Source organism: Platalea leucorodia (genome assembly GCF_965183815.1).
Source record: "Platalea leucorodia genome assembly, chromosome: 5".
NCBI classification, from domain to species: domain Eukaryota; kingdom Metazoa; phylum Chordata; class Aves; order Pelecaniformes; family Threskiornithidae; genus Platalea; species Platalea leucorodia.
The window spans coordinates 43,977,067-44,049,155 of NC_138827.1; positions in this window are offsets into that span (position 1 = coordinate 43,977,067).

Here is a 72,089-nt window from a genome sequence, read left to right on the forward strand (position 1 = left end):
AAAAGCTCAAAAGGAAAACTGAGAACTTGAGCCTAAATTCCTACTTCCTTAGTAATAATTTCCCTTCTAGAGCTTCCAGCATTCACTTCTTTATGAATTTCACAGTATTCCTCCATGTTTTTAGTTTATCAGTTAACCCAGTGGTGCATGTACAAGAACTTGAACTCCTAACCAATTTGCACACATAGCAAGTACAGTTGAATCTTCAGCTATATTTTTCAGGAAACAAACCTGGAGGAAATAAGATACATGCATCTTTGGACATGAATGGGTAAAACCACCCTCAGTGGACATAAACCAATGTCAATTTGGTGGTATCACAATTCCTTTGTTCCTTTAAAACGTAGCAAAGGTATAAGCATGGGGGTGAAAATACAGAGTTTCAAACACATTTGAGGTCACTTCTGCAGATATGACCATTACCTTCCCACACCCTTGAAAAAGAAATATTCACAGTACTAGTTAAGAATCAGTTATCTTCATAAGTGATCTGGATAACGGGATCAAGTGTAGCCTGATGAAGTTTGCAGATGACACCAAATTGAGTGGGGAAGTGGACACTCTGGAAGGGAGAGCCACCCTGCAGGAAGATCTGGATAGGCTGGAAGAGTGGCTAACAAGAACCTTACAAAGTTTAACAAAGACAAGTGTAAGGTCTTGCAACTGGGAAAACATAATCCAGGAGAGCAGCACAGACTGGGATCCACCTGGCTAGACAGCAGATCTCTAGAAAGGGACCTGGGGGGCCTGGTGGACAGGAAGCTCAACATGAGCAAACAGTGTGCTGCGGCAGCCAAGAAGGCCAATAGGATGCTGGGTTGCATCAAAAACAGCATCACCAGCAGAGATAAAGAAGTCATCATCCCTCTCTAGTCAGCGCTTGTCAGGCCACACCTGGAATACTGCGGACAGTTCTGGTCCCCGTTACACAAAAAAGATGTGGACAGGCTGGAGGGGGTCCAGAGAAGGGACACCAAGATGATCAAGGGTCTGGGAAGCCTGCCATGTGAGGACAGGCTGAGGGAGCTGGGTTTGTTCAGCCTTGAGAAAAGGAGGCTTAGAGGTGGTCTCATCACCATGTACCAGTACTTAAGGGGGAGCTACAAAGAAGATGGAGACTCCCTTTTTACCAGGAGTCCCATGGTGAGGACAAGGGGTAACGGGTACCAGTTACTCCCAGGGAGATTCCGATTGGACACGAGAGGTAAATCTTTCACAACGAGAACAGTCAATCATTGGAATAATCTCCCCAGGGAAGTGGTTGACTCTGCTACGCTGAACACGTTTAAGACTCAGCTGGACATGGTGCTGGGCCATCTCGTCTAGATTGTGCTAGAAAGGTTGGACCAGATGATCCTCGAGGTCCCTTCCAACCTGGTATTCTGTGATTCTATGAATAAGTAGATCTTGGGAGGAGATTTCTTTTTTAGCTACATCACTAATTCCAGCACAAAAGGGAAGAAGACCTTAAAAATTAAGAGCAGTCTAGAATAACTTAGCAGTTCCTAAACTATGTTTGCTTTTCCTTTTATCAGCACTGACTGTGTCTTTCTGCTGTATCTCCATTTAACAACACGATTGTGGAGGAGGAGGTTAGTTTTGCCTGAGGTGAGGGGTGAGGAGGACTGAGAAAAGTATCAAGAACATCATTTCCTCACTAACAAAGTCACAAGCTTGATTCTCTCTTCACTGCAGTTAGACGCACAGTCTTGCACAATATGAGAGAGGAGGTGGTGTCACTTACACATTTGCAGAATGTTGCTTTCGAAATGGAAAAAGCTGGCAATTCTTTGACTGAAAAACAGACCCAGACATGAGCACTGAATACAGAATAACATCACTACATTGTCTCATTTGCTTCCAACTGAGCAATTTAGTTTAGACTGCAGACATGGTTAGCAGGCATATAATTATGAAGAGATAGAACGCAACGACTCTACTTCACTGAAAATCCTGAACCAAGAGAAAAGCACCTTAAGGATGGCAGTGCAGTGAATTTCTTACAGGGGCCCAGCAATCAAACAGCAATAGACAAACCTAATGGCTCGGTGAAGAAAATAAAATCAGATAGAAGATAAACACAGGGAGTGATTAAGATCCACCTGCTAATTACAGTGCTGTATTTATCTGCTTTAAGTACGTTGCCTTTTACTTTCCCTATTTAATTTTTCATGCAGTATGGGAAAAAAAGATGAAAGAGTGCAAGTTGCTGTTTCCAAACCACATGCTTTATCTTCCATACCTTTTCCTTTTTTGCTTTTCTCCTTTGTTCCTTAGATAGAATCTATCTCTTTCATTTTCATTTTCCCATATACCTTTAAACACTCCACTCTGGTCTGTATCTCTTCTACATTTTTTTCTCTTATACCTCCTGTAAGAACTAAGAATCACTAGGTCTGCTAACTGTGCTTAGCAACTTCTCCACAGCCTTTGCATTTCTTTGCCTTCGGGCCCATTTAGCATACCGAGTGCCAGACCAACCTCAAGAGCATTCAGATTTTCTCTAGTTTCAAAAGCTTCTGTAGGAATTTAATAAATTGATCAAGCACACTGTTGCTTTGCAATGAGCTCACTATCAAGCACCTGTGTTCTAACTCATCTTAGGGTTGCTAGACACAATCCTAAAGGACACCTGTCTAGCACCAACAGCTATGAACCAGAACCCACTGCCAGTTCATCTGTTCCCAGAACCCTGGGCTGCATCCTGAGTCTCCCTTCTCCACACCTAAAGCATGTGATCCTTCTCCAGGTGCGTACAATTCCATTCGTTGAGAAAAATAGCTATGAGCAAATAGCCACAGACGAGCTTTACAAAGAATTTCTGTTTTTGTTTTTGTTTTTTTAAAAAAAAAAAGCACACAAAAAAAAATAAAGCTTTTGATGGTAACAATTTCCTGAATGTAAAGTCCTTTCCTCTGGTCCTCCGTGCCCTTGGCAATTCACATAGACCATTTGTATTCAGAAAGCCAGGTTTATGAAACTCCTGGAGCAACTCACCTTGAGCTGATGGAAGTCACTGAGAAGTGTGAGGGATTGACCTCCTGCTCTTCCATCATCTTTGAGGCTCTCCCATCACTTGCTGCCCCATCGCTCTCCTCACACCGCAGGCCCTGCCAGGTGACCTCGTTGCCAAGGTAACCTTTTCCCTGACAACACAATTTTCCTCAGTAAGAGGTGTGTTATTGTCTCAGATGTTTGTATTAAAATAGGAGACCATCTGCATTTACGACCTTCTCTTATGAGAGCTTTGTTCTCATTTCATCTCAACACAGAAGTGAACAGACACTGAAGAAGGTAAAAGATCACACATCCAAAATAAAGTCAGCAGTTTAGCAGGGTTGGATACAGTTCATTGGGAAGAATGTATTAATTCTTCATGCATCAGAGACCTTCACATTGTCAGAGGATTGCTTTGCTAAATAGAAGGGAGCAATAAACCCTTTCCCAAGATATGCTGTGCTGTAAACTGATTAAGTGGCATAGAACTAATTACAGCATATTATGCTTCCTGGGTCTTTCAGAGAAGGGACATCTCAAGGAGTAACACGCACTAATTAACAATTGTTTCAGGCTACCGGGTTTAAAAGAATCTAGAGCAACAGAAAACAAGAGTCTAGAAATGTGTTCTATGCCCATTAGCTTTAATGTGTCCAGAACAGCATCTTCCTTTCTTTCCTACTACACCATGTCCATACACATCCAGCTACATTATAGGAATTCCTCTCACACGAGTATAATCATCTCAAAAGGTCTGAGAACTAAATTGCTCCTGTTTTAGTCTACCTCTGCAGCCAATGAAGACAGAAAGCACAACCCCAGAGAAATGCAACAAACTGTCCTGAAGGCATCTATTTCTTTCTGATAAAAGGACAAGACGCCTGGAAGACAGACTTTAACGCCAGACTTCAAAGTTTCACATGCTAAACTTGCATAGGATCACACTTCAATCATTAGAAAACAAATGCATACAGCTCCAGGACAGATTTCACCTGGAAGAGAGAAGACCATGGGGAAACAAGACAAAAAGGTAGCTGGCAAGACAAAGGAAGTAAATTGTTTTCACAGACCACCATGCACAGAACTGGAATATTCCAATGTTGCAAGAAACTTATACATCAAGGCAAAAACATTGTGAACTTAGTAACAGATAAGTAACCAGACAGATTGCCTAGTGAGATTACAGCATCCACAGCCTTTGAGGTTTTTAGGTATCCATTAGATATAACTGACCCCAGCTTGCCGCAGGGGGATATCTTCAGTGAGATTTCATCTTCCAGCGATTTTATGACAATCCGTTCTTTATTTTTTTTCCCTCTGAAAACATAGCTCATTTGAATGTGTACACCAAGTACTTATTTCATATAGGTCAATGTGCCTAACTGAAGTAGAGTATTTGAATGGGCAAGTGACCTGCTGATGATTTGCTTTGTAAACAACAGGTGTAATTCCACTCTGCTTTCTACTAAATGAAACTCCGTGCATATTGTTAGAGTAAACCCCAAAAGTCTTTGCTACAATACCATACTTGCCATATAAAAACATGCATGTCCAAGAAAATGAAGTAGCAATAAACCCTACAGGAGTAAAGAAATCAAAATGCCTTTATTAAATTTAATAAAAACTTGTGGATATTGACAGCTGAAAACCTAACAGAAAAAGTGTCATTTCAACTGATTGTTGAAATGCTTTTTATATTGATATTTAAAAACATATATAGCTTGTAGTTTATTAGTATATTGGGTCAGTTGTCATCTGCTGAAATGAAGACATACAGACAGTCTTAAACCACGCTACTTTGACCTTTTCAAAGTTTTTAAATTTTAGTTGTTGGCCATTCCTTTCATTTCCTGTCTGTAACCTTAACATTCTGTGAGTAACAGAGAAATGGAATGGCTGCCTACTCCAAACAAATACACTGTAAAGGTTAAAGTAGTGTAAGGCATAGCCACTGTTCTTTTGCCGTCGTTTGCAAACTGTACCAGAAGCCATGACTGGAAGGTGCTGCTCAGATGAGAACAATGAGTGGAAGCAAGGAGAGACAGAACTTCAATTCATTTTTGTGATAATGAGCTTTACAAACATTAATTTAAGTCTGATCTCAGCAATCTGTTAATACATGGGATAACTTAAGAGTAGTCCAGTTGATGTTAATGCAGTGCTTGAATACTTAGTTTCTAAGTCTTTTTTTAACAGTGCTATATGTTTAGCTAAACACCAATTCATGCAAGTTTAATATATCACATTATCATAATTTCACAAACTGAATGTTGCTGTGTAGTCTTACAAACAGGCACATATTTCGGTGTCATACTAAATCAGGACCTAAGTATTCTCTCATTATATTTCTTACACAGACGTTGTTAACTTTTCTTTGTTCATGCTAGTGGGAAAAGGGAGATTAATTCCCACTGAAAGCTTAAAACATGGCTTAAAGCCTTAAAAGTTTGCAACATGGCTAAACAATATATTTGTTACTTGCAGTGTTACATATATTCCTACTGAGTAAGGAACAAAGCTGTAATCTGTTACAAATGTAAAGACAAACTAACAATTTCTAATAACATTAAAACTACGCATTGACATAAAACAAATTAACTGTTGTAAATTCCTTTACTTACAAAAAAATATTTTTCACAGTTTTTTTTTTTACCATAAATAATAAAAATGGGATATCAGCTTTTATTTTGCCATCTAAATAGGAAGGAGCTATAAACAAAAAGTTACTTTCTCAGTTCAAAAATACACATGACAACAGGGCAGAGTGACCTTTCAAGTATGGACAAGCTATTCCCCATACCTTTGGAAATGCTGCAGAAGTTGGTCACAAACACCAAGCTTCACTAAGTGCAAGCCAGGAACAACTTTTCTGAGCATGTTGTTGCATACCTCTTGCTCTTCGTTACGCTCAGAACCATGCAACAGGCAATACATCGCTTAAGTAGAGCCAAGAACATACTGGTAGTTCAACAGTGTTTCATCAGTCTAATAGTCCAAACTACAGCCTTGTTACAGCAATCTAACTAACCTCGTTGCCAACAGGAATATTAAAAAGTCTCATTACTAATACAGATAGCTTATTCAAAAAACTTCCTAGCATCTACCTCATTCTCTAGTGCTATGCTCCTCCTTTCCACATTCCCCAGGGGTGAAAGGTTTGACAGCCTCCACTGTCCTTAAGCAGAGCTGGTGGGGAACATATCTTCCTGCTCAGTCTGGGCCACATAGGGGTTTGGTTTTTTTTAAATGTTTTCTTATCACACTCTGCTTCCTGAGGTCCTGCTCTGCCAAGACAATACAAGCCAACACAAATGTCAAAAGTCCTGTTGTTTACCCCTTTTTAGTCCTATCATCAAGTGATAGTGGCAAAAGTCCTGTTTAGTGGATGAAGTTGCATCTTCCCTCCCCACCCCACCCCCCCACCGATGATCACTTGGTAGATAAGTGTGTACTGACTAAGACAGAGGAAGGCCATTTTCATTTGTTATTTTGATGCAGATATACAAACCGAAACTTTAACATAAATATGTAATTAGGCATAATGTGAAGGTTCAATAATGCACTGTTTACCTCGAAGAGTTAAGTTAAAACCAACAGAAATCCTTCTAAGAAAACAAATATCCAAGTGGTATAATTTTGCTCAGGGTTACAAAATCATTCCTTCATTGAATGCATCCTAAAGGTGAATACATTGAACCAAAAATAGTAACTAATGGGGACTTTCAGGTTTGCCTTGTATTATTAGTAGAAGTAAAGATACTTGCAGCTAACTTGAAATCTACTACACCCTGCCCCACACAAAGTTTTAAGCAAAGCATTTCCTTGACTTCAGACCAGCTGGAAAGCTGATGAGCCTTGAAACTACTACCATATTTTCCCCTGCAGATCTTTCCATCTAAGAAACATACCTAAATTAAGAAAGGCTTGGCTGTAGTTCTGGGCAAACAGGATAGCTGGGATGAGAAGTAATATAGGGATTTTCTCATGGGTTCAAGCTCATTATAGAGTTTGGCTCCTAATTCTCTTCCACAATTTGTTTACAAATTTTGTCTTTTTTTTTTCTCTCCAATTTCTAGGCTCGTCTAGATTATTTTGAGTGTTTCAAGTTAAACTGTCAGACAGTGTACCCTAGAATTCAAGGTGTCTGGAAGCAAAACACACATGGCCTAGAGAAGAAGGTGCTGCTGCAGCATATATACTTTATTAGGGTCAATGTTAACTACTTCTGCCAGTTGAACTCCCGGTAGCAGTTTCATCATGACAGCTCGAACCACAGACTAAGTGTTTAAATATTTTGTCAGGGTCTTACATTCTGTGGGAGAACCCCCAGTGCTGTGGCTAACATACTAGCAGTTTAGTTAAACTAAACCAGACTTAGACACACATATATATATATAAATAAAACGGAGCTGCAATCACTCTTGTCAGCTGAAGGCAGGAATACCCTGCATGAGTTTTTTTAGCTTAGTTGCATACATTAAGAGCATTTATTACTGCTCATGCCTAATAGGACTTGCATAACTGCCCAACGGACTTGAAATCATTGCTATCATCTGGAGGTTCAGACACTAGCAAACATGTCCAAGAAAGCCATGTATTTGTGGTACATACAGCATTTGTTTGAAAGCCGAAATATATTACACAGTCAGAAACTTAACAAGATACACATGCTGAGCATTAATAATCCTTACAGAAATTTACCATCAACATCCAATTTGAATGTCAAATAACACTTGACTGGAACATTTAACAAAACAGTTACCTATTTTCAGAAATTAAATAAGAGTGGAAGCCTCTACCTATAATTTGTCATTCAACAGCCCTCATATCACAGAATCACACAATTGTTGAGGTTGGAAGGGACCTCTGGAGGTCATCTGGTCCAACAATCCTGCCCAAGCAGAGTCACCTTAGGCAGATTGTCCATGACTATGTCCAGACAGCTTTCAAGTATCTCCAAGGATGGAGACTCTGCAAACTCTCTTGGGCAGCCTGCTTGAATGCACAGTCACCCTCACAGTGAAAAAAGTGTTTCCTGATGTTCAGATGGAAACTACCATGTTTCAGTTTGTGCCTATTGCCTCTGGTCCTGTCACTGGGCACCACTAAAAAGAGCCTGGCTCCACCTTCTTTACACCCTCCTTTCAGGTATTTATATACATCAGTAAGATCCACCCCCCCAAGCCTTCTCTTCTCAAGGCTCAACAGTCCCAGGTCTTATCAGCCCGCCCTTATGCGTGAGGTGCTCCAGTCCTTTAATCATCTTTGTGGCCCTTCGCTGGACTCTCCAGTATGTCCATATCTCTCTTGTACTGAGGAGCCCAGAGCTGGACACAGTGCTCCAGGTGTGGCCTCACCAGTGCTGAGTAGAGGGGAAGGAGCACCTCTCTTGACCTCCCGACAGCCCAGGATACCATTCACCTTCTTTGCAGCACAATGCTGATTCATGTTCAACTTCTTGTCTACCAGGACCCCCAGGTCTTTTTCTGCCAAGCTGCTTTCCAGCTGCATGGCCCCCAGCATGTACCGCTGCATGGGATTGTTCCTTCCCAGATGCAGGACTTTACACTTCTTGTTGAACTTCATGAGGTTCCTGTCAGCCCATTCATCCAGCCTGCATATATGCATACATGAGAAGTACTAAATCTCATTCACATCTTTTTCTTAGATGCTGATAACAAACATTGTTTTTATTCTCATCTTTAGTTAGAGAAAGCTATGGAACTAATGAAGGAGGACTGACATGCGCTGTCCAAACCAAAAACAGAAAGAAAACACAAACAGTAACATAACAGACACCAGGAGGTCTGCTACTCACTCGGGAGTAGTAACACAGCCACCCTAAAGCTTTTCAAATCAAAGGAAGATAGAGCATATACTGAAGTGCACACAGTTAATCAGAAGACATTTATTTGTTTTCTGCTCATTTGTTTTCAGATAACAAGCCCAACAGAAATCTTGGCCTCACAAACCAATTTGTATAATTTACTCGTACATGAAGTGAACAAGATTTTTCCAGTGCAGAAAGCCCTGCTCAGGGCCATATTTCACCACCAAGACAGAGCTCTGCCCTCCTCATTTGCAGACCTCACAGGGGAGTTTCTAGAGCATGACACAATTACTACACAACACTCTCACAGCATTGGTGTCAGCTCTCCTATGGTAATTTTTTTAATTTACAGCTACAGAGTGAATATACTAAGATAATGTAGGGAGTAGGAGTACACGACATGGATTGTGCTGCTGTTATCCACTAAATACAGTCAAAAGGATTCATAATCTGAGACAAAATAAAACCATCACTGGAGATTGCTTACAAGTAAAGCTAGATTTCACTTCTGAAGTAGTGATTTTCAAGTAAAAACAACAACAACAAAAATTAGACATGAGGCGAAGTTGCCAACCCACTGTGCATGGTACCAGACTCCTCAGATATTATATTTACAGGAAGGTACAAAGAAGGATCAATAATGTAAAGCAGTATCCAGGACCTACTCTGTACTGTGATTTGAGAGGCCCCAAGTGAAGTAGCAGAGAGGGTTGTTACACAATGTTATTCAGAGAAACGGATTTGGGACATTCTTTCAGTCTACAGATAATTCTTTCTAACAAACACCACTCCCCAACTTGCACTTCCCTTGCAAGACAGCAAGTGTTAGCTACCATCAAAGCAAGTTCCCATCTGCTTTTTGAATGAAGAGTTAGGACTATGTTTTGCTGTACTCTGACAGTAAACAGTACGTTCAATAACAACTTACTCTCAAATTGTATTTCTAAATTGGTGTTGAACTTGTCACAAGGAATAGATGAACAGAGCATTATTTGAGTATTGATGACGCTCCCATTTTACTTCTACCCACAGGTTGGTATATAGAAACACATACATGGGGTGCACAGATAAGGTATGAACATGGAACAAATCTCAGTTGTCAGCCTTGCGCATACACAGATAAATCAGCTTCACGGATATTTTGTAGGTCAATACGTCCTGGAGGCATACTCGCTTGGAGCGTGCTTTACACAAAAATGGTAGACCAACATTTCCTTGAATGCGAGGGAGGTACTGCATGAGCAGATCACTAGATCAGCATACTCAGCAATGAACGCTTTCCAAAAAGCACTCTCTTCACTGCTGTGTGCTCTGTGTAGAGCTGTTCTGCACACACACACACGTACGTGTACAGGACAACTGGGATGCCATGATGTCTACCAGCCCATATGGACTTCCTGCTCAAAGCTAGAGGAAGGGTCCTGTTCTGTAAAGGAATTAAACCTTTGTTTAAAGCATCTATCCATACAATGCAAAACCACTTTTCAAGGCTGCAGGTTATTTTGTATTTTTCTGTCACAGCAGCTCACTCAAAATTCTTATGCCAATACTTAAAAATGCAGACACCTTTAAATGTTTCAACAGATAGGAAAAGAATAGTTTGTGGGTCTTTCTTTAAATATGCTTATTATTATACACTAGCGGTATCTGTTTCACAGCAGGATGTATAAAGTACTTAAAAACAGACTTGGATTAAAAAGCTAAAATGGCAGTTCTTTGTTATTATCCTTCGTATTTATCACCCTGTCTTTCATCCTTTTGTATTCTGATAATCCAAATCTTTAAATCCTTCAAGAACTCATTTGGGGTTTGGGGTTAAGAAAGATTTAGTTCAACAGAAATGCTAACATTCCTCCCTCAAATCTATGCTTTCATGATTATATATGCAATAAAAAAATATTTTAAAATACATGTATATAATTATAAAAAGTTTTAATGAAGAGTTCAGCATTGTGTAGACATATTTCACAATAAAGCCTGAAAAGACAACGTAGAACTGTTACTCCTCTGATAACTATTGGCTTTCAATAAAAGCTATTTGGAAAAAAACAGTTAAACTATATCAAGTTTGTTTCACAAAAGAAAAAAAGGAGAAACATGGAATAATCACCTCTTTGTTAGAAACTAGAAAATAACTGGGTGATGAATCAGGTGAAATAATGCAGTTAAACTACTGGTTGCGGTGCCAAAAGACTGAATGAATATGTGCAAACAGTGGACATTGAGCACCCTGGCATTACTTAAACAAGACAGCTCTGTTGAGTTTTAGCAGAATTTGGTTTAAGTCAGTTTATTTCTTCAGCATTCTGCAATTAAAAAGGCATTTCTAAACTTAATCAAAAACTTATTATGGGTAAAAGGGAATAACATTCAAAGGGAGCTAAAAATGTATTATTCATCAATGTTATTTAATAAGAAAAGGCTCATTGCTTGTACAGGTGAATGTTATGCAAAGACATCCTAGTACATTCACCATCACAGTACGTCCACGGGTCTACAGCTGACCATTCTGATTGCCTGAGGAACATCTTTTCCTTATCAGTCTTGGCCACATGGGTGTTGTTTTCACTCATTTTCTCATCACACTCTGCTTCCTTCCCACTGGATCCCAGCCACAGCCAGCCAGGCAGGTGCCCACATGCCTCAGCCAACACCAGGCTGTGGGTTGTCACATACTGACCCCCCCCCAGGGCTGTGACACACCGACCCCAGGGAGGCCACAGGAAAACAAGCCCCAATCAGCTCAGGCCAACACAAGCCCAGACAGCTCTCGGGGTCTTGCACTACAGGAACACTATGTATGGCCTTCTACTGGTAATAGGGAAAATACCCAAAAAACTCCAAATATTTAGTAGACCACACCACATAGGGCCATGGCAACATATCTTCAGTCTCCTGTAGAGAGCTAGGAATCAGTTTCTCTGAACTTTTAATCCTTGGCTGCTTCTTAGAGCCCATCAGCAGCAATGCCAAGCAGCCTTCAATTGCTAAGATGAAAAAATATAGAAAAACAATTATTAAGAGAAGAGTGCTCTGGTATCAAAAATCTAATTTATCAATGCTTTGAAATGAGCAAGCCCAAAAATTAGAAAGATCTGCAAGAAACTTAAGCCAGCAAATAGAGTTAATTTCAGCTCCTGAATGGACACTGCAGAGTAAAGGGAATGTCTAGGAAGGCTTGTGTTCAATTATAGTAGAACAAGTTTCCAAGATACCTGCCAACAACTTAACTAGCTTCTCCAAAGGCATATTGGGCACATTCAGACCACTAGTGGTATCTGGGCACTTAAATAGCTTTTGTGAATCTGAAATACCCTGCATAATATTGAAAACTACAGCATCCTGGTCTCTATGCTCATGGAACACTTGTAACAGTGCTGTGGAGAATTTGTGTGAACCCACTTGCATATCCCCGCAGCAGCAGATCCCAAAACCCAGCCCCTAGTTTTGGTTTTGTAAGAAGTCAGTCTGCAAGATAAACATTTTACAAGAGATCTTCAAAGAGTCTATGGAAATACTCCAAGGCTTCAAAATGAAATTTAGTATAAAAGATTGTGTTTGGGTTATTTTAGTAAAAATAATATAAAGCCAATGGCAAAACGACAACAGTGCTACCAGCATGTGGGCAATAATTCTGCTACTGACTAAAACTGAAACAGGTCAAGAAAGAATAGAGAACAGGGGCAATGAATAAGCCTGATTCATATCTGGATAAAATGAAGTATTACTTAGCATGACTGGAATAGCCTTTGATGTAAGATTATAAAAAGTGCAAGGAGAGGTTGAAGCTTTCAAAGTTACCCTGCAGTTAGTAGTAATGGAGGGTGAAATGAGAGCCATCTGCATGGGTTTCTACTCCACTGCAGAACAGGTACTACTGATTATCTCCTTGAAAAAGTCGTACGTAACTAAACCAATACACACATGCTCTTAATGATAAAGAAATCACGGATTTAAATTCTTCAATTCTTAAATTTTTCCACTAATTATAAAGCAACACAACCCTATGAGGCAAAACAAGAAAATCCAACTTCTCTAGAAGATCAAGCAAAAGAAAAATGATGCTACTACATAGCAAAACTCAAAGAGGGTGTAATGATACATCACCCCCCCTGTAACTGACAGGACACCTCCACTATTTTAAACTCCTTTGCAAAGCAACTGTATCCACAGGGAAATGCCTCTATTTCTTCCAGCCATCACCTAGGCACAGCACAATGCAATTACCATTTTACTACAAGACACCTTCTGGCAGAGCATTTGGGAAGCAAACATCTCCCTAATGCACAAACACCTTCAGAGCCTGCCTCTAGTTTTTCTGCAGGTGTATTAGGTAAGTAAGAGCTGTGTACCTCTTCACAATCCTTCTCTCAATCTGTTTCTGGAGCACAACAGCTTAGTGTCACACCTTAAACATGCCTACTCCAAAAGCACAGTCACAACCCAGAATAAGCTATGGCCTACAGCCAACACAGCAGCCTCTTACTTGAAGGGAAATTCAGGTAGAGCATTATTGACCAGTGAAATATCAAGTTTCACGTAAGTGGCATCTTCCAACTCTCTTTTCCTGTTTCTTAAGATTCATTATTTATCTTTAAGTCCTGAAAATAGCAGATGACAAAATCAATGATTATGTATCACAGAGAATATATCAGAAAATGGTAAAAAAACCCAAACAATGCATCACACAAAGCATGGTGAATACATGAGCCTTGATCCAGATTAACTTCATGTCTCACTTTTTGCATAGTGTCTTTAACTAACTAGTAGCTTTCCAGAAGCGAAGATATCTTCAATTTGTACCACTCAAGAGAGTTCAATGTATATACATGCTGAACATAAACTGATTTCTGCAATGTGAACTCTTTTATTGGCATAACAACAGTAATACAAGTACACTTGCATGAGTAAGAAGTTACAACATGTGAGTCAATGTTCACATGCATGCCCAGCCAGCCACAGCAGATGCCAGGTAACTTATGTTAGGATTAGCTGTTTATAAAAAGTTCACATTGTCTGTGGGATTGTCAGAGAGACTTCACTTAAATTCCACGACACTGAAGCTCATAGCTCCTAATGTACCGATATCATTATAATATGACTTGGAGCAGAGTCAGGGCAAGATACAGTGTCCTATAACAGCTGATCAGCCATCCCAGATTCCCCCCTACAAGAGGGATCTTTTCACTTTAATACCAACAGAGCAAAATATTCTAACTCCAAAGCATCACAATGTCTGCAGATTAGCTACAGATGATCATAGGCATAACTTTTGGCCTGATTTCCCAAAACTACCCAATTAGACTCCCCATGATCCTGGAAATGAAAGTCACTTGCTCTATCAGCCTTGCTTCCTGCAGGCTGCCTCTTTTAGGCCCTTTTATTAATAACAGCATGTAGCTGCTCATGACACACTGGCTCCCAGAAAACCCAGCCCTGCTTCCTTTGTCACCATGAGTTAAGAAATGAAATTCCCAGGTCCTATGAACTCAGTTGGTTTCTGCTTACAATTCTAAGTTCACAGCTCTGTCACAGGAAAGGCAACATTTTATCCCAAAAGCACTAATAAGACATTTTTCCAGGGGATTGCCTATCAGATTTCAGAGTTTGCCACAGAGACAGTTTGTTCTGTCCTGTATTATTGCAGTTACAGAATAAGTCTCTGTGGAGGATTTAAATTTAAAGAAAGGTTTCAATAAGCAAAACATAACTGTACAAAACCTCTTATTTGACATGTATTTGAAGGAAAAGATATGGAACAAAATCCAGCTGCAGGGTGGACACCTAAGTACCTCTGAGGAGCTGAGATATTATCAACAAGCATTAGACAAGAACAGGATTAGCCTTGAACTCAGTTATGAAGAGGCCAGGTAGCAAAACACTTGTTGGGACTGAAGGACTGAAAGGTGCCAAAGAAGGAAAGAGCCCTGCTTTTGACAGGAAACTAGTAGAAGCTACAACAGAAAACTTATACGGAAGGTGTACGAGGCATTTCAATGGGATCATTGTAGGCTGCTAGCACATTATATACACACAATGGATTCCTGACTGCTTTTTCCTCTCTTTGCTTCCATGAGTCTACAACATATGTCTTCCACTCTGTCAAATGTCATGTGATACCTTTTAACTTACACCCACCATCTGATCTTTCCTACTGCCATCTCCTTTCTGCCAGGAGAACAATATGGTTTGATCATGTCTCTTGGAACCCATTAATGCCACTTTCTCATTTCCCAAAGAGTATTTCTACAGAATGACAGCAAGGTATTCCTTCCCTTCAAATGCTGTGTGCCTGTGGTCTGCTCAAAGCTACTTTCTGCACTGCAAATCAGACACCAAATTCAAGAACTGCATCCAGTATTTCAGCACAACAGAGCTGAGAAATATCCTAGCCTAAGCATTAGCTATATTGATTTGATTCAGACTAAACTTTGCCAGATTTTCAGCCCAGATAAAGTTTTGAGAAGAAAGACCAAAAATAGTTAAGCCAGTTTTCTTAAGTACAGTACACTAGATGGTTTGTAGCTGCTAGCCCTCTATTTAAATTTACCAGGTTAAGAATATTCAGCTAATTAAGCAATCGGATTAGCTAAGAATTAAATGCTTTTAGCAACACTGAAGATCAAATTGACAAAGCTGACAGCACCCTGTAGCACCCAGATACGGCAGGATGTAAAATATACTGAATGAAGAGATAAATATGTATTACACAGAACTATGACAAGACAGCAGGAAGATTGCAAACTAACTCAAACCTTAACAAGTACCAGAATTAGGGCTGCCTGTATACCTAGAAAACAAGAAATATACTTGAGACAACTCTAAAAAAAGCTGATATTAAGCTGTTTGGCCAGTATCCTGGGCAAGGATGCAAAGTCACCCTAATTGCAAAGGCAGGCTTAGAAATTATAGGCAGTCTTCATTTACATTCAGGACTGGTCAGATATCTGGAGGTTAGTAAATATAGTGCTTTTAGTTGCAGTTATACAGACTGATAGGTCTGACAACTGCCAGCTAGTAAGTTGGACACCAACACTATTCAAGGTTTTTGAAAAATGTTGAAAGGAACGACATGGCAAAAGCAAGTCAGTATTACCTTGAACATACATATCTAAAACTAGTTTGTGATCCACATGTTGTTACCTTAAAGACTCTCCTATCTATGCTATACCACAGCATATTTAGACAGTCTTTGGTCTCCTTCAAGGGGACCAGAAAGTCCTTTAAAGATTTCAAAGTTAACATTGTTTATAAAGCAGAGTCTCATCACCTTTAGATCAATAGAAACATGCCAAGTTACCTTATAACATCAGTTATTTGAACATTTAATTAGGTTTGTTTTATATTACAGAATGTGTTACATGGAATTTAGTATCAATAGTATCTTCCATAGAAGCATAGCCTATTAAGTTAAACTTTCCAAGACAATAAAATGGGCTAAGTAAAAAAAAAAAAAAGAAATAAAAAAACCTCTCACAATTTATGTGGCATTCTTGTAAGTAAAGTTAATTATGTGTAGAAGTATGTTCATTCTAGACCTTTATCATTAAATCTACAAGTTTATATTCTATGCCTGAGCTTGATTTTTTTTCCTTTTAAGGCACAATTACCTTTCAGGATGAAGAAATCTGATCTGGAGTACAGAATCATGTAATAAAATTTTTATAGTTATGTAGCTACATGTGTATTTTAAAACACTATACCAGTGCTAACTAATAAGGAACAATAGCAGCTATTTAACAGTCTTGAGATTTGGTCCATCTCCCATTAAAATCAGCAGAAGTATTTCCCCATGGAAGCAGGTGTTTAACAATAGGTTTTTGGTTGAGCCAGAAAAAAAAAAGTTCTATAGGAATATTCACAGGTCTGCCTTGGTCACACTCATGCTCTACAACTCTCACTTGTTAGCCTTTGTATCACTAGCCTTAAAAGTACAATGAAAAGCCATACTTATGAAATGGGCATACTCACAGACGAATTAAGTTTGCATAGTTGGATTCTCACTGAGGAAAAAGATAACATCTATTCCAGAAGCAATTACACTAACACTGACTGTTAGAACCATGCTCCTCCAAAGAGCAGAACTCCTATCTGAAATACATCCGCACACAAAGAGAGCCATTCTAACCAAGATTTCATCATGCAAACTTCCACCATCTTTCTGAAACCAAGGCAAAATGGAATCAACATATAAAAGGTCTCTATCAGCTACCATTACAGGATTATTGAGGCTTTTAAACATGATATTGTGGGAAATGCATCATGCATTCAGAAAGGCAGGAGGAAAAGGAGGCAGGTAGAGAAGGGCACTGATAACTAAACCAGCTATTAGCTGGATTATCTGACAGGTGTTTCTTCTTACCCAGCTGGGTGTTATTTAGTCCTGACTCAGTGAGCCTGAAATGCTTTAGAGACACCTCAGGGAGTCAAACTCCCTGCTGTTAAAGTGACAGTGACTCAGTAAATGGGTTCCTTATATACATGCCAGCATACTCTGAATTTGCCTGCATGATTACACCTTAACTCTTTCAAAAAAAAAAATTAGAAGAGATCCTATTAGAACAGAAAAGAATCACCTGCAATTCTTACCCCAAGTTCCTTTATAACTATGAAGGCCCCATCTTAAAAATATTACTGAAATCAAGACCCTTTATTACAGAGATGTTAGGCTTAAAAGCTTTAATATTTACATCTGAACAGTAAGTGGAAGATATGAATAATCAAGTAACCGAAACCACTCATTGCTAATTAGGTTACCCAGTTTCACTGGCGGCCAAAAAGTGTGCTGGAATCTTTCACAGTACTGAAAAACCACAACCCACACCAACACAATGAAGAACAATGACTGAATATTATGCAGAAGCCTATGTGAAGGGTAGCAAGGAGCATAAGTCTGATGTATATTGCAGTTTTTCAGGTAGATTCAGGGTCTTCACATGCTGAATCCATAGGAGGAAGGAGAGCAGATCATAGTTACAGAAATAGTATCAGCTTATAGTTTAAATTATAGAAGAGAGTTACTGTTTTAATGGAACATGATATTACCCTCCCCAATAATAGATGAGTTGACATTTATCACTCCACCTCCAGTCCATACTGAAGTAAACCCAAACCAAGAAAACCAGGCTCCTCAGAATTACGGTGGACTTAAGAATATTGCTGATTTCACAAGTAATTATTCCCCTTTAATATATTTCTCATACAATTCAAAATGACATTTTGAGATACATGCCTCCCATATGAAACTCATGTCAGCAAACATTCCCCATCACTTCCACAAAAAGTGGGTGCGGAGGAGTGTGATTAAGAGACCTCTGACTCTTCTGATGGATACTGAAAACCCAGACAAACAGCATCCAAGAAAGAACAGGGTAACTGGCAGCTTGGCCCTTTGGTGTATCACGTCCCTTTGCACACTTCAAACATCTCAGCTAACCCACGAAAGGCCAAAGTTGGCATCAGTTTTAATTTTCATAGATTTCATCTTTCAGGGGAAAGAAGAGTGTAATATACATAATGCCTCACATATTGGCAACAAAGGTACTACAGATATAAGTAAGGGTACACACTATAAGTTTGATTTAAAGTACAAACTGGGAGAAAACACTTGACAAAGCAACACAATTAAGTGTGTCCCTGGGTAACAGCAAACTGGGCAAGAAATCAGAGCACATATCATTGTTCAAGGTAGCAATGACAACTGTTTTAACAAAAAGAAGAAATTTAAATCACATGGTGGCTATAGTTAGATTTTTTTTTTTTTTTGAAAGTTTAACCATTCAAAGAAGTCACATTTACTTAAGTTATTCTGCTTGCCTAAAGATTCTTCATGTACATGTTAGTCTAGGAAGCCAGGCCAGACTCTGGAGCTATTTCATTTCTAAACAGGGCACCTATTTTCACTTCTCTGCAAAAGACTATCAAGCAGGATATCTGGAAAAGAATTTGGTTTTCATTTTGAGAGTAAGCCTCAGCAAACACATATGTAAAACCACCAGTCAGCTGATGACTTTCTTGACTCTTGTAATTACTAGATTTGAATCCAAGTCAGACTTTGCAGTGCATATAAAAAGCTGTAAGAAAATGCTAGCAGATAAAAACTTGGATAATCTACATATGTCTGCAGCAAGCTATCTATAAGAATCAGCTGTAAGAGCCAAACAGTGTTGCATAGACTATATTAAAACTGGTGAAACAAAGGATCCTGAAAAAAAGTCACTGTTCTTCAGAAAGAAACCTGTCTATTTTTGTATGCTTTAAATGACTTTTATACACAAAAGACAGGTAATGTAAAGCACTACAAAGTTTGTCCATGTAAGGAGATTAGAAAGTTTAGAGAGCTCTTTGAAACATGTGGTTCTTAAAGAACAGTAGAATCAATATTGTTACAATATTTCAAGGAATATTACATGCAAGTTTCCAGTGGATGACTTACTTTCTCTCCAATACATGGTATTGCAGCATCAATTCTGATTGTATACTAATTTCACAAATAAAACAAAGAGCCAAATTCTCTGCTGAAGTAAATTGGTGGAGTTCCACTGAAATTAATAGATTTAAACATATTTAAACAAAGTGACTGTCTGCTCCTTCACAAACTTCAGAGTTGCTTTTGCAAGCAATATTTTCACCTTGGCAGTGAAGTTAACTGAGGCTCACTGCAGATTAACACCCAACAGCAGTAACAAGCAACTAGTCATTAAAGACTTGCAGGAACAAAATATAACAGCAGTTCTTACTGTTGTGCAGCCACAATGAATTCAACGGGGCAGCTAACTGCATTTAAGTAGCAGACTGGTTAACTAACCAAGAAACATGGATCAAATTCCCCTTTATTCATGCCTGTGCAAATTAATAGGAATTTCCCTGCAGTCAGTGGTGACACACTGACATATTGGCAGGACTGTCAGTCTTTGGCCAATACCTTTGTGCAGTTACAGTCTACAGCAGGATGCAGTGGCAATCTACTTACACATTTTTGATACCCCCGAATAACACACAGAATAATCTATCCCAGAGTTATGTAGCTTAATTCCCAAATTCTACTTTCTTCACATCCTAAACAGGCTTGAGTAAAGTATTATTACAACCTTGAATTGTCTAATATAGTTCAATTGATTAGGACAGGGCAACGTGATCTATAATACTTCTGTACTATTGACCTCCAGTCCAGGCAATCATTTTTGCTGTCAAAAATTGACTAGCTAACCATTGACTGAGACAGAGTAACACAATCTTTGACCTAAAATAAAGAATCCTCAACAATGAAAAAACACTGATAATACAGCACAGGTGTATTATCTTAAAATCTCACTGTGTAATTGTTTTGTACTGCATCTTAAGATGGACATATACAAGGAACACACAGTTTTTAAGAATGAGGGTATTTATAAAGATAGACACAAAGACTGGTTTCTCAGTATTCCTGCCATAGTGTAAAGAACCTAACACACAGTATCATGCCATGACTGCAACAAAATATTACCAAACGATACGGAATTCCACAACAGTGAGTTTCTCATTATTTATTACCATCTGAACTGTTAAGTCAGCCACAAACTTTAGTGATGTGTTTATGTCACTTATTCACAGCATACTGAAGCATTCTTTGTAAAAACACTTCTACAGACACAACTTGTCTCTAATAACACAGCCTATGAGGATTATCTCTACAGAGTGACATTAGGTTAGTAATATCACTGTGTTCACTGACTGCTGGTTGTCACCTAACCATAAATGATATCAATGTCATCTCTCTTAACAGGAGTCTTTGAAGATATACTGTAGAGCTTTCCAGCACAAGGAGTAAGAAAATATGACAAGAGAAAATGCCAGGAACATTGAAAGCTAACTTTAAGGTTATAACATTATGCTTTTATAAACATAGTATGCTTTCACAGTATACAATGTTATTTTTTTTGTGGCCACAGATTTGAAAAGCTACAGTAGTCACACTGGGGGAGGAGCAGGGGGAAGAAAAAAAAAAAAAAAAGAGATCTATCCATCAGAATTTTCCTGCAATAGCATTGGACAGACCCTCTAAATGACACAGGTTTACGCTGCAGAAGAGACAAGAACAGTTAACCTCACAGAGCAGAAGGCTTAAGGTATACACACACACACTCTTTTGGCTTGGTTCCAACACAAGCATTTTACTTTGTGTTACTTGCCACTAATTCTCACTAAATATCCACCGAGGAGAATAACCACCCCTAGTACATTTAAAAACCAATAAAAATTGACAGTGAAAAACAACATTTCTTCCATTCCCAAACTAGTCCTCAGCTTAAGTAGTACATTTTGCAAGAGATCCATATTTTACCAATCACCTTTTTGCACATCATGCTTAAAGTACAGGGCGTATGTTTTTAGCCAGTAGATGAGTAGGGATCTTGTCTATTGGTTTGTACCTGTGAAAAGTCTAACACTTTGAGGGATAAGAAGAATTGAATAATGTAAAAAAGTTTAAATATACTTAGAAAAACTCATACTCTCTTGGTGGCAATGGCACTTCTCAATTGAAATGCTGAGTAAATAAGCAACTGCTGACCATGAGCTGATCTCACTTTCTCTCATAGACAGCAATTCAAGCTGTTGATTGTCCACTGTAGCACAAATTATGAAAAGCAGACCAAAAAAAAAATCATCTCTGTGATACAGGGGATGTGCAGGGCATTAATGAAGGGAGGTCATGAGGAAAGAGTTTTACTAATTTCCAACATGTAAAGGTTTTCCTTGCTGTTGATACCTTCAGCTAATTCCAAAGACAAAAAAGTAATCTACATTCCCCAGTGCAGGATGACTGGCAATACTGCTCAGTGACCAAAGAGTAATTACTCAGAGAAACAGTGCTGCTTCCCCTAGCTATGAGAATTTCTACATTCTTGAATAATTCTGTCTGACCTTTCTTTCTGTCCTTGACTAGTTCTGTCACTTGTCCTTAGCAAACCATGTTTAGCTGTATTTCCATCCCAGAGAGTACAGAACTGCAATCAGGACATGTACTGTCCTAGTACATGCTTCTCTCCAAGATTCCTGCATCTCTCAAGCCTACTCCTGCCTTTTGGATGTTCTTGCCTGTTAGTTATGGGTTTTAATTCCTTATTCCATCTAATTTCTTGTAACTATGCCAAACTTAAGTGCTGAAAATACTTACATTATTGTATTAAGTGATTTTTAGATCTCAAAATTATATTCAACCTTCACATATCAAGTCCAACAATGACCCTGTGACAAAGTTTTTTTTATTCTGATGTTTTAGAAATGCCTACCAAACACAGAACAGCTAAGACTCCTCATTTCCAATAAATGCCTATTTGCATTCATTATGATTTTGTTTCATTTTGAACATGAGCTCCCTTTCGAGTGCCACTGTCTTCCCAGCAGTGATGCTTCTATTCTTTATCACACAGAGCAATACTTCCTTCTGTTAAAAAGCTCCACTCTGACATTTTACTATGAACAAAAAGTTCATAGCAGCAGAAAACAGAGTGTGGTCACACACAGTTCACCCCTTACCACAGAAAAATCTCTGAGTCAGTGACATCAGATAAAACTGGAAAGCCAAAGCTCAAGTGTCAGAGTGGTAGAACCACAGATTATTTTGGCATAAAAGACTACTGACAGCAGCAATGCTGGCATTTTTTGCTTCCTTGGGCAAAGGCCATGCATCCATGGCCTTCCCACATGTCCAGTGCAGAATATTGCTGTGCTATGGCTGTTTGTAACTGGTACATTATTTGCAGAGCCCAAAGGAAGAAGTTGAGTCAAAGCAACTTCTGAAGTCCAGGCACTGAAGATGGATCATAAGCATCTTTTGCTTGCCTTTTAACAGCAAGCATTAACCTTCCATCAAGAGTACCTCACCAAAGGAGAAGTTGATGTTGGGGGGGGGGGGGGGGAGTTTGTTTCGATGTTTTTTTTGGGGGGGGGGGGGGGGGATAGTTTTGGTTGATTGGTTGGTTTTTGTTGGCAGTAGGGTCTTTGGTTGGTTGGTTGTAGCAGGTGGGGTTTTTTGTTTGGTTTTGGGGGTTTTGTTTGTTTTCTTGTTTTGAAGAGAAGAAAAGAGTTTGCAAGTGTGATGAAGAAGAGGTAGATTTCTCAGGGAAAGCCACTTACCAAATATAGGACGGGGGGAGGAATCATATTAAGACTGTCAGTAGAGAACCTATCTGGAGGCCTAAAATAGGAAGAAAGATGGTTAAAGTTGTTCTCTGTCAAAGGGCAAGTTCCCCATTACGTGACATTTCTATAACCCCAATGAATTCACATTTACAGGTTATACTTATGTACTGTGTATCAGAATCTGTGGTTTATATTGAAGTAATGCGTAATTGTTCCTGAAGCCAAAAGAATAACTGTCATCAACTGTAAAAAAAACAGTATTCAATCACTACTGGAGAAAACAGGCCATGAACATTGACTGTCTGAATACATAGGCTTTTATCAGTTTCTTTAAACATTTGCTAAGAACGTTAAAGCCTTCGCTTCATTTTCATACAGACTTCATTGTAATCCATAAGGAACATAAGAAAGTTCACCACCATACCAAAGAAATATTGGTGTATTTGGAGCAATGGCATATAGTTTATAGGCCAAGAAAGCTAAAATTCTTTAAGCACTAGATGAATACTTTAAACCACTCTTCATTGAAGAGGCAATAGTTCTCAAAAGCAAGAAAACAGATTTTTTTTTTTTTTTTTTTGCTAAATTCCACACTAGCACTAAGGCTTTTCTTTGAAATATTTTTTTCATAAATTATCATTAAAACATACTTTGTGCCAGGTAAATAAAAGACTTGCCCCTATGATGTTCTCACCATAAAACAACCTAGATGTGCTCCATTTGCATATATTCTTAACAGAAACTGAAGCAGGTAGAGAAGGATTTAGGGACAAGTGAAGCACAAGCATAATTTTGCTTTTGCATTACTTAAGTGTATCAGCAACTTCTTCAGATCCTGCACTACTCCAGTATTAAAAAAAAGCACTCTGTAAAAAAAGTATTTATTTAATCTCAAGACTAGTATTAAGGAAATAAAGCAGCCTGCAATGCTAAGCTAAAGGAACTTTAATGAGTAAACAATGCTTTATTAGCATGTCAGACACACTGTCTGAGGAGGAGTATTTCACCTCCAGGAATTTTATTCCCGCTCTTCTGAAATATCCATGTAGAAAGCTTATTCCTCCGCAGCTCCACATCTACAGTTATCATCAGATATCCTCAGGAAGCACTTGCATTCTGCTAAGAACAGAAGTATAGTAGAGTCCAGCAAGTTAAATTACTGTGCTTCTTCTGCACAAGAAAATGATAAATATTAACTACTAGGGTTTAGGAGTGCCTACTTACTAGCAGTGTAATATCAACTAATATATTTTGATGAGAAAAGAACAGCTGGCCTTCCCATGTATGAGGATTCATAAGTAGACACATAAGGCAATCCTGTGTTGAATCTTTTTACACAGCTTAAGTTTTTAGCATACTATAGCAACATTTAAGTTAATAAAAATGACATTTTAGAGAAGTCTAAAAAAATTAAACCCCCAAAACCTTTGCTGCACTGATTGCAGGTTAAGCATATTAATTTTTATAGCCTACCCTGTAAGAAGATACAAACTCCCAATAACTTACTCAGCTCCTGAGTTTAAAGGAAAGAAGCCAGATTTGAAATAGAGTTTGAAGCCTGAGTAACAGCTAACAAGAGGAAATCAAGCAACATCATAACAAGAACAAAGTCATCAGCAATAGAAAAAAATTAGGAGGTGAAAGTCACACTCAGTCAGAGGGATATAACAGATACGGTGTATGTTGACAGACTAAAGAACTTCTGTAATCAGTGACACTGGAATGAAGCAATAGCAGTGGAGAACAGACACTTCCACATGAGAAGAGTGGAAATTGGAAAGCAAGTTAACTGGATGAAACAGAAAAGGTCGCAACAAACAAGAAAGAAGTTTTATCTGGAAAAATCCAAAACAAGGTAGTCAAAGATAATCTTGAACAAAAGTACCATCCTATCAAAAAGTTAATTTGAGACCAAAAGATATTAGCAAAAACAAGGTCATTTCAGGGACAAGAGGCCGCAAGACATCCAGTTTGTTCAGTTTTGGGACTGGAAAAACATGTAGTTTATACCAATAAGGAATCATGTTAGTTTTGTAATGAATGATATAACCATCTTCCATGAAATAATAGTTTTGCACTCTCATCAAGTTATTTTGTCCTAAGTATGGAGGGGGGGGATCACATTTCATAGAAGAGTACGAATAGTATTAATGTAAAAAAACAAAAAAAAAAAAAAACAAAAAAAAAACAACACCCCAACAAAAAAAAAAAAAGCCACACACACACAACAAAGCAGTGAGGTGTATCCCAACCCATAAAGGACTCACATACTGCCACGCTGACATGTACAGTTACACAAGTTAAGGCCAAAGGCAAGCACTTACAACATCAGGTATCACAAGCACAACACCAATACATCCTCAAACTAGAAAGACGGGATAAGCTCATCATAACTAGGAATAGACGTTAGAATACATCTTACACATACTCAGATGTGAAACACCACACAGTCAGTTCCAACTTTCAAAGCCTCTAATGCCATTTTTTTCCTGAAGTTGTTTTAAACAGTATAAAAATTCCGCACTTCATTATTCGTTAAAACAAGAGCATAATAAGTTGTACATGAGATGCCCAAAAAAGTGCAAAACTTATTATCCTCTTAATACAGAAGTTGCGCATGCACACATTTTGTATGGACATTCATACAGTCTGTAGACAGGGCAATTTGAATCAGGTTGTGCCATTAACCCATTACACAGTATCTCACTCAGGGAGGAGTTTTACAAGTGTCAGCAAGAAATCCACATACAAGGGTGGAAAAATCAAAATGTATACCTTAAGGATCCCATGGCCCTCAAAAATAGTTTAATATTTCCTAAATGCAAATAATCCTGAGATGAGGCATGATAGCTTTTCTTATATCACACTGTAAAAAAATCACTGTATGCTATTCAAAAGAAATCACGGGCCTGAGTCTGAATCAAATCATACTGGGCAATCGTTACAAGCTTTTGTTTTACTCATTTATTTGTTCAAGAACAAAGAAACATCTCCTCCAGAGACACTCAGTTTTGACATTTGCGAAGCTTTATTTCAGTTATGTTAAGAGTTTAAGTTCACAGAAGTGGGTAGAGCTTATTATTAAACACTTTTAAGGAGAAGCTCTGGCTACAAAAGTTTTAATGCGAAGGTTATATACTGGGTAGTCAGCTTGCATCCTACTCTTCCCTTTGGTAGGTGACTATCCTTGGACTTTCAAAGATTCTCCTAAACATACTAGTGCCATTGATATTAACTGCATGAATGGCTTAACTTTGTTCTGAATACGTTTACATATTTGTGAAGGTTTTGTTCTCAGAACTCAACAGAAAACAGCAGCATTGAGTCTGAGGGTTCATACCAGCTGAATTCTAGGGAAGTATTGCACAAAGATTTCTGAAAGAATTAAATTTGGTTTAGCAAAATTCACCGATATGATGCTACCAAGTCTGACAAGAATTCTGGTATTAATGGCCTGGGCCCCAGCAACTTTAACACACAGGCGCATGAGAAACTTCTCATAAGACATACAGGTTGTTATTATTTTTTTAATCTTCATATAGAGGAGCCACTTGTAGTTACAGACCAGACTATGTTTTGGTCAAATAAACGTAAAAAGGGTCATAAATAAACATAATTTGGAAAAAAACACAGACCCAACCCCCCCCCCCCCCCCAAAAAAAAAAAAAACAACCACACAACAAAAAAACCAAACACACACCCCACCAGAAAAGAGATATGAGGAAGAAAATGAGTTGAAAACAGTTGCAAAGTGCTGTAGTAAGAACACACAGATTACAGAATGGCCAAGATCTTGCCTCCTAGCAAGTGTGAAATTATAACCCCTTCTTTTCACACAAAGGTCTTCCTCAAGGTCTCTGTGCACATGTACTATAGAATACATGTTGTGAGTAGATATAACCAAACACTGAGTTGCAAGTGTTTGCTATTTGCAAAGCTAAGCACATGTGTTAGGTATGTGTATTTTAAGTTTTCTGTTTTGATAATAAAGTGGCTAAAGCAACAGTTCATGTAATAACATGTTAAACCTTTTTGTTAGCAAGGGGAACCTGTAAGTAGAGCCGCATGTATTCCCTGCATCAAATGTGAAATGCATATTATACATGCAAATTCTTCTAAACATGGTACAGTTTTATGTAGCTGGTAACAAAACAGAAATGCTGTTAAGGAGCAAACTGACATGTTTATCAATTTCTGGCATATCCTCCAGAAATGTAACAAAGCACTAAGGAAAGGGCCTGCTTTCTTTCTCACTTCCAAAACATCCCTCCTTCTCCAGTGAAAGACTCCTCGCTGATTTTTGGCAGACACTAGCTCAGACCTAAATCATTATCTGGCCCTCTGAGTAGTCTAAATTCAGTATCAAAGGAGTACTAGAAAGTTTGGAATATTGATGTAATCCTTGAAGGGATAAAACAAGGAGGGAAAGGGGGATATAGAGGTGTTTTGAAGTCCACAGCTTACAGGAATGCAGCTTTATTCAAAGTCTCAAGGAATGGAAAGAAGAAAAGGAACCCAAGGAACTGCAGCAGCAGGTGCTTTCCCCAAGGACCTTGGTAGGAAGAACAGATTCTAACTACCAGAAAATTCTGGTGGAAAAGTACAGCCGCACACAAAGCGTCCCTCAAGACTTTGAATGTGCAGGTCAGATGCAGAAGATGAAGAAAGCAACTAGAACACAGTCTGCTAAATACAGCAGTGAAGGGCTGTAATAGCGAGAACAACTATAGAAGAGGAGGAGAACACACACTGCACACTCATGCCACACATGAACTTCCATAACTGCATTTTAATGCTAGCCTTGTTTTCAGCTTTGTAGTGGCCTAACGTTATATTTTGCTAGAACAAGCTTGTACAGTTTTTATCCCAAAGACAGTAAAGCAGAAAAACCTCAGTAAAGCTAGGAGAGTACTTAATCTCTACAGAAAGTAACAAACCTGAGCAGTTGCAGGCAGCAGCTCACCTGACACCCTTAGAAGTAGCATATAAAGTAGCATATGCACTTGGACAACTGCAGCTTCAAAGCCATGATTTATATACTCTACAAGTGTAATTAATCTGATATCATCTCCTGCTATGCACTGGTGTATTAAACACTCAACAGTAATATTTCATGACATGTAGCACACATGACAAAGAGGCTAGAAGTATATTACACACATGGTTGTAACTGTGGTAAATCACTTCACTGTAGCACAGCTTCTATGTCATTCCAGCCAGAAATAACCTACACAACATGACCACCACTTCAGAGGAAAATAAATCACAAGCAATGAAAATATTGCAGCATCCTACAATACGTTAGTTTACCCATTATCGGGTTCTAATGAAAACCTGGCACACAGCTGAGTTAATTGCAAAGAAAGGGCTCCCAAGAGTTCAGCTAACCTACTGGGTCTTGACTCACCCAGGGGCTACCAGTGACACATTAGCAGATGAGGTGATTTGCAGGAAAAACCTATTTCGGATAAAAGCCCAGAGGAACTGCGAATTGTAACGATCAGGGAGGTAATGCCAGGCACAAAAGCCATTCTCCTCCACGAATAAGGACGTGAAAAGCAATTAACGATACAACAAGGAAGCCGGTCCCAACTCGGGGCGCCACCGGGCCACGGAGCAGGCGACACCGCTGCTCCCACCCGGGCCCGCACCCCCCGAGCCCCCAGGTGCTCCTGCAGAGCGGCGCTAGCAACAAAAGGGCCGGTATCGCGCACAGAGCTACAAAAACAGACGTACCTAATAGGCGTCAAGAGATCACAGCCTCTCTACAGAGATCTAAGAGGAAAACTGCTCCCATGCTTATAAAAAAAACACTAAGAAAACCATAAGACTTCAGAGAAGCATGAAGAATTATTGGAGAGCTGAAGCTCCTTCTCTACAGAGAATGAGACCAGAGAAGTTTGATCCGTGCACTCACCATAGCATCGTCTTATCACAGGGCATGAGCGGCAGGGAGATCCAAAGTCAGAAAACTGAAGCCAACAACTCAGGTGAAGGGATCTGTGCTCGCACCAGCTTCCTGCCAATTACAGAGAATTATCTTCCTCTGGAACTAAAATTAAGCAACTCTCTGCAAGACAACAAAAAATTACCTGAGTGTAAATGTAGAAAACACACAACCTAAGGCCCACCTCAGCTCCTGAGCCCACCAGTCACCTGCTCGAGCAAGCCCCCTTTCTAAGGGAAGGTCAGGCATTGCCCCGCCCTGGCCCACCCCCAGCTGCAGGCAATTAAGCAGGCGGTTAATTGTGCCTGGGTGTGGCAGGGCTGCCCGGCTGCCCCCCTGCCCCACTCACCAAAACCCATCACATCTCTGTGCACCAACCACACACCTCAGGCACAAAACTAAAACCAGCAGCTGGGCTGCAGCTTAAGCGGTGTACCAGCTGCCCTCGAGTGATGCCAAAATCCGCACACCTGCACCTCCAGGAGGTGTGTCAGCCCTTTTGGAAAGAAACAAAACCAAACCAACCAAAAGCAAAATAGAAGGATTCTGTCTTCTAATCGGTTTTGCTCAGAAGCAATGCACTAAAACCGATTACTTAAAATATTTTGAGATATGACACTTCATTGTTTTGTTATTGTCAGAACCACAGAACACATTTCTTCAGTAAATAGCTTCTGGGCCTGTAGGCTGGCTTGTTTTCTGCAGCAATACCATGGAGATTTACAAGGGAAAGAAGACAAAATTACCATGTCTTATTCCAAATTTGTGAGGATCTTATAAATTTTGACTCATTTAGATCTTCTATAGAAATGAACTTCAGAAACATTTCATAATAGGATTCTCAGAGTTATCAAATGGAGAAAATTATTTCTTTCCATCCTAGTGTAGGCACTGAGAATTGCCCAGCACATCGGAACGCAGTCACTAGAGCGTGAGCATCTCCAAGAACGTGGGGGAGATTCACCTTCAAGAATAAAGGATTTTGAATATTCTCCCAGATCCCCACACAAAATCCTTCAAACCAAGAGAAGCCAGATATCCTGGCACTTGTAATCTCACTGATGCTTTGTCTGCTGTGCTGCCCCAGTAAAATGTCCCTGGGATAAGAAAGGAGGAGCTAATTTTTAGTGAGTTTTTAATACTGCAGTGCATCCTACACTCATACAGCATTACTGCTGGCCCAGGTGAAAAAAGAATTGATTTGAAACCCAGCTGGAGAGGAGGTTAAAGTTTTAAAAGGCTTTTACTGCTTGATTCCTTGCTGCTACCTCTGCTTCAAAGCTTGGGAAAACCTAGGGAGAATCTGATAAAACAGAATCAGGCCTCTCGAGATGAATGTCTTATGTTTTCTTTTACCAATTGTCCTTTGAAATTCCTTGATAGATGGCATCAATGGCATAACAGATATGTGGCAGACGAGAGTGGAAGGCAAAAGAACTATTTTCTGTCCTACTCACATGCCAAATATGGGTAAATGTTACAAATGGATGAGTATCCCTGTAAGTTGGCAGGTACAGCCATTGATTAGAGCACTGTTAAAAGTTGTTAAGCATATTTTACACTTACACTTACATAGATATCTTTTGTATGACACATTGCTAAATGCTTGCTTAACACAAAAGAAGTAAATTAAATGTTAATAATGAAACATTTTCTCTCTAATTGCCCATTAATTTCAAATTTTGGAATACTCATACATGTATAACTAATATATTTTCTCTGCATAAATATGACAGCACATTTAATAAAATACCTACGATAAAAATAATGGGATCATTTAATAACCAGTATTTGAATGATACAACTCGCATTTAGTGTATTAAACCTGAATCATTAGAGGTTTAAGGTCAGATCGCAGCTATCGGTTATCAGGGATAGCTCCATCGTAGAGCCTATTCGACTCACAACCCCACATCAAAGCCACAGTGATTATTTTGAGACCCCTTCCAAATCCCTTGAGTATTTCCTTCCTAAATAGGAGACATTTTCCTGAAAATTTCCTAGAGTGTACATTTCCATTGTAAGAAAACTTTTGCGTCTAGTTAAATAAGCAAAGCAGAGGTGCATTTATTGACTGCATGTCAAAGATGTTTAAAAAATCATTTTTGAATGTCAAATGGTCTTTCATTTCCCCACCTTGAGACTCCTGTCTCTATTCTTTCTCTATATTTCATGTCTACTTGTTCTTTCAACCTCCTTGGAGTGCAGCCAGGCTCTACAGCCTACAGTATGAATATGCCTGCTATATTCCTGTTTGATCTTCTTCCCTTGATGTGTCAGTTTCTTTGTGGCCTGCCTACTTGTCAAACCATTTTCACTCTTCAAAACTTCTCATGAATTTTTAAAAAGCAGTGCAGATCTCAGGACATTTGATGAATTTTTCAAGAGCTAATCACACTCAAATATCACAAACACTGCTGTTTATCTGTTTAATATACTAAGGACAAACATTTATTTACAAATTTCTGCACCTAAACCAGCCAGATAGCAACAAAATACATTGTAAATACACTGAGTGGTAGGTAAAAGAGAGAATGCATTCCTCTTCCAGCTATAATAGGAGTAACTGATGGTTAAAAATGTGAAAACCAGGGAGAAGCGCAATTAAAAGGATCAATGTATACAAGTAAAATACCGAAGTACAAAATTCTAGGAATATAAAAGACATGCAGAAGAAGAAATAACAAGCCATCTTCACTTAAAATACATATAGTGGTGCAATTCCTTAAGTTATGAGATGGCTTTATCCTTCTATATATAACTAAATGTTTCTTATCGGCCTTACTGATGTGACACACTTCACGTAGGTAATGTAGCTAGTCCATCCATATGCATCCATAATGCATGGATCAATAGATTTAAAAATTCTGTTTCCTAATAGCCATAAGACATTATTGACAACACATTTGTTGAGGTTATTACACTTTTCAGATGGTTAAAATTACTTGTGTTATTGATAAACTCACTTGTGAGTGAGTTTATCCTCATATATATATATATATATCCTCGTACAACAGAGGTATACACGAATCATCAAAATACAACATTCTCTGTGTCGGATGGGTAAATAAATCCCTAGAATGCCATAATAAAGGATATCTAATCTCTAGACAGGAAACAATTTGAAATATTACATTAGTGAGATTGTAAATAATGTTTCGCTTTTAAACTAGAGTCAGGACCACCATCCGATAAAAGGTATCAAATAATCTAGAGTAAAATAACTTATTTTGCCCTTTCCCAGTGAAGGTCGCAAAAAGTGCACTTAGCTGAAATGTGCAATATGAAAAAGTGTAGCTAATGTTTCCTGAAGACAAATTTTTAGTACTTCAGTGATACAGGATAAGGACAGATAAGTGAATACACAGGAAACACAGATATATGCTAAGTTGCACTAAAGCAGTTTTTAATATAGAGAATAGTCCAGCCAGGAAATGGTCTACCTTTCCAGGTCATTAAGCGGGTTTGTCATAAACCGTTACATGCTAACCTGAGGTTAATGCTTATTCTCAGACTACCTCTCATGATTTGTTATATTGTAGTTATAGCATGACATTTTCTAATTACATATATTCTATACAACTACTATTGTGTAACGGAGCCTTCAATATATTAGCAGAGTTTGCATGTAAAAGAATCTCTTTTTTTGCAGTCATATCTCAATGAGATTTCCTGTTCCCAGTTGTAGGAGACAGAACCTGAAAATTATATTGTTTTTCAAATAACTTTACCTTTCAATGAGACCTATGGACTATTGCTTGCTTTATTTTATTCAATCTTTATTTTCTATTTGGAAGTGCAGATGCTGGTGCATCAATATAACATCTTTGGTCTCTCATAAGAGAGCTATAGTAAGTATAGTAATGTGCTGAAAATAGATTTTATTTTTGAATCAAAGAATAGTTCCTGGAAATGGATTAATAGAATGGTCAGTGTGGACATATGCCGACAACAGGACATTTGTACAAACGCAATATCTGTCAAGATTGATATGTATTAATTCGTCTGGTCCACTTTACAAACCACTCTGATATCTGCACCTTGAGGGATCAGATTCTCAATGGCATTAAAATTCTTAGTTCCCATGGAATAGGTATGAAAACAAGTGCAAAGAAATTTTTACAGCAAACCAGATCAATGAACACTTACTTTTATATCCCATCAGAGACAACGGCCTCAGACAAATATTTCAGAACAAAAAGAAGATTGATTAGTTCAAATAATTATTAGTTCAATTTTCACAAACCAAAACTTGAGCAGATAGCTTCAGGCATGCAATTCTTTCAAACTCAAAGAACCATCATAAGTAAACAAAAGAGAGTTTTAAATTTATTATTACATGTTTACTAAGCAAAAAAGTGGTCTGCACCATATTTGACACAGGTGAAGTGCGTCAGGACCCAGAGAGGATACATGGCAGAACTTAGCAAATTGTTAGTGCATTCAGCATTACTGAATCATCCCTTAATGACTTCAAAGATTTCACTTTCTTGCTTACAAGGTTAAAAAGAGTTAGCTTTAACAGGATCTGTATGATCAACTTACAATAAACTCAATTCAAATTGTCCTGTTACAAAACAGAATACAAAATATTTAGGAAGAAGGAGGTGTAAATTTACATCTGTATTGGCTTAAAGCACTCTCAGAAACAGCTGAAGGAGAAGCACAAGCATGCTGGCCACCAGTGTGATAAAGGAGTGAGAAAAGTACATATAGAGTTTAAATTTAACATTAAATTGAATGCAAATTATCAATGAAAAGAGTGAAAATAAATGGTGAAAACCACAGGAATTGTGGGAGAACCACTGAGAAGCAACCAAAAATGTGATTACTCTGTCCTAAAATTGTGAACTGACCTTCTCTAGTTTTACCAAATTGAAGCATTCACAAATTTTTGTGAAGCCAGAAAACAAAAGGCTTCCAGAAAAATGTCAAATCAAATCAAGTACCATGTTGTGTTGGAAAGAGTTGGCATTTGAACCAAAGACAATTATGAAATTTCTTCATCTAACTCTTACCTTAGAATTCATTAACTGAATTTTAGTTCATATTAAAAAAATATTATGATAAAACCAAGTTTGGAATGACCTTGAGAGCAAAAGGTTTATTCGAAAGCTATTGTCTCTTAGATGGCTATGAATAGTCTAAATCCTAGGAAGTACCTGACACAATATTATTTTTAGCTACGTGGATTCTAGGACATTCATTAGCCTTGCTTATTGTCAAATAATTTTACTGAAATTCTGTAGTAGCAGTATATCACAGCATGGATATCAACAGTAAAATTACACTGAATATCTATCTCCCTCTCTGTTTCACCCATCGCCATAGATTCTACAGGCCAACTACATAATTAAACCTTACAATATAATTTTAAAAGCTTAATATTTCCTTGCGATGGTGCTGTTTGGCAGAAACAACATACTGCAGTGGAGGGTTTGTTACCTTTAAAATTCTATGACAAGAAATCAAGCATGTCAAATGCCTCAGAGATGCACGGGATGTCTAAATAGGGACTTCACATATTCAAGCCATTTTCTCAAAGGGGATCATTTTTATTGTCAGTCTTAGAAGAACAATGATGACAGGTCATTATGGGATAAAAACGTCATGAAAGAATTGAATCCTGCACGGACTGTCAGAAATGTCAGGATTTAATTTCTTTCATTTTGGTAGTAGCTCTCCTTATACAGAAAGATTTTTCTCGCTGTGCCTTGTGATATGTAAACATTTGTGTACAAATACACACTTTTAGCAACTTGTAAAAGAAATCATTCCTGCATTTAAAAAAATGGTAGTATTAGTTTCTTCTGATGGTACTACTAGCATGAATTATTTATTCCAGAGCACAACACTTGGTATTGATCAAGCAGGATGAAATCAATTGATTGTCATCATATCTCTGAAAGTCATAATCTACGAAAAAGCTGTTTTCAAGACACGGATGTCAGTACAACACAGCTATGTAGTGTTTAGACATAAGCAGCTAGACTGAAAAATCCTGCAGATGGTAGGTTATGTCTTGTGATACTGTATTTTTAGAATATTTCATTTCATTTCATAAACCAACACATTTTGCTGTTACTGCCATTATCTTTATTACTATTATGCAAATACGAGAAGCGCTAACTGTTTACCTTTCTGCTTCCTACACTCAACCAGATACAAAACACATAGGCCTCTAACTTTTAGTTAATTTCCAAGTTTTCTGCTGAATAGACATAAGAGCCTACATGCTGTAGTAAATCAGGGCCTGAGTGTCTTCATACAGAGCTGTGAAAAAATAGATGGGAATAAAACTGTTATATTCCCTCTAAGCTATGACAGAAAGAAGCTTGTCCTTTCTCTTTTTGTCATTCTGCTTTTACAGAGTAGGCAAGACATTTACTAATTGGATGAAGAGACTTGGAAACAGAACCTAACAGGCTGAAGTATGAAACTAACAGAAAAATAAAGTGCAGCAAAAGGTACTTAAACAAAAGAAATGCAGAAAAAGTAACTGTTATAATAAATGAATATTTCCTTGGGTTGTTAAAAGAAAGATGAAAGTTTGGGAAATTTGTTCATGTTTTTCTGTGATTATATTATTTTTCCTGTATACATATGCACATACCTATAAAAAATAAAGAGAGGAAGAGAACATTTCAGTAGGCTTGTATAAAGAATTTGATATTACTACATTACTGAATGTAGGGTGCAAAGGTAGATAAGAATAAAAATCCAGCACACGTGAATATTGCTTTTTTCCTACTTCCAGCCATCGTTTTGTTATCTTTTTTTTCCAGCCATGAAGTGAGGAAAACAAGCCTATATACCTATACATACTTCCATATGCCATGCACATAAATTAAATCTTAATGTGGCATATCAAAACAACCCACTGTGAATAAGCTGTAGAATGCAGTTTTAAATTATTACAGCATTATGCTCTGTCTGAGCTGAGTAGTGGACACCTTGCTAACAAAGTAAAAACTGTGTAGTTCATGGCAAGAAAAACTTTAAAAAGTTCCATTTGCTTTCACAATGGTTTTATAATGGGAAGAAAAAGTAATGGTTGTATACCATCATGGTTTAGACATTAAATATACAAGTTACAAAAATGTTATATAAATGTTAAAGTTAGTTTACAAACTGCAGCCAAAGTGCTACTCTGAGGCCTGAACAGGGATGTGATGGGCTTTTGGTTTCTATTAGTTTGGGAAAAGGAATGGACAATTATTATTATTATTATTATTATTATTATTATTATTATTATTATTATTATTATTATTGTACTTGGGCAAACAGAAGGAAAGAGAAAAAGCTTGTATAAAAAAGAAACTCTTCAGTAATTTTAAATCTTTTTTCAATCCAAAATGCATGGTGGATGAATCTGTGTACATGTTAATATTAACAAAAGGTCTCTAAAGATACATCCAAAATAAATAATTTTGACTCATATAATATTAAATGCAATATTTTTCAATACTGACAGAATGGTCTCCCCAGATCATAGTTACTTACCAATTCTGTGCAGATTAGTCAAAAGCTTCAAATTCTACAGCCGCTCCCGAAATGTTTATATCACTGTTGGAAGCTGGTTCTATCCTAGCCATTGGCAAAATTGCCTTTGCCGCCGCCTTAGTTAGGATACTACAAAATCTGGAGAATATCCTGTAAGAATTAGAGTCTGCCAAACTTCAGATGAAAAATTCATTGGATTATTCTTATCTGGAATACCGTCTCATAAAAGGTAATTCTTGGAGGCTAACAGATCAGTTCTTGTACTTTACCCAGATAACTTAGAAAATTATGAAGTAGTTCACTTAGGAAACTGGGAAAAAAAAAATAATCAATCTCTATGGGGTTAAAAGTCACAAAGAAAGAATCCATGTATTATAGTCCTGCTTCATATCAGGGATCTCTGGGTATTTGCAGTCATGGAGGGTCATCTGAGTCAACAAAGTTGTTATGTTCTATAATAAGGTTATTCAAATCACAAACGTTGATTGGGACCTAAACTGTGAATAAATTTCACCTGGATCTTGCCAGATCTTGCTTCTCAATAGCACAAGGTCTCACTAATGAAAATACCTTGTCTCAGACATCCTAATACCTTTTTGTCAAGATGTCTTCTCAGACATTATGTCTTCTCAGAAAGGGAGCAGAGAGGCTATTTTAATTACCACATGAATTCTAGCAGTTGATCAAATGAGTTACTCCACTGGCTGATTCTGAGGAACAGATTGAAGGTCGATCAATGGACAATGACTTTCCATCTTTGCTTCATTGTAACCCTTGTATGGAATTTCTTGCAGTTGACCTTCCAGCTCTGGCTGCCTGCTGTATGGATTCCAAGATACTGCATTCTTCATAGCTCGCCAGAACTAGCTCTATTTCTGTAGTAAATGTTGAAATCTTAATTTTATGAGTGGTAGGCTATTTTTAAGTGCAATTTTAAAATATCTTTCCAAATTACTTTAGCCTTCTTAATCTTCCAAGTAAACTAAATCAGATTGGACGGTTTTCTTTTGTATAATGCAATAGTGATTATTCGATAAATCCCTGTCTCCAATTCATTATTATTATTATTCCTTCCTTACCTCTTTGTTCTAAAAATTCCAGGCTATTAAAGATTACTGTATATGAAACTAATTTCATCATAGAAAGCCCTGTTATAGCCTATGCTGCAGTTACAGTCTAGAACTTGTATTTTGTTGAACCAGTTAAGAATCTGCAGAACGAATTTCTCTATAAACCTCTTCGTATTTCCCTACTGACGCAGTAGGACAGGGTTTCACAGTGATGTGCCTTTTCAAGTAGACCTTGCAGGCATAAGCTCAATGTAACTATAAAGTATTTTGAAACCTTAGAGAGAGAGGGGAAGGAAAAAGAATTTATTACAGTTTTAGGGTCAGATAATGTTCTAAGTTATCTCGGTAAAGTTCAAGAATCTGTTAGCTTCTAAGAATTACCTTTTATTGTGAGAAGGTATTCCAAATAAGAATAATCCAATGAACTCTTCGTCTGAAGTTTGGCAGACCCCAATTTTCTCTCTTTGAGAACTGTACTTAGGGAAAATGAATTACAAAAAGAAAAAAAAAATCAATAATCTTAAATAAGATCAGAAATGGACTATCAAATCAAGTTACAAAATAGAATAAGTCTTTATGCTACTTAACTATGCTACAATAGAATTGCATGGCAAAGCTGTTCCTATCTTTAATTGACTCACAATCCTGTTTGGATATTTCCATGTTACTGTCACAAAACAGTCAATAAAAATAACATAAACATTTGTTGTTCTTGGTTATGTGCACTGACCAACAAATAGACCTTCTCCTACAACACGTAATCATCTCATTATGAGTGTTTCTATCATATGACTGGTACAGAAACCTCACACTACTGCTTTAGCTAATACAGTCAATAACCTGAGTTTTATTAAGTGTGCTTTTTTATTAACGTTATACTGTGAAAATTCATACTTATTTAAGAGATCTTTTCCACGAACTGTAAAAAATTTTGAAAATGAAAGGAAGGTCCTTGCCAAGGTGTGCTTAGATCAAAACACATTTCTGCTTTCAGCTAAATTCTGTCAGTTACAAATAATGCCAAAACAAATAAGCGCATTTTTTTTTCAAGAAGACCATTCATAAATAATTTTAACAATAAAATGAGGAACTTGTTCCCCAAGAAAACTGTTGAAAAAGATTCTAGTCACAGAGGTCAGGCTCCCATTCACCGGTCAGCAGCTTGCCATACTTGCAATTCAACAGCCATTTGCAAGCAAGAAAACGTAATTTACTTAGAGACTGTGCTAAACTGTAGTGATAGTTTCAAAAAACAATTCATAAAGCTGTCTGAAAAACTGAAACATTGTTCACACCAAAACAATCCCTTTTTAATGGACATTTTTTGTCAAACTATTTCCATAGGAGAAAAATAATAACAAATTGAATGAATTTGTTGTAAATACAGTTTCTTTTTCTTCTTTTCCTTTAAATGAAAAATGTGCATTTGGAAATGACAGCTGTTTTTTTGGGGTGTGTGCGGTGTGGGGTGTGACTTTATTTCTCTACTTCAAGGACTTAATTTTCAACTTTTTGTATGACACCAAAAACCCCTGTGCTTTTTATCTTGAATGCACCCATCTATCTATCTATCGATCCATCTCTGTGGAAAATAAAAATATTAATATTATAACAAGAATATACTATAAATATTTAAATACTGCAACTTTTTATATAGTAATATTAAATGAGAATATTGTAAAAAATAATCCAATCCATCAAAGAAAATTCTGCAACACCAGATTGATAGGTTACAAATTTGTAAACTCTACTGAAAATAATATTTTTAACTTTGAAACACTTCTGTTCATACTTACATTTGAATTCGAGAAAAGTTTTATTAACAATAAGGCAGTTACTAATGTGTAATGTGCTTTCAGAATTAGGGTTTTGAGATAAAGAAATCCATCTTTTCATATAAAATGAAGCTTGACAAGGATCTCTGAGTTCCAAGTTCCTGGTACAGCCTCAGATCTCTCAATTATAATTCTAAAATGTGTCTTTTTATATCTTAGTCATATAATAAAATACTGACAACATCAGGTGTCTTCTTGGGGTAAATTGTAGGTAATCGTGTAAATAGTAGGTAATCGTGTAAATAGTAGGTAATCATGTAAATAGGGACACCATCACTATGTAGACACAAAAAGCAGGTAGAAAAATGGGGAAATTCTAAGGTTGCAGCTTTTGTTTTGGCCTTTCCAAGCTTTGAAGTACTTGATTTCATGCCTCCAATAGTGTTTATACTAACTACATAGACTAAAATGGTTCTGGTCTCTGAATCTTTAAATGATATTACTTCTCTGTGCTGAATAGCACAGATGGCGCCTGATGCCTCATCCTCAATGTTTTTTTCTAAAAGTGTTTAATAAACCTAAAACTTATGGCTTGATTTAGTTTCCACTGAAGAAAATGGGAACAATCATTTTGGCTTAAGTGGAAGAAAAATGAGATCCAACCAAAAATTAGGAAACACATTTGTACACTTCCTGAAGTACGATTCAGCTGATAACTACACTTTAATTGTTCTCTACTACACCTTACTTATTTTTCCTACACTGTTAGAAGAAAGGAGAAAAAAATCCATCATCAGCAATTTAGAGAACTCCTCTCATCTGCATCTATAAAGTTACTTTTGTTTGCTTCTTTTTCTAAATGTTTTTATTCCCCATGCCAAATGTATGCTTCCAATTATTATAATCATGTAATTGTAATTCAAAAGATACAGAACTCCTATAGTTAACTGCCCAAATGCAAAAAAGTAACAATTGGCCCAGTCTAAACTAATAAACAACAAAATAACAATTGGCCCAGTGTAAACAAAAAAAATATTTTCTCTTTTCTGAGGATAAAAATTGCAGGGTTTTTTTTTTTCCCCTAACCAATGTTTTGGTATTCAAAATTTCCTACATACTGTCATGGACTAAATCTGTATTAAAATACTACAAGAAAAATTATATTACCATATGAATAGTAAAATTATCTACACTCAAAAAAAATTCAAATATGATGCACTATCTACGAGACCTGGAAATAGATTATTATCTCTCATGGTAATAATAATTACAATTGCTACTATTTCAGTATGTCACATTTTTCCTTGTCAGGCCCAGTCCAAAGTCAATGCAATCCACTGCTGAATTGCTGGATGGTTAAATAGATTTTATTTATTCTTATATTCTGGGATTTCATTCTACTGCCAGATGGATTTTGCTTTCTGCATAAATGACAGATAATAAAAAGTGGACCTACCTTTTTTTTTTGTGCAGAATTAGTCCTATACCAAACTCTTTGTTACTAATATTTAGGTAGAGTTAATGTGCAATTAGTGCAGATTTGAGGGAAGAGGAGATCATGTGTTTGGGTTTTAAGAAGGAATAGCATCGTGACTCATGTTTAATGCATGATTTTAGAAATTAATTCCTTGTCCAAAGCCCCAGATGACTGTTACATTAAATTCTTTCCATGCCTCAAAGCAAAAGGGACCACAAATTTGAAGAGAAAAGCCCAGTACAAGCTATACTTTTTCCATTGTCTCATTAGTGCAGCATCCACCACGCATGTTGGTGTCCTATCTGTAAACAGCACGAGACAATAAGTATTTAAAATGTGCACACCAATAATCCCTAGTTTAATTATCCATAGCTAATGAAGTTAGAGAGTTAAACAGATAGATTATCCTATGCAAGATCCATATCTATTTTGTGCAACAAAGTGCAACAAAGCATGTGCATGTATGAAACTGATACGGTGCAGTACTTGCCAGAAATACTTCACAGAGCTCAGATTCTGTATTAAGGTTACACGTCATACCTAAAGTTAAAGTGCATTTTGCCCACTGAAGGCCACATGGGAAGGAAGTGTGAGAAATCAGCCATGTAGACCCTTGCTTTTATTTTGAAGCAGATGATTGTTACTTTATAAGCTGCGGCACTGACAGTCTTCCCTTTGAAAAGGCCAGAAACTGTATGGATCGAGCCACAATTTCTCCACTGGGTCCGTTTGGGTTCAGTGGGAAGAAGTAGGCTTTTCGTCTTTTCTCAACAAGGCACCTTCTCATAAGCCCCTACCAAGACAGTCACGGGAGTGGGAACAGCCGACCATGGGCCTCTCTCCGCACTTGCCCCAGCAGGATGGAAGGAGCAACTTCTGCTTCCCCGAGAGAGACCTGACAAAGGAGCCATGGGTCCTCCCTCCGACTTTGGCAAGCATAGTAATATACAAACAAAGGATTTCTAGAAACACACCCTGTGAAAGACAGTCGTTCAGCCTACACAGTCCCTTTTCTCTCCTTCCCTGTAGGCCAAATACTTCCCTTCATTTATCATGGATAAATTTCCAATCAGCAAAATGTGAGTTAGCTAAAAATGATTTCCTGCTCCTGAGGGAAAGAGCTTTCCTAAGAACATTGCTAAGGAAACTGTAGCCATTTTCATGCAAAAGGCAGACTGCTTGGTAAGACAGAAATCAGCACGACAAAAAAACCCCTTTGTTTTTTATTTCCTGCTCTTACAGTATCAACAGGCTAGGTACTTACAAGCAACCAAGGGCTGGGAACAAAACCTAACAGTAGTTTAATTTAGAATTAAGTGAAAAATAATATTCTTTTTTTTGCATATTTTATTTAGCAGATGGATACCACTATAAAGGATTTGATTGTTCAAAATAAGGAAAGGCTGCCACTTTTGTCACTCCAACACTCAGCAATATAAGAAGGTTAAAAATTAGATCCTACTTAATATATGCAGGGAAGATATTTCTGATGCAGTGTGCTATCAAAACTTGCCTGCCTGTAGCTCTTTGAGGGTGCAGATTATGCATTAGCTTCCCAATATTAGAATGTGAGTTGACCAAAACAGTGAGATGATCCCTTGTGCCTTAACCCCAGGTTTGCAAAGGTTATAGACATGTTTAGCATAGATATAACAAGTACCCTTGAATTTAACAAGAATTGCTGGGAGCAACATTTTTGCTTATCAGTCTATTTGGATTACTTAAATGTAAAAAAGTAATAAATTTGGTATCCATTTGTAACACTGTTGGGGGGTCTTTTGTCATTTTTACATTGTAAGCACCATTATTAGATGCAAAAATATTACTTTGATATATCAGTTTCATTTATTGACACCACAAAACATGCCATAATTACAGAATCTTCTGAAGAAAAATACAGATTGCCTCTACTATGTCTAATTTGGTCAGTATTACAAGCATTAATGCAAGATTAAAGGGAGAAAAGCATGCAGCACAAAGAAAATAATCTCTCCTGTTTTTCTATACTCATCATTAATACTAAAGAGGCTGACACATATTAAAGGAATCCCAGAAACATTTCTGAGGCTCTTCAGGTGTAGATTTGTTTCATGTTTTTGTTTTGCTATATTCAAATATGCTATCAGGGCTACATTCTGGTCTCAGTTGCACTGATGTAACTATATATGATATCATGCTTAACATCAGTAGAATTCATAAAACATCACAGAACAACAGTTTGTATGGGTTACAATTTCAAAAAAATGGTAAAGACCCTCTGTTCCACTGGTTTTAAGGGCAGAATACAAGAGTATGTTGGAAAGAGAACAAGAAGCCAGCATTTACCATGGCTTCAAAATATGAAAGGAGCTGTTAAGTTGCAATTTTTTCATTGTTGGACATTGAATGTACTTTCCAATTAATTCCCAAAGAACACATTTTAAACATGAACAGACTCTGTACTCAGTGCTTTACTCTCTGTAAGCCTGGAACTCTAAGGTAGGCTGTTGTGGCTTCCTGCTGAGTTGTTGCAGCAACATTTCCTTTATATTTAAGCTCTATGTTAATTTGTGATGAAAAATAACAGGATGATTAGGGGCTATTAACAGATTTTTCTGACTTTAAACTAGGATAAATCTCATAATGATATGAAACAAGATCAACATTTCCTGAAATGCTGTTTTTTACCCTAACAAGTTCAATCTTGCACTGGAATTCAGACAGATTTTTTCTAGGTTTTGGTTTTTTTTTTTTTTTTTTTAGTGGAATGAAGCAGTAGCTATCAGATTAAAAAGACAAAATGTTACCAAAATTCAGTGCACTGTATTTTCTTTGAAAATCAAGAACTGTGAGAGTGAAGTTCATAGAGCTTGGTACTTCTCAGTAGCCATATTAGTGCTGTTTTCCTGGAGTTATTTTTATCATGGACTTCTTATTGGCTGCACCTTTTTTTTTTTTTTTTTCCTTCTTTTTAAAAAATAGCAGTATTCATAGCCATTCAGTCACTTGCACTCAGGCAAGTACGTGGCCCTCATTGTCCATGTGACCACTCCAGGCAAGGGGGCCAGAATTAAATGCTAGTTTGTTTTTTTTTGAGGTGGTTTTTTTGATTGTCAGGTTACATCTTTGCAAAAAACAAATGATGGCCACCTGAAAATGGGCATACCTGTTGTGTATAAGCACTGGCAGGCATTCAGGAGAGTTGCCCCTTTATAACTTATCTTTGTTTGCATTTTAAATCAGACATTGCAGACTATGAAGGAAAAACGCTTCAAAGAAAAAGAATTAAGACGTGACACACATTATAAATTCTGTCTCCAAGACCTGATTTGAATCAATGCTTAAACTTTTTCCATAACCATCTAACTCATAAATATTACCGAATGGGGCAAATTCTTTTCTCATTTCTGCTTTTCTGTTGAACATAAAAACATATTTTAATTCATTTGAGATTCTTATTTGCAAATTACATATCACTATTCCACGTGCAACATCTTTCTTCTGGAATCCCTTTGCTGTATTCTTCCTTTGTGTTCTTTTAACCAAAGTGCATCAACATTGATGTTTCAGGTCAGACCAATACTGTGTTTCTGAAGTGAATTTTTTTTTTAAATAAGTCAAGATTACCATTGCTTGGTAATGCTTGAAATGTTTGTCTTTAGCCTCATAGCTTTTCCCAGTTGGATTAAGGTTAGAGTGGACTTTCTGTTTTATAGGTATTACAAAGTATGGAAGTGAAATTTAGGACAAGGTCCAATATGCAAATCAAAGTAAATAGTTCATCTCAGTAAGGATCTCTGTTCTAGAATATTTTCCATGAAAAACCCTTTAATCTCAAACTACAATTTTACCTTGCTCTGCTGGATGATTGGTCCATATATTGAACCCTATTTTTATCAGCCCTCAGCTAACAAATGGCAAATATCAATGCCACTGAGAAATGATAGAGTAATAGGCTGTAAAATTTGCCATCGGTGTGAAACTTGTCTCATGACTAGCTTTATGCATAGTATTTGCCACAATTTTGCACTGCTCTATGACCAGTCTAGAGTGCGAAGCCACATGGTAGAGAGGAACAACCTTGTATTATGCCCTCTCCAATGCCAGCCTGATTTTTCATTCCAGCTGCAACTCGTGCTGATGACTCCTGCGTTGCTGCCGGGTTTTCCTGCATCCTAATCAGGTCATGTGGCAAACCCTTATCAAGCAAAATCTCCTGCATTTGCATATGATAGAGCCACGCAGTTTCTGGTAATCAGCAAAGTGCATGTACTGCTTCTTAATACAATCTCAAGCTTGTTCCATCATTCTGTTTTTGATTCTGCTCCTCCTTCATTGTTCTTTAGGTCTCATTTTGATCAAGAGCTGTGCCCTTTTTCATGATCACTGTGTGGCAGTGTTAAAAAATTTACCAATTAATGATTGCTAGAACGATGTATATGAAAATATACCAACATGTAAATGAGTCTCACCCTAATATTCTAGAGTGACAATAAAGAAGACAAATGTGTAATGTGGAATAATGGGGGCATGGCAGGAAGAGGTGGAGGACTCTCAGAAATCTTTTACTCTTCAATCTCAACTTTAAAGGTACTGACTTTCAATAAACGGACAGAAATTAGCATACAATCACTGGTTTTGTATATAAAACCACAGTCATTTAGCCTGCTTAGTATTCTTGTCAAGGAAGAGTGACATTCTAAGTATGTGCAAATAAATTACTCTTATTCAAGTAACTCTGAAGACCCACAGGCCCAAAGACCAAAGCCTTTGTCACACAACTACATACAGATTTATGGATCTCATCAACTAAGTCCCAAGCAGAGCTCTGAGAGAGGCAACTGTTAGAAGAGAGCCATGAAAACAGGAAGAAATGTTTGGCACTCTGCTGTATTAAATGAGAGGCTATGAAGTTTAAATAAGTCTTATCATAGGGAGCAGTCGGAGGGCTTGAGAAAGGCTTTGACTGCAAAAGAGAAGATCCGGCAGTTTGCCATATAGTAATAACACGTTGCCCTTTTAAAAAATAACCATTAGCTAGATATATTATTATAATGGGGAGAGAGAGATGCTGGTGAAATCGGTCTTCATGGTGTGATTTTTGACTTCTGAATCCAGCCAGGCTAGAATGTAGGGCAAGAAAGACTAACATTCCAGGGCCATAACGAAGGAAGTGAAGAACAGAAATGATTGTGAACACCTTCTCCTCTTCAGAGCAACTGCTTTTTTCAGATTTTCAGTCATAGTAGCATAGAAGTTTTGCTTTTGTTTTGGCTCCAGGAAAGTGTTTCACTTTCTATGCTAAAATGCATATTTATCAACATACTGTTGTTACTGTCTCAGTATCTAACAATAGCTGTAGGAGCTACCAGCAAGTTAGCATCTTTAAGAGTAGCTGGAAGACTTCTATTGCTATCTATCTGTGAAATCTCTGATTGAGCCTGCAAGATTAGAAAATGCCATTTAAAAGAATCTTCACACAAAGGTATAGTATTTTTAAAGATGTGCTCATTATAAGATAACCAATTACTTGAAAAGATCTGAAAACTGTTTCCAACATTTCACTGTCTTGAATTAGTTGGAGCTACAGTGGAACTAAAATGGTCTTTGGTCAGATTGTGGGCTTAGTAAAAAGTGCTCAGTCTAGTTTCACAAGAAACTCTATTCATAAATAACCTTATTTTCCATAGATAACGGCAAACTGAATGTAGTGCCAACAGAGGAAGCCTGAATCTGATTTACTGAAGCATTCAACAGTGTGAAGGAGTGACATAATAATTTCAACAAACTTTCTGCAATCTAGCTGAAATATTGACAGATTGGAGGAAATAAACATATTCTAAAACTGTAATGTAAAGACATTCTAGAAACAAAAAAGAAAGACCTTAAGTTTAGTATTACCAATGTAGTTACAATGGTTAATGACCATGCAATTGGTGATAGCCAGCCAGTACAAGCTACTCAGAATTATCAGAAGCCAAAGAAATCACATTTTTTTTTTTTTGATGAAAGCAAGGAGCCATGAAAAAGCTATTCAGAGCTAAATTTCTTAACTAATAGCTTATTATGACTCATTATGTGGTTTTGTTCACAGAAACACTGGAGTAAAACTATTTATAGTGAAATTTAAAACACTAACTTTTCTTAAATATTTTTCAAAGATTATTGAAACTATGATTATTTGTTGGTATCAGAATAGCCTCTAGAAACTCCGAAGTTCCATTAAACCAAGCATATTCCTATAGTAATCAATCACCCCTCCTCACAGGAACTTGTAAGCTAAAAAATGAAACAAAACAGAAGAGGCAGATAAAAGAATTGTGTTTTAGTAACACGGAAATGGGGACAAAAAAGGGAAATTAGGACACAGGAATTAAACGATCTGCTCATGGTTAGAGGAGGAGCCAATAGAAAACGCAGCAAATAAATCCTAGTTCTTCCTTGCCATTACTGAGCACCCGTCCTTCCTACTCAAATCTTTTGCCGTCTACATTTTTTTAAATGAGTTTGATGGAAAAAGGAATTGTCAAATATCACAGCCTGAAGGCTTTCCCTGTCCTTTGATATTTCTATACTTTGTTATTATTGCCTAACAATGATCAAAATCCGGTATTTCATTTAAAGCAAAATCTTCATTTACAAGAATTTTCATATGTTTTTACCTTAGAGAGAGCAATCTCTGAATAAAAACAACAAACTAAGGGTAAATTACTATTATCTTTTAAAAACTTCTTTTTCTCTAGCTCTTTTTCCTCAAATGATCTCTTGAGATCATAACCTATGCTATTATAAATCTTTGACAAGTGAAATACTGGAAACTTTTTTCCAAAACAGTCTATTTTATTTCTTTTTTTTTTTTTAACCTCTGAAAACTGAATAACATCTTTGCTCAAAATCTAAAGTAATATCATGTTTTAGAAAGCCAAGTCATCAGTACGTCTCCACACAGGTATGTCATCCATGTTTATCCTATAGCAGAATTACAGCACTGCTTCTTACAGATGTTTCCATTTTAAGTGTTTATAGGCTTTTATTGTAACCTTTTTTGATGATTTGTCAGAGGATAATGTTAGATCTTTTATGTTTTAAATCAGTGTTTGTTAAATCCAAATAAATTAAATAACTACTCACAGCAATATCTACTGGTGTGTTTGTTCCAATGATAAAATGCCACAGATCAAAGACAGTTTTTAAGTATTACTGAGAGAAAATGTCTCTCTTCCTTTTTGTTGTCTTCTCAATTATCTGTGAAACTATCAACTGAATTAGAACATATTGTTAGAGACAGACAAGTTTTCAGGCTTATCTAGGTGTATAAACGAGACTAATTTTTACCACATAAATAAAACCAGGGGAGGGATTGCATTTCTGTGCTTCTTTTTTAGTGAATTATCGTAGTACTACAAACTAATTTTTTTTTACAATCTTAAAAAACAAACAAACAAACAAACAAACCCCACCAAACCCTTCCCCCTCCCCTGAGCCTATGGTCATCTTTTTTTTCACCTTTAATACTCAGTTTTGCTCTCACAGCATCCGAGAATAAGCTGCTGCCCCCAGCTCTTCCTCTTCTGCAGCTCTGGGAGAAGAAAAGTGACTTAAGGTATAGAAAGAGTCAATCATTTTCCTGTAAACACTACTCTAAACTGATTCCATTGCTCTAAAAGGACTCAAGAAAATGGCACCATAACATCAAACATCCTGCACCATTGTCCTGTAATATACAACTACAGGCACTCATCAACCAGCTACAAAACGTGTGGAACGTGCCTTTGAAAAGCCTCCATTCATCATCGGGGTCCTTTATTTGTTTAAAACTAGATGACCCATCTTTAGCAGTTACTAAGCAATTAAGTACACTGTAGTTAAGTACTTTCTCTCTGAAGAACAGATATAACTATGAAAGTGACTGTGATTTACGTGTTTCCTGGACTACAGGAAAAATAAGTGAAGACGGAAAGCAGATTAGATAGTGCAACTAGAAGACCAAGGGAAGCAACTCCATCTCATCAAAAGCACATCTTTATATGTCTAAAAATATGCATTACAACAACAAAACCAGTTCTAAACTACATGCCTTAATTCTGCCCACCCTGTTTGTCCTAGCACAAAGACATCTGGCCTAGCTTGAATATGGGAAATTATTTTGCCCTCAAACTCTGCCTGTACAAAATTAATTTGATTCATTTTTCACCTCAACATGGTGTTTTATTTCCAACCATCAGTTTTGCTATCTGTGAAGCATAGAACCTCCAAGAGTATATAAAACCTGAATATATACTCATTTTCTGAATGATCACTTTGGCCAGAGAGAATAGCAGGAAGGACAAGAGAGACACTTCCCAAGTTATTCAGCAGAGAAGCCTAATCAGAGTCTTGCCTGAAAGATTAAACACCACCATTTATTTAAAGTTTTTATTACAACAGAAACCAAAATGCCCATACAGTCCCCGTTACACAGAAGACTGCCAATACCCTTGGCACCATACAATTACCAGGAAAGATGGTGGTATCTCTAGCGAATGGTTCATTTATTCCAGCAACAGAACCTCAAAGAACAGAGAAAATATTTGGCTCAATGTATAAAAAATACATAAAAAAAATATCCACAGCACTGATCTGAGAGTAAAATAAAAAAATATAATTTCAGAGCCCACTCACTCCAGCAAGTTAATCTGACTTGTATTCCACGTCCCCAGTATCAAGAGAGCAGAATTTTACCAGGCATGCTACCATCAGATTAACTTGGCCAATGCTGCTGAATTTACAGGAATCTGAGAAAATGAGTACAATAGGCATGGAAGGTAGTGTTCCTTCCTTCAGTGTACGTGACAGGTAGTAAAGAAAGAAATTTCAATAACATCACAGATGCAGGGGAATTAATATTTAAATAGTAATATATCCTTAGTTCTGTGTTTTATAAAGTATTTAGGTTACTAAATGATGATTTAATACCATGAGGTACTCCATATCTCAAACACAGAACCTATGGTCAGTGAACATATTTACCAATGAAAAATTAATTTTACTATATGGCCAAAAACATATTAGGTAATTAGGTAATAGACTAATTACCATATACTTAAATACCTATGCTGCAAACAAGCTTATGAAAGATTGTAAAAATCAATACTGAAATTTCCAATAGCATACATATGCAGTTTTCTGCATATTTAACTCGTATTCTTTTATTTCAGAAGTGCCAATAAATTAGAGGAAATTTTGTTTCACAGTAATTTGTATGATGAAGCAGTACATACAAAGCCCATCAATTACAGTGATAGAAGTAATTAGGCTTTCAGTTCCTATGAATTAACAATGCATCATATTCTCAGTAATAAGTGGCATGCATGATTATCTCTGATTGTATCTATCCGCTTAATTTTTAATGAATGTCAGAGTATGCATGCAGATTTTAATTGACAATAAAAACATGTAGATTTATTAGTTGTTTTCAACTTTATTAGTTAAACTTGTTGTGCTATGTTAATGATCCTAATGCATGCTAATGGAGATTTCTTAGTGTATTATTGAATGCACTCGCTGTTATATTCTTAGACAGGATAAGTAAGAGCCATGACAGTTAATAGTTAAACTGTTAAACATGGAACAAACCAGCTGCATTCTGACCCTGCATTAAAGTAAATGAGAATCTATAATAAAGTCATAACACAGCAGGTAACATACCCTCTTGTGGACAATGCAAGTGCTAATAGACTCCCAGAAAAGTTGTTAGAGTTACGATAAGTAGTTCACCAGTAGTTCAAATGGCTCCTTCTTCTTCTTCTCCTGGAGAAACTGATGCGTTATGGCTTGGACAAGTGGCCTGTGCAGTGGGTGAGGAATTGGTCTGATGGGCCACACCCAAAGGGTGGCAGTAAACAGCTCTTTTTCAAACTGGCAACCCGTCACAAGTGGGGTCCCCCAGGGATCGATATTGGGCCCAACACTATTCAAAATCTTCATAAGTGATCTAGATAATGGGATCAAGTGTAGCCTGATGAAGTTTGCAGATGACACCAAATTGAGTGGGGAAGTGGACACTCTGGAAGGGAGAGCCACCCTGCAGGAAGATCTGGATAGGCTGGAAGAGTGGCTAACAAGAACCTTACAAAGTTTAACAAAGACAAGTGTAAGGTCTTGCAACTGGGAAAACATAATCCAGGAGAGCAGCACAGACTGGGATCCACCTGGCTAGACAGCAGATCTCTAGAAAGGGACCTGGGGGGCCTGGTGGACAGGAAGCTCAACATGAGCAAACAGTGTGCTGCGGCAGCCAAGAAGGCCAATAGGATGCTGGGTTGCATCAAAAACAGCATCACCAGCAGAGATAAAGAAGTCATCATCCCTCTCTAGTCAGCACTTGTCAGGCCACACCTGGAATACTGCGTACAGTTCTGGTCCCCGTTACACAAAAAAGATGTGGACAGGCTGGAGGGGGTCCAGAGAAGGGCCACCAAGATGATCAAGGGTCTGGGAAGCCTGCCGTGTGAGGACAGGCTGAGGGAGCTGGGTTTGTTCAGCCTTGAGAAAAGGAGGCTTAGAGGTGATCTCATCACCATGTACCAGTACTTAAGGGGGAGCTACAAAGAAGATGGAGACTCCCTTTTTACCAGGAGTCACATGGTGAGGACAAGGGGTAACGGGTACCAGTTACTCCCAGGGAGATTCCGATTGGACACGAGAGGTAAATCTTTCACAACGAGAACAGTCAATCATTGGAATAATCTCCCCAGGGAAGTGGTTGACTCTGCTACGCTGAACACGTTTAAGACTCAGCTGGACGTGGTGCTGGGCCATCTCGTCTAGATTGTGCTAGAAAGGTTGGACCAGATGATCCTCGAGGTCCCTTCCAACCTGGTATTCTGTGATTCTATGATTCTTTTTTTTTTTTTTTAATAATACAAATATAAGATATCATTTGTTATACTTTTATACAAAAGCTTTTAGCCTTGAGTGTTATGGAGAATCTGGGTGCAAGAAGTGGAGATTTTACAAAACCTAGCATATGTTGTAACTATAATGTTTTAGATATTACATTTAACTAATAAATTTTATTTTTTATTTTCAGAATTATGATGCTGGATACAATATGATAAAATTGGTTCCATTTTGTCCCAATGGGCACACTACTTTACTCCACCAAATTTTTTTGCTCCGAACTAGATAATCTTATTTTATAGAATCATAAACCAAGGAAGACACATTTTAGCAGAGATAGAGCAGATAACTTAAAAATAGCAATATTAATGTTGACCTTGATATACACAAAAACTTCATTATCCATTTAATTTTATATATTTTATATATTTATTTACATTAATTGATATATTAGAAAATGTCACACAAAAGTTTTTTTGCAAAACACTTGTATCCTCCTTTTTTAATTAAAAAAAGGGTATTCACCTACACACACACATATACACTGTTATTACCTACAAAATGCTGTAGTGATCATTTAATCAATATGGTGAATCAATGCAGCCATTTTTCACAAGAATGGTGAGTGCGAACTATGGCCTCATTGAAAATGTACTAGCAATTCAGTTATGATTGCTATTGAAGAAATGGCATTAGACTAATATCATTAGTCATAACATATGCTTAGGGCTTTTTTATTTATTTAAACACACCTAATTAAAGCATATAGAAGAAGGGACAGATGGGTAAAGGTCTATTTCCAGGGAAAATAATGAGGAAGATATTAACATAATTTTGGTTCTATTTCTGTACTTGTATCCGTGGACTGACATTCCTTTAATAGTTTTATGATCCCTCTGATGTTTTCTTTGCCATCTTTTATTTGCAAGCCTTTTGGCATCTAAAACACCCCGGGCAATAAACAACTTTCTAACATTTGTCATCTAGAAAAACGTATTGCACTCAAACACTAAAGGACCAGGGGCCACAACCACATGAAAGTCACACTTCATTTAACATCTATTACACCATTCTTACTCCCCCTGCCCGTCCTCCCCCTTACTTTCTTTTTCTCTAGTAGGCACAGTGGCAGTCTCCATTGAAGGTTTATGAACGCCTTCAGGGAAGTGTTTTCAGCCTCTTTTGCTATGTCATTCTGCAAATTGATGTTTGAATCAACTAATTCTTTTAAAATTCATGAATTTAATTAATGTCACATCCTGTCCCCGTTTCACCAGACTTAGAACATCCATTTAGTGTTACTGGCCGTAACTTTTTCCCATTGGTAGCAGTAATCAAAAACAAACTGTGGGGTTTTGGGGGGTTTATTTGGTTGTTTATTTGTTTTTTCTTATTTCACATCAAAGAAATGAGTGCAAAAATCAAATTTAACATACTGCCAGATGTATATTTTAGAATTATTTGTTACTGAATATGTTTTTTCAAGATATCCTACAGAAATAGGTATCTAATTGGTTGTCCTAAGGTATAGTGCAGCTGCCATCATTAAGTATTTTCTAAGTAAATTAGACCTGCTACGAGGGCAATGGAATTTTACAAAATTCTCTTTTTTTCATTGATTACCCAAACATCTTCCTGAGACATAACTCATCAGAAAAAAACATCAGTTTATTTTCTCCTCTTCTATTTGATTACCCTTTTTTCCTCATTGCATCCTCATTTTCTTTCCTTTTTTTTTTTTTTTTTTCCCCCTAGAAGGTATGGATAACTACAAACCTCTGCATACAGTTGAGCAAAGAGCAAGATTTTATCAGCTGATCCAAACATGGAGAGATTCCAGAGCAGTTATCTCATCTGGAAACATTTCCACAGTTGCACACCCAAAGATTAGATGCAGTTCACACGTAGGACAGCTCAGCCACTCTAGTGCTCGTGGAAATACAGCTGTATAGACACACTACAGGGAGAGGGATGCCTTGGCTGGTATATGGGATCCTTCTGAAGGCCTAAGGTCTTGACAGGCCAAGGGAAGCGTATGCAGTGGATACACAGTTTCAGCATATCATCCATCTGTGGGTACTATAGTTCAGTACCACTGATGGACACAGTGCTGTTGAACTCTTGTTTACAGTTTGCAGTGATGATACAGGAAGGTTGCTGGGACTCAGTGTTACAGCATACTCAATTTCTTCATAATAAAGTAAAAAATTCAGAAAGTCAAATTATAAAGCGGTATATGCAGGCAAAGGTAGCCTAAATGTTATCAAAATAAGTTTTCTCTCTACAGTGATAACACAACAGAAACATTTTAGGTTAAAGAAAAAATGGAAATACAGCTATTGCATAAAACACACAGTATTTAAGTAAACAGAAAATATGAGGTAGGAGCCCAGTGGGAGATATATTGGAATTTAATCACAGATTACAAAAAAACTTTAGAATTTCCCAGAAAAGGTTTTAGAGAGAAGATATAAACAAATCACATCAAATTAATCTTTTCATTGTTCCTAATCTCCTGTACTGTCATAAGATTACCAATGCTTGGTCTCATATCAGATATTAAATTTCACCCCTACACAATGGCTTGTTGGAGAAAGGGGTTGTTTAGTGGCAAACAAAATAGAACAAATTAGATGAAATTTTTTGGTACTTTCTAGTTTGAGATTTTCTCTTCTGGCCCATTATTAAGTAGCCACAGGAGCTTCTATGAAGGAGGAATTGATGCAAGGAGTATCATGGCTGGAAGACACAGGTCATACTAAATAATAATTCATCTTAGGAACATAAGTGTTACATTCAATGTGGAATAGGTCCAGGAAACAGGTGATACTTTCACACATTTACCGTGAAGCTTTTGGATTACAAACATGATGCAAGACAGGGAGCAGCAGCATCTTTATGGTCTGTGTTGTTAACCCTCCCATTTATTTGAACAAATCAGGGTAGGTAAGAGCAGATCTGAAGTTCTGTGATGACCTGGAAGATTTCATGAATAACATAAATAAGAAGAGATACGCACACACCCCTGCAAATCTATATTGTCATATACCCCAGAAAAGCCTGCTTTAAACATGGTTTTTAGTTCTCAGTTTCTGGAAACTCTTTATGTTTACATCGGTCTCTCTACTGTAGCTCCTTAATCTCTTTTTTTGTTTTAATTCTACAAAGTTTTTTGTTTAGAAGGAGCATGGTATTTCCGTCTCCATTTTTGCAGCAGTGCCCTGGGAAGCTGTCTTTGTGCCTGCAGGTCCTGTGGGTTCTGGGAGAATGAATCCCACTCTTCAGCAGCCAGAGAGAGGTGAAAACAGTGTGTAGAAGTGAAAATGATTACCAGAAAACAAAGTAAAACATAAAGAACAAAAACAGGCAAAGATAAGGACCATGGAGTTATATTTTTTTAAATCCATTCAACCATCTCAGGTTTGGATTAAGCATAAATCTCCAGCCTAATGGGATAGGATGAAGGCACCACATATATCTCTGATGTAAGACTGGGCTATTCAGCTGCAGAGTCAGAAGAGAAATTCAGTGCAACTAAATAAGCAGGTTTTAGATGAAATCTTGCTCTGGCCTGTAGCTGACAACAGATACAGTGCTAACAGATAGGAGGGACTGTCTACAATAAAAAGAGTTCTAACACATGTACAGTTTGTGTTTACATGTTTATTGTAATAACTGTTTAAGTAATGTGAAACACCCAGATGTACTTTTACAAAAGTACTTAGTGCTTTTCAGAATCACTTAAATACCTTAAATTGGTACTTCTGGAAAGTCTCACCTTTCAAAGATTCTCAGATTAGTCATACAAAACTTCAGGTGGTAATATGGAAATAGCATCAGGCTGCTCACTGCAGCTCAGTGATTCTTAAATGAATTTTAGTTCAAGAATCCTAAATGTATGATTAAGTCAGACTCCTGTTTACCAACACATCATATTTTTACAGATCCCTGGACACAGTGGTGGTACAATCATTAGGTTTTTTTCTCTGCTAAAGTAGGCAAGGTTGGCTCATTGAGTTCAGCTTTTGTTTCTGCTTCACACTTTATAAACACAAGCTTCTAGTCTGCAATTTGCAGAACTTTAGTTTCAAAGGCTGTCAATTAACCATAAATCTTCAGAAAGTAGAGACTTGAGAAATCTCCTAGCAAGACCAAAGAATCCTCAACTTTCTTCTGCAGTTATGGTCTGACATTTCCCAAAAACAGGAAGCAGAGTGGGATTCTCATATACAATAATGTCCAAATTGTTAGGAGATGAAAGCATTTTCAACAATGAACTATTAAGATTGCCTGATCATAAGCTGCACAGTGGGATATCAGCACTTTGAATTTTTTTTTTTCCCAGTTCTGGACAAAAATGGTCTGACCCTATATGCAGTATTTCCTTACATCATTCGACTGAAAACTTATAAGCAACAGAGCAACTTCATAAAATAACCTTTAAAAGTATCACAGCATTTAATAGAGAAATAGAAGAAAAACTAGGATCCTCATCACAGACACTGCTAAAGATTTGCTGTAATGAAGTCCCTTATATAAAATGGGCTCTCAAGAAACCATTAACAATTGCAAAATACCGGGGTACAGACAAAAAGAGAAAGCCGGTGAGGCAGCTTGAAGATTCCCCTTCTGTCTGCCTGGCCTCAGGGCTATAGACAGTACACAATTGTGGTCACCAACCCTGTGCTTCCATTTCGAACCTGAATTTTGAAGTCCTGGGCAAAGAAAATACTCCTCTGAAGTAATGAGTAGTAAATATATTGTTATGGGAATATTTTTAAGTGTCAATATGAAAATGATTTAAAGGTAGAGGAAATTAAGAATCACTATATCTAGGCATGGAATGGGATTTTTTTAGAACAACTGCTTAAGAAGTATGAAATACCCAGATACATGTTTTCAAGTACATGAAGTACGAGAAAGTGTCAGAGAATGAGGGAGAAGGAGAGAGGGAAGGGTACTTGAAAGCATCTTGCTATGGATCCTGAAATCAACCTGACTTTAGGCTTGTGCCGAAAACCTAACAGCAAATATTCAGTCAACTGGAGTGAAAGCTTTTACTGATTGCACCTCTCTGTGTATTTGTTATAGAATACTGTGGGTTTTAATCACAGGAGTACAATAGGCAGCTAGATTTACATGGATCTCTGAGCTAACAGTGATTATATGCCTGCAGAAAAGAACTGCAGGGCCAAGATTAGAGCAGAGACTCTACTCGGATATGTTTTCAATCCACTGACTAGAACAGACATCCACAGACTCCACCACTTACTTTGAAGAGGTGGTTGGCTATTGTCATTGCTGCACTGCTTATTCTGAATGCAGAAGAGTGGACCAGCACAGACTATGGCTCGACAAAACTAATTTGACTTTTGCATTATGACATGGAATTCCTCTCGTCTTTATAAACAACATGGTGTGACTACAGCCTTTCTTTAAGTACAATATTATTAAAGTTAACACAGTGAAAAACGTAGTCAGCATCTCAGAGAAATCAGAAAGTGGCTAATATCACGAAAAGGAAATAAGGCAAAATATGGTATGATATACAAGCCCTGGATGACAGAGTAAGCCTGCTCAAATGGAAAGAGCAACACCAGTTAGTATTGGCTGAGGTTCTAGCTCTAGTCGTTTTTTTTTTTCTTTTCTGCTTTCTTGCAAGAGGCTATTAAGAAATGAAATTACTGAGAATATAGTCCAAGGAAAATGGCATGAGTGTTGTTTCCATCTTCCCTCAGCTCCACACTGTGATATAGTTTCCAGAGCTGAAAGTGTACTAGCAGCAAATTATTCTTTTGTGACTCAGTTTCAGATAAGAGCTGATATTTTGTCATTAAATAGATACTCACTAAGAGTCAGAAAACAGTAGAATTGGGCTGGTTGAAGTTTGCAGATGCCAGGTAATGCATCTGTGAAGCAATAATTGCATCTGAGAAGGAATAACATCATCTACTTTTACACATTGCTTTGTCCCAAACTAACTGGGCTGTAACCACTTAGACAGGAGAGTTGAATGTTGTTATGGACAGCTTATTGAAAAGCTCAGTTCAACATGCAATAAAAATAAGAATAGTAGGGTGCCAGGCAAAAAATTTGCATCTTTTTCTAGATTGTGCCTATAAGTGCAGGTAAGAACAGTAAGAGCCAATAAAATAAAAAGATATCAACAGTGGAAACAAAGACATGGGAATCCTTCTAGCTGATGACATTTAGTCAATCAAATCCATAGCTTCAAGGTATCTTTAGAAGGGCAAGTGGGCAGATTCCTAATGTATACTTTCCTTTGCTCCAGATCTTTAGTTTATTAACTTGTTTATTTATGCTCTTATTTATTTTGGTCAGTCATCAATATCTCAGGTATGATTTTGATACATCAAGAAGCACCCTCAATAAGTGAGTGGAGTTTTCCTTACTGCAATTTAGATGGTAGACAAATAGGTAACAGGAATAATATAATTTGGATTATGCATCTTAAAGAAGGAACACTCCTTGACCAATTGTTTAGGAACAGTGAATACAATACAATACAAAACAATACAAACAATTCTGCAAAGAGCAATAAAATATAAGAATGAGCCTCCAAAGGTAACAAAAGGACAAAGAAACAAAACCCCAAAGAACTTCTACAGCACTTGATTCTCTGTTGAGTAAATCTCTGTCTCCTCCATGGCAACAAGTATTTCAATGTCCTAAAACGTCGCACATTTGCTGCTGCTACTGTAAACTGGAAAGACATCTTTAACGTGAACAGATAATGGAGATAAGCCATGTACCCTGATAAGGAGGTTTAAATTTTCCTAAACAGAGATGCTATAACTTGAAACAGATTTAATACTTTATCAGAGAACTCCTGGTTGCCTGTGGGCTCTTTTGTCTTGCTTTTCATCCCTTTTTCAGAATTTTTTCTTCCATATTTCAATACCTGGTTAGACCCATATTTACTGATACAGATTCTTCAGCCTCATCATTTGTGCTTCAAAATCATAAGGAATCTAAACCCAATTATATTTTTATTCATATTCATGATTATTTTCACTTTCTGTGTATTAACTATATCCAAATATCTTCGTAGTTAGTATCTGCATCTTTATTCTTTAGACTTATTGCATTAGACCAAATTTTGTTCTGCTAAAATCACCCACAAACATATCAGTTCAAAATAATAACAAAAGTAAAATTTGTTATTTTGTGAATCACTAGACTAAAATAATTCTAATTCTCTTACTTTGTTTAGAATTGAATTCCTAGGTATGCTACAAGGTTTTTTCAATAGCAAGTTAACTAGACAATGACCCCTGACATCAGAAAACACTTCAAATGGGATTTTTCCCTTTAAATAATCCCTCTAAATACAAGGCACTGGAGCCATGGAAACATAACAAATGTGCTCTACAGAGGTTTATATGTACTAAAAGAAGACTGAAGACCCTTCTTTATGTGAAAATTGTATGATCATTCATTTTTCTTATTTTTGTAGAAAATTCATATAGGAATATCAAATTTGTTTACCCTTAAAGCAAAAATATTCTGATGTTTCATTTTGTTCTGTTCAGTCGCATTAAAAATTTACATAAAGAAAACAAATTTTTAAAACATCAACGAAAACCTTTATAGATGAAGCAAATGTATATTTTATATGTTCAAGTCAAACATATCTTTAGAAATATATATTTTGCAACAATAATAAGTAGGAATAAATCCACAACAAAGACTGTAGAACAGTACTAGACCTGGGCTCCTTTAAGCTGAAGTTGTCCTTTAAACATAATATTCACCCACTACACTTTCCTTTGTATATGAGCCCCATGTCCCTTCCTAAAATTGTTTGAAATAGCACATCACATCCCGTAATGTCCATTTTAGTCCAGGAAGTCAAAATAATTTCAAAATTCTTAACTATATTTGTGAAGTCATAGCTATGATTTCAGAGGATTTCTCACATGAAAAGCACCAACAAGTAAGCAGCTTCTAATTTATTTCTGGTACTTAAAATCTAATGAAGATAATTGGTTGAAATTACAGAATTTACCTTAGGAATCAACACCAATGTAACATGTCAGATTGATCAGATTTATGATATGTATATTTTTTTCAATTTAAGAAGTTTTCAATTTAAACAAATAGCAGTTTAGAAAGTCACTTCAGCAGTAAGGAGGAACATGGAGACTTACGTATCTCATTTCTGAGGTTCAGAGGTCTCTAAAAAATTCAGAACTCTGAAATCCCATACAAATATTGGTATTTCAGAAGTCCAGATACAGTGAACTGCCTAAAGTTCTTGCCATATTTAAAAGCCCTCTACCCTGACTTGAGTATGGCAAGGGCAAAAATGAGATTCCTTTTAAGTCTTTTGTCTTCACTGTTTACATCTTTAACCTAGAAATGAGGATGAGCTAAACATTCTTTGCCTCTTTATGACATTGTTAATTGAATTCATACATTAAGTTAACAAAGCCATCTCGGTGTTTGTTTTCATGTCCAGATCAATACAGGGAATCTTATTTAACTATTACTGAAGTAGTATCCTGCAAAATAATAACATGCTTTCTTCTTTAAATCTGTCAGACTTGCACTCTTCAAAGACAGACATGGGGATGGAGGGTGCTTGGAAATCAGGGTGTTATTTCAGTTGTTTAGTTGTCAAGGAAAATACTTGAGATTTGTTATGGAAAATGTAGATGTTACTCTCTGGATGTCTGCACGATATTACAGCTTTGAAACCACGTCCTCCCCCTACCCCTTAGAAGTAATCCTTGAACACAAAATTCTTGTTTTCAACCTTTAAGAAAGCATGGATCCTGGGTCAAGGTCTAAAAATGAAATTAAAAGTCTGATCCAGTTCTGGCATCTGGATTTCAGTTTTTCAGTTGTTCTTGATTCTAAATAACTATTAGTTTTAGATGGCTGCAATTGTTCAATCTAATTTTGCCTTGGTGCTGTCATGAGGGAAGCAAGGAAAAAAACATAGACCTCATGCCACTGAGACCACAATGAAAAAAATCCATTCTGACTCAGATCAACCAAATCTACATCACCCTAGGTGAAAACAAATTGTAACAAAGCAAAATTGTAGAATGTTAGGAGGGGTGGCAGTTCGCCTGTTCTTATGAACGTCTCTGAAACAAACCAAAACCAGATGTGGCACTGTCACTAGGTACTAGGAGGTAAAAAGCATAGGAGAGACTCTTTGTTCACCGTCCTTCTTGAGGTGTTGTTTGTCCTCTGCAGTCTAGCCCTTCTCATAAGCTTTATGAAGAAAAGGGGTCCAAATTTGAATATATAGTCCTGAAAAACAATGTTTCTTTTTTTTTTTGGTGAAATATTTGACAAAAAAACCCCACCACAACCCACAACGAAGAAATCCAGGTCCCAGCAGTGGTAGCTGTTTTAAAAATAAGGTATGTGACTGATGTTAAATTATTGAGTAAGAAGCAATGATGAGATAACCTACATATGGTATTAGATTTAGAATACCAGTGAGCCATCATGTAAGAATAGCTTTTGATAACTAATAACCCCTATGTGAAAGGATCCTCATCCAATTTCAATTCTGTTTTGCCTTCTCTCCTTTCATGCATCCTTTCCTAGTTTAGAAAGCAACTTTCATAGGCAACAGGAAATATTCCAGTGAGTTTCATGTATCTAATGAATGCTGATAAGTTATTTTTCTGCCCTACTGGATACCTGGAACCAAGCATCAATCTGAGAGCAAAATAACAGACAGAAGTTCATTATATTCAAAGATATTAGCATTGAAATTCTAGTCTGCAGTTACAGACAACTGTGCCATAATAGTTATTTAAAATTTATATTATTTCTGTTGCAGATATAAACTTTTCCTTTGAGAATTTCTAAAAAGACAGAAAAGGCAGAAAAAGTTTCCAAAGCCATGGGTCAATAAACCAAACTCTGCTGAAGTTAATTCAAACCTCCCATTGTTTTACTTGAGCGAGAGAACTTTTTTGAGCAAGCAGCACAGTACTACACACCTTCAGTACTTGTGGTGAGGAGCAGAGATAGCCGTTAGCTTTCTGCCTTCCATTACCTTTAGCTAAAATAATTTATTTCCCCATATTAGCTGCAAACAGCCGTGGAAGTGAATTCTGCTGCTGATAACTGAGCAGTTCACTGTTCTGACAGTGGACCTTCTGCAGGCAACACAAGGGTAATCAAAATCCACATTTAAGGTATCGCTGAGATGTTTTTATTCAGAGAAAACACATATGTCTGCGTACATTCAATTTTAACATGGAAGAGAACTTAAAAGGAAGGATATCTAAGAGTTTACTACTTCACATATCCTTTCCCCCACTTTCATCTATCTGAACAATAGAATACAATTTGTTACCTGCTTTTCAAGCTAAAACTAAATGCTTGATTTAACAAAAGTTATGTGAAAATTTCAGCTAATGTGTTACAGACTAGCAAACAATCTGTACATATTTCTGAATACAGGATTTAAACAGCAGTTAAATCAAATCTCCCCATTATTCAGTCAGGTTGTCAAGCATGCATATAAAGAGAAAAAAACTCAAGTGTGATCATGGCCATTAAATGCAATACAATTATGAGATTTTATTGACAGAGTATACAATTCTGAGGAGATGAGGTACATTTGCATTTATGTGTACTTCCATTTGTGCAATATATTTCAACATAAATATTGATTCAAAAGCAAGATTAGTGAGGCTTTACTCTCATAAAGGATTAAACTACTTTCTGGTGAAAATTTGTAATAAGCAAGCCACTTCTGTAGGTGATGCAATTCAGAGCAGCACAACTGAAATCAGTGGAGCTATAATGATCACACAGGAAGATAACCCAGACCAAAGCCCTTAAGAGAACTGTTGAAGAAAGACTAGTAAAGCCTGTATTCTTTTCCTCTCAGAAATTCCCAGGTCAACTACTATTACCACAAAGTGGAAAAGGTCTGTTGCCAAAGTACCAGAAGACAATATCAGCAAGACAAGGTCCTATCAATCTCAATATAACCTTGATAAAAGACTCCAAACACAATTAAAATAATAATATAAAACTATTAAGTCATTAAAATCAGAAGCAACACACTCAGGTGCTAACATGCAATTTATAGTTCAATCTATGCATTTGTCTGTGAAAGCTTGCATAATTTTTATTTGATTGCTGAGAGATTGAAGCAGAAATGCATCCTCTGGGATTCTGTTTGAGAGATCTGTATGGAAAATTAGGCGATAGAATCAGTCAATGTATGCATGTAATTTATACCACTAGTGTTTACAAAAATCACACTTAAATGTTTTTCTTCCATGTGAAAACAAGAGAGAGAGAGAAAGAGAGAGAGAGAATTGTGTCATTGTTTGGGTACTAAAAAGAAACTGGAACTTTTACAATCTGTGTGACAAAAACATTCTTATAAAATGTTAGGAAAATGATTTGTGCATGCTTTCCTAAGAAATAAAGAGGCACTCCTTCAGCTTGATGTTTAACAAGTGCAAACTGGCACAAGCCATCTCGTGCAATAGAGTTAAGAGAGGTGATATGAGCCACAGCCCTGGCCTCAACTGTCTTAGGAGCAAAGCTATTAAAATCTGTAGCCTAGGTACCAGGGAGGGTATCAACAGACATGCTGCAGCACATCCAGTGTCAAGGTTTTCAGGCTTCACTGCCCAGCAGTGTGTTGCCACCCCTGTGTTGAGCCAAATGTAGGGCCAAGTCGGCACACTGAGATTTTTATGCACACCTCTTTGTAAAGATCTGCTATTTGATTTCCCTTTCATCTTTCCCTTAATCTCCCTTTTCTTAATCTTGGTCATTTGGCTGAACCCACAAGCACGTTCACATATTCTTCCCTGTCCTTTCCTCTTCAGCACTGCCAGCCTCTGGGTGAAGCATGTTTAAGTGCCACAGCTGTTTGCTAAGCAACACGTGTCAATACCAGAGCCTAAACTGGAAAAATGTTTCTTCTACAATGAAGCTATGCATAAAAAAAAAAAAAATTGATATGAAGGACATGTTAGAAACTACACGTTGTACAACACTCTTACATCAATTTGATATAATTTTAATATCTCTTAGGAGTTTATCCCATTACCACAATATCTGAACACTTTCACAAAAAAAACCCCAAACCCCAGCACTACAGGAAAATTCACAGAGCTGCTGACATTTTCTCCTTTACTGAGGGAATAGCTTCTTACCAGCATGTTTTTATTATGAGGGGAATGGACATAAGACTAGAAGAAAATATTCCCATAACAAGAACCACTTGAGGAACTACAATTAAAAAAAAAATATTTATATTACATACAACAGAAAATGCTGCTTTCTTGATGTGTTGGAACAGCACACAAAGACAGAGTTGCTGTACTCTCAAAAACTAAACATGAGAGTAGAACTAACTCAAACATATACTGGGCATCAAGAAGAGGGATTATGCAGGATCCCTTAAGTCCACTGTACCACTTCCTGTTCAAGTCAAAATAATAATAGATTTCCTTTTTTTTGGAAAGCAAAATTGAAGATGGAAGACAGAGGTGTGACCATGTTGCAGCTCTGCAGGCAGAGTTGTGTAGAGCCATCCCCGAGTGAGGGGAAGACGTTACCCTGTCTGAATCCCTTGACCTCTAGCGCTCCAAGTGCTTCCTCTATCTGCTGCAGGGAACGCCAAGCTGAACACGGGCTGCAGCATAGCCCATAATTCTGTTTGAGGCAGGAAATTCCTTGCCCATTCGTGTCCATCTTTTATCTTCCACAATTAAGGTGATGCAATGTATAAAAAGTTCAAGCAAATTATATGTGAAGAAATATAAAATAACATAAACGAAAGCAGGAAAGGTAACGTTACAAGTTGGCTCATTTATTAGTTATGTAAATTATAATTCCAATGTTTGTAAATTATTAGTTTTATGCATTTTAGTTATAATTAAAAATAGTTTGGCAAGTATTTTGTATGAACTAAATTAAAACTATGGGTTGTTCAGAAGCTTATCATGACACTTATTGACTGTTTCTGATGTGATACGCATCCTGGTCAGATGGTGCATTTTCTGTTCCTCAGTAAGGTATTGATGTGATGAATGGCACAGAAAGACAATGTATGCTTGCTATCATAAAAAATTCCTGCTTACCACTGTATACCAAAATACCACTTGTAAGGTCTTCCATCCAATAACACTTCTATTTGAACATTTGAAGATACTTGAGTGGTTGACAACATGAATAGCAAGTCACGAATAGTGCAAGCAGCTACACAAAATTCAAACAAATATTTGCAAAATCTTGTTTTTACTTTCTAAAGAGCAGAAAATGAACCCCTATTTCTACTGTCTCCTCCAGTTTTTTTTAAGTCCCCCTTTTTTTTTTTTTAAGTCCCTTTTTTTTTTTTTTAAGTTTTTGTTAGTATTGTTGCTGTTGTAATTATGATTTCTGTGAGGGTAACTGCAGCTGAAGTTGGAGCAGCTGAACAGATAAATGATGGGCTAAATTACGTCAATGAGGTTTTAGATGCTGTGGACACATATTCCCTTTTTATAGCCAGAGAGAATGCACAGCACTGCAAAGTTTCTTTGATTGAGGAGTCTGGGAATTTTTCAGTCTAGAAGAATCAACAGTAATCTAAATCTGAATTTCAGTCAGTTCATCTTAGCTAGTCTGCCTCCCAGCCACATGTGGCTGAATCAAAAAATTCTAGTTTATGACCCTATAGCACCTCATGGAGAAACATATACCTAGAAAGTCAATATTTTCTTAATAAACTTTCTTGTCCTCACAAAAACAAACAACATGAGCAGAGATCAAAATAGATCTGTGCATCATTTAGATATCCATGTCTTCTGTTTCAATATGCCACACTTAACATTTTATTGCCTGTCACTTTTTCTAGTCCTATACAGTTGCCTTCAAAAACCATATAAATCACTGAAGAACTCTGTAACTCCAGCTTACTTAGGAGACCTATCATCAATCATAATTAATGAGTCACTATGAGCAGTACTGTGCCTGCTGACTGGTCTTTTCAGTGCCATAGGCACAGACTAAGTCTGGATATTGAAAGCCAGGAGAGACATTTAAGAAGAGCAGAATGCAGTGAGAAATAGGAAGAAACGCAGAAAAAAAAATAATGTGTTAACTTGAGTGATGTCAAGACGTTCAGTACTCGTGAATATTAGGAAATATTACTCTAATTTTAGCCCTTTGAGACGATACAATGTAAAGATATAAACTTTCTTCAGCCTTATAAACTTCAAGAATATACGTGAGTTGCTTTAGTTGTCTAACACTAGTGATTATGATCTATAGAATATAAAAGGATAATTTGCCAATATTGTAATGAATAACAGTACAGATTGTTGTTATTTATTGTTCACTTGGATTTGACTACTGATTTGCATTTGTATAAGTTATCTAAAGGTTAGTATAATTTAGTATGTTAAAAAGTCTAGGAGTGTAAAGATGAAGTATATTTTATTTTCCGTAATAAGAAGTCTCTGTTACCCAGGAAGGGAACTACTACATAACATAGATGACAAGTCAGATACCAAAATTAGCAAAAGTGAACAGATTTCACATAATACATAGACTAACGCTCTTTATTTGCAGCACACTATGGTACTGGAATGAACTGAACAATGAAGGCAGGCAAATCTGCTAAAAAAAAAGTGGTAAATTGTTTTACTTGTTTTTGTTTGAAACACATGATGTATTTTTTGAAATATATGGCTGTATTCCAAATGCTACAATCAATCCCACACTGCAAGTCGTGTTGGGCAAAAGAGATTTTTTTTCCCTTTGAAAAAAATCCAATAGACAAGATAATAATATATTTTTCTTTGAAAGCACGACATTTTTCTTGAAAATAGTGCAAAGTGTTTGATTCCAGCAATCTGAACTCAAGTTTTCTGCTCTAATCCCTCCTATTGTCTTAAGGCCTCCCTTATAAAACCACTATAAAATAATTGGCAACAGCATTTAGCAAAAACTAGCAGGAGTTTCTGAATCTGACCTCCCAGGATGCGGGGCCCATTCTCTATCTAGATGATGTCCCCAGAACCGGATGTGGGTTGTGAAGCACAGAGGCATCGACGTGGTTTTGGATAGCACCAGGGAGGCTTCCCACTTTGTCCATATTGCCTCTCACAGCAGGAAGAGGAAGGGAAAGAGCAGCGCTGGAACAGAGGTGAGGGGAGATCGGAGGCACCAAGAGCTGAGTGGAGGGCAGAGGTGGTGCAAGAGGAAAGCAGCAGCACAGCTGTTTCGGTACAGAATGGTTTGTTTTGGCCTCTGAGGTTCTGTTAGAAGCTGCGAATCAAAACTCCTTCCTCAGAAAATAAAGCTAATAATGCACCAATGCAACTTCAGCCTCTATCCCAAACAGTGCCAGAACCAAACCAAAAACTTCGCTTTTCAATAGCATAAGATCTAGAACAATTTTTGCGCCTGTATTCAGTTTATAGTTATTCACACTGTAAAAATAACTCATAACGGAAACTGTAAAGAACAACCATTTCTCCTGATCTGAATTTCTTCTTAATCTGCCACACCTTCTTCATTTCTCCATGAAGAAATTCCATTCCAAATGGAAAAAGATTTCAGGTTATGCAGTAAAGCTCCAGACCATGGTTAAGAGTTCAGAACAGAACTGCGGAAAAAACCCACCCCCTGCATCTTCTGTATCTGAATCTGAATTCTCTCAGTGCCAGGAGGCAAACAAGGCGCGAACATCGTTCTTCCACTTTGATCGGTCTGCGGCTGCGTGCTCTGGAGTCAAGGGCCACAGCGCAGTCTTCCGTCGGTTTCCCCCTCAGGACACGACCGATCCAGCTCCATCTCCTCCTCCTCACTTCGTTACCGATTTTCTCCATCCCCGCCATTTCTGATGCTCGTCGTTTCTGCAACTTTTTTTTTTTTTTTTTTTTTCCGGGAGGAGGTAGTTGGCCTCCTGCCCAACCCCCATGACTTGGAGGGCCAGTGGTTTTTCTGTCAGGGTGGCCTTCCCTTAGGCTGCGTTGGTTCGCGGCACCTTCTTCAATTTTATCTGGTGCACCCTCCAGAGAGGGATCCCCTATCCACCACCCAGGGGACGCGCCTTCTAGCCGTGCAGCCCCAGCCGAAGGGCATCTTCTGTACATATAGTGTATTTACCAGTCAGTGGAATATTTTCACAGTCCTATGGTCTTGAAACTATACGTAAAAATCAGCTTTTTTGAACTGAACTTCAGCTTTTTTTCTAGTTGTCTAGGAAGAACAGTTTTCATCCACAAGCACATATTCACTTAAGGTATACTATTGTCACTATTCATTTTGAAAAAAAAATCAAGAACTGGCAGGTTGCACATCCATAAATGCACTTGACCAGCAGTGTGATTCTTAAATTGTTTGGCTACCACAGCTCAACCTAGTTCTTCAGCCATCTTATATTAGTAGCCTCCAGTCTATCATCATACTGTGGTGCCACCAGTAAATGTCCTTTATTGCCCAGTTTATTGTTCTTTTCAGTGGAATAATCATAAGCACAGCAGATAAACAATGAACTGAAAGTACTGCTAGAAAGAACAAATAAAGCCTATTTATGCTATTATACACTCAAAACTTCATGCTAACCACACATCATTGCAACATCAAAATACACAACAAATACACCGTAACTTTATCTTAGACAAAATACTACACAGCATTGTGAAATGCTATGCTTGTTAAGGTTACAGCATACAGTATATTATTTCAAAACACTAAATTATGAGATGCTTAATGATCGAGTCTCTGTTTGGAAATCAAAATACAAAAAGTTACCTGTTCATATGTAAAGAATTTTCTCTCTGCCCTGATCCACCACCATCATTGTTAACCTTTCCCTGGGTTTGTTAGGAATTGGGATCAACTCCTTATCTGTCATATTTGCTTGCTCAGCCTGAAATTGCTGATTGCTGCTACGTATTATTGCCTTTAGGTCTGTAGAACCAATATTGCTGAGAGCTAGCTTCTTTGCGTGTGTGTGTCTGCATATGTGATCTGTATAATTATTTTTCCTAAATCCCTGTTAATTACATCTGTGCTTTTTCATTAAAGAGAATAGACTGATAAGAGGTAACTGAGACCAGAAGACAATGTAGCTCCACAGCTAAACAGGGACATGATGATTATTGGTAATAATTAATAAAAACAAAATAACACAGATTGAATTTTTTGTCCTAAAGTGACTCTAAAGAACCTGGAAGCTAGAAACTAAAATATGCCATAATTGTAAACAAAGTACATTGTATATGGAAGTTCCTGGTTGAGAATTGGGCAGACTCAGTTTCCAAAGTTCAATAGCACTTTTAAAAATGTGCATTCAGTCTTAATGAGATTAAAACAAATTTAAGGTGAATTTATATTACCTTTCAAGTTCTGCTCAGCATGCTAATCTTGTCTTAGGCTAAAATACAGCTTCCAAATTATTATTTTTGAAATATAAATAGCTATGGATATATGCATATACACATATGCATCACCCATATTTAAATTGATTTATATTAAATTACTGGAAAACAAAATTAAAAAAAAACCCAAAACCCAACCATCCACAGTGCAGAATGGGAGGCTCAAAAGATCAGCCTCTGAAATGCTCAGTCTGGAGCCCAGGTCACAACCAGGGAAATACTAAAGCAAACAGAAAACAGACCAAAGGTCCTCAGAGCTGCATCCTCAGTTGTAGTAAACAGGCTCTGCTAAATTACTCCATTCACTGAGTTGATCTATGTTTTGGCATGTTGCTATCTGTTACCAAACCACTACACTGAACTTCAATAGGATGTAATGGACAATAGGCAACAAAACAAGAAAATAATTTAAAAGCAATTATAAAGAATCTTACATAAGCTAGTTTTTCTCTCACTTTTAAAACCAGCTCACCAATCCTTAGCAAGAGATCTCTCAAATGACAAAAAACATAGCCAAAATCTTGCCAGGCACTAACTAGCTATGTCTTTGATTGCACTGTTTACAAATCTGTAATAGCATTTCTTCCATCTGTTCTGCAGTTTCCATCTATACACTCAATTTACAAAATGAAATAAACTGCTTACAAATTTGTTCCAAGGACCTCTTCCAAAGAAGTCTTCCAGCATATTGGCTATTATGGACAATACTCTAAAATTTGTACAAAAATAATAAAGAAAAGCGAAAGGGACGGTTTGCATGGGAAAAAAAAATAAAAACTCTTGAGAAGAACTGATAGGCTTCTCGAGGGAAAATTTTAAAGACATACATATCAATTACAACTCAGTCATTGACTGTGTCTTCAACATAACGTACAATTAGTTAACGAAGTGGTTTTGTTTAAAACATCAATGTAAAAACTAGCCAGTTTTCAAAAGCAGAGTTAAGTGGAATTCTGCACATTATCTCTGACAATCCTGTGGTAAAATGATCAGTAGTTTCTGAAATTAGAGCAAAAAAGTTCCCTATCACTCTAGACAGGGCACTGCAAAGTTGATTTCAAGAGACCCAGGACCTCCTTTAAAGAAGCTCAGAATTACCTCTCTGTTCCATGTGGGTGATGAGTCTTGTCTTGCTCAATATCCTTCAGGTGTGAGCAAATGTTGAAATGATAGTCACAAATAAAACTTTCTATATATAAAGCCTAGATTACAGGTGAATAGTTTCCATTACATCAGAACAAATGTCTATCACAGAATTACAACTCTCTCTTTCTGATGTTAAAAGGAAATAAGGTAACAATCAAGTTTCTTTAGAAAAAAGTTAACGTTGGTGCTGAAACAAATGGCATTCCTCAAAATGAATAACATTTAATGTTTGCTCACTGGGTGACTAGTTACTTGTTTCCCTGTTTAATTAGCCAAGCATTTACAATGGAACCAGATAAAAACTATTTTTATGGTAAGTCTTCTACTAAAATTCTTTTTAATGTTGTGTGTGCTTCTCTATTTGTTTGAAACCTATGTAAAGGAGCCATAGATGAGATTTCATTTCTGTTATAATAAACTACTACCTTTGCTATTATTGTTATTATTGCTCAAGTGTGGCACTTGCTCTCACAGTTATATCTAAAATAGGAACTTTGTTATGCATTACTACTATTACTACTAAGCAAGGGCCTAACACTTCAAAGGGCTCAGTAACTGAGCAAATACTGCAGACGTAGCTAGAATTAAATAACATGGCACTTACGAATATAGCTCATGTTTCTTTCTTCATTTACAAGACACAGTGAGTCAGAAAAGTAGCACCCGAGTATGATTAAAAAGAAATGCTTTCTGACAGCCTGCTCTGCAGTGACTAGTGAACATTGAGTCACCATCACCACCCCGGCACAGCATCATTTCTACTTGATATTTGCCATTCCATAATTAGAACAAATGACATACTTGGGACACAGCAAAATGTTTTTAGTTAACTTTCTGCTTAAGCCCATTTACAGAGTCTTTACTGTTCCTGCCTCAAAAGGTAAGGTACACAATCATGATCTGTGCTGCCTCCATTTTAGAGACAGCCCTATTATTATAAAAGTAAATGCCACCCACTTGCTAACATTGGAGACTAATTAACTCTGCAATTGCTGCTTAGTGAAGACGGTAAAAATTACACTGCCTCTTCCAGCAGCTATCCTAGAAAACCAAGAGGATTAGATAATACTTTGTCTTCACCCCCCCAAAATTCCTTTTTCTTTCTCTATTTCTTCTTTCATTCTTTTTTTTTTATTTTTATTTTTAATTTCAGCTTTTTTTGCTTATAATTAAGTACTGCTTTTTGTAAAAGTGTAAAAGGTCTCTGTGGTACCTCTGGTCATGAATCCATTTACTACAAAAATGTTTTTGAAATCCTTTTTGTTCATCCTCCAATTCAGTTTTTTGAAGTTTTGTCTTTTGAAAAGCAAGTTCCTGTAAGCAGGTCAGCTAGTGAGCTCTGATATCAATAGCTATACTGAAAACTGACAGCTATATAGATTCATTAACCATATGGTACTGAAAGGAAATCTTTACATCCCAATTATTTAGGCCCAATTTATTTAAAAAAAAAAAAAAAAAGCTCTGTTTAACTTGCACTTCACCATCTATGTATCTATTTAAATGCAAACATGTTCACAGTGTGAGAAAAAAATCCAAAAAGGTGTTAAATAAATATTTGAGTCATCCAATGAAATAAGACCAAAAAAAGCAATGGCCAAGGCTCAGAACACTGAGATATGCATACCTGGAGGGGAAAATATTAGTTACAGCAGCATCAATATGAATTTTGCAGTTCAATTAATTGGCATCAGGATGAATAGCATAAACAAGATGCAAAATATATCTAATCGGGTTGTAAATCAGCAATGTTTTATGGAACTTCCTACTTTACATGTACTACTTTCAGTCTCCAGGAAATACCAGGCAAATTAGCTTCTCTTGATTCTGGTGAACAACCAGCAACAGGAAGGGCATGAATACAAATATTTTAGAAGCTCAGTTCCATGAAGACTTTTAAAGAGAACTCTTTTTTAGATATCTTACTGACCAATTTCTTCATGTCTACTATTGAAAGCTTTTGA